The sequence below is a fragment of the Hydra vulgaris genome, chromosome 11, assembly GCF_038396675.1.
Source record: "Hydra vulgaris chromosome 11, alternate assembly HydraT2T_AEP".
NCBI lineage: Eukaryota > Metazoa > Cnidaria > Hydrozoa > Anthoathecata > Hydridae > Hydra > Hydra vulgaris.
The window spans coordinates 13,922,850-13,983,797 of record NC_088930.1 but is presented as its reverse complement, the minus strand read 5'-3'; the positions used below and the strand labels follow the sequence as shown (position 1 = coordinate 13,983,797).

General features: G+C 28.4%; 2 protein-coding genes across 4 annotated transcripts; both read right to left on the bottom strand.

The window, feature by feature from the left end:
* Positions 1-13,128: 13,128 nt before the first annotated feature.
* Positions 13,129-15,661, bottom strand: LOC100204266 (glycerate kinase). The gene is made up of 3 exons (XM_065810181.1): positions 15,524-15,661; positions 15,359-15,440; positions 13,129-15,083 (listed from the first exon to the last, which is right to left on the bottom strand). The coding sequence occupies exon 3, from the start codon at positions 15,079-15,081 to the stop codon at positions 13,831-13,833; it is 1,251 nt and encodes a 416-aa protein (XP_065666253.1). The 5' UTR covers positions 15,082-15,083; positions 15,359-15,440; positions 15,524-15,661; the 3' UTR covers positions 13,129-13,830.
* Positions 15,559-47,147, bottom strand: LOC100200679 (coenzyme Q-binding protein COQ10 homolog B, mitochondrial). 3 transcript variants are annotated; one of them, XM_065810184.1, is made up of 6 exons: positions 46,891-47,147; positions 32,345-32,470; positions 28,477-28,669; positions 26,188-26,289; positions 24,655-24,843; positions 15,559-15,752 (listed from the first exon to the last, which is right to left on the bottom strand). In XM_065810184.1, exons 1-6 carry the CDS (start codon positions 46,989-46,991, stop codon positions 15,741-15,743), a joined length of 723 nt encoding a protein of 240 aa, XP_065666256.1. In that variant the 5' UTR covers positions 46,992-47,147; the 3' UTR covers positions 15,559-15,740. The 3 variants fall into 3 exon arrangements, with proteins under 3 accessions (XP_065666256.1, XP_065666255.1, XP_065666254.1); XM_065810183.1 differs by lacking the exon at positions 15,559-15,752 and adding an exon at positions 17,055-17,234; XM_065810182.1 differs by lacking the exon at positions 15,559-15,752 and adding an exon at positions 18,020-18,161.
* Between the last annotated feature and the right edge of the window lie 13,801 nt (positions 47,148-60,948).

Genomic DNA, 60,948 nt, shown 5'->3' with positions numbered 1-60,948 from the left:
CTTTAATGCAGATTGATGTCCCGCTAAAATGTTTAAAGCAATAGCGTGCTATCCTAAGCACGTATCTATCTTAAGCATAAGACATCGTTACCTCAATAAATATATTAATGTATTAGGTATTTTGATATCACCCGTGATAATATTTGTTGCTTCATGAAAAATTTCAGAATAAAATGTTTTAGCATTCAAAAAATATGGCATTTTAATTTTAAATCCCCCTAAAAATATGTAACCCCCTCAATTTGAAAGGGTTATTTATTTTATATGGTCAGAATTTTTGAACGCTGAGAGATTATACTATAAAACTTAAAATTTATCAATGAATATAATTCTAGTTGAGAATAGTACAACAAATATTTTATCAACTTGTTGCTCTCACGTGTGAAGCAGGGGTCAAAAATATTGGGGCATTTTTGATCCCAGGCTCCAATCATCACAATTTTTTGCAAAACATCCTTATTTAACATAACTCAAGACATTTATATATAAACATATAAATGTCTTGAGTTTGCTCCAGCTAAAAAAAGTGCTATATCTGCTCTTAAATAAGACCGTAAATAAATGATGGTCAAAATGCTTCAAGCAAACAACTTTTAAAGCAACGAGATGGTCAAAATATAATAATATAAGACAATTGACTCAGTTAGCACAATACCCAGAATTAAATCTAATTACAAAGTTTTTAAGAAAATTTCAAAGATGAAGAAGCACGCCAAGAAAATCTTAAAACAAAAATAATACGGGGTAGGTTTTAGAGACAGCATGGCATGTTAATACGTTATTAAAATGCCAAAAATTGTTCAGTAGCATTTCCAAAGGCCTTGAGCATTAAAAAAAAATTAGTTTTGTTTGTATTATTTATCTCTTAACCCTTTTGTGTACAAGCGATGAATATTATAAATTTTTTTAAATTAAAAAAGGATTAATAGTTTTTGTTTTTTCCTTAAGAAAATATTTTAATAAATAACTAAGAAAATACTTCTTGTACAACACCTAAAGTTTAAAGTTCCAGTCATATTTAAAACTGTGTTGAAAGTTGCTAAATAAGCAACATAGAACCTAACTTATAACTTTTTGATAGAGGTTTTTGTCGACAAGATTTAAACTTTAAGGGAAAGAAGTCCACCACAAACTGTTTCTTGGCTAGACAATGGGTTCTCAAATCAAAAATCACGGAAAACTAGAAAGATTATACAAGAAAATTGAATAATGAAAAAGTTGTTGTCTTTCACCATAAAAATGTAACACCATACACTTCCCCGTAGTAAACCAGCAGCCGTGGCGCAGTGGCAGCGCACTTGCCTCAGAAACTAAGGATCTGTGGTTCAAACCCCACCTCTGAGCAAGTTTTGCGACATCGATTTGGAAGGAAGCGTAACCTTCCGAATAAATGCTTATCCGAGGTGCTCTGTGATAAAACCGTAAATATATCTTGGGGCAACTAAATTTTAAAAAAAAAAATTTCAAGAGCTTGGTTTGGTAACACAACCACACTCACTGTATCGTTCATATATACAACGCTTTGTCTGCAACCTATTACAATTTCTACAAAATTTTAGTTGTAATATTTCTCAATGGCTGCTTTTTAGAAAACCTGTAAAAATCAAAAGGTTCGAGTTTTTAACCAAAAATCACAAATAATTATTTACCGATGACACCGTTCTACCCAAAAGGTATTAAAACATTGTTAAAAGTGGAGCATAGTTAGTTGAAGTAAATTTACGGAGCTTTTATCAGTGACTCTTCAGAATACTGTATCTAGAAGCCTAAAAATCAAAAGGTAGCCGTTTTTGAAAAAATGGTTTCAAACTTTTAGAAAATTTTTGCATGAAAGCAGAGGGAGTAAGAGTTGTAAAATAAAGGTTTCCCTAGAAAAGTCAATATTAACATTTTCAAAATGCGTTATAGTTAACCTAGTATTGTAGGCTATTATATTTTGACCACCTTACGATGTTAATTTTCTATAGAATTGTTGATAGAATCATATATAAAATTTAAAGAAGCTGTTCTGTAACACCTCGTTAAAAATTGTTCAAACCGCAAGGTTTCAGTATTTAATTACTTTATTTAGTAAATTCTTTATTTAATACAATAAATAATATAATAGAATGTTGTAAATCTTAATACTTGTTTAGTTACTATTAACAACAAGGATAAATCACTGTATTAGAAAATGCCAAATATATTATCTAACAAAACAGTAAAGAGCAAAGAAAAATGAGACCATTTATTGAATCAGAAAATTATTTGTTGCTGTTGTTTGAAGAAATACCAAAAGTTTATTCAAGTCACAAAACTATTAGAGGCTACCTTTTGATTGTTAGGCTTCTAGGCACTGTATCCTTAAGGGTAACTGATAAAAGTTTTTTATCAGTTACCCTTAAGGATACAGTGCCTAGAAGCCTAAAATATTTGGGAAACGCTGACCTAAAACCTTTCTTTTAGATGTGTGTTTATTGCCAAAACCCGTCAGTCGTGTATATTTGCCTACACCTTAATATTGATGTTTTAATAAATATATGTTATAATAACATATTATTTTACGCTCTCTTTTTTATTAATATATTCATTAGAAGATTCCAATTTTGTTCATGATTTTTTTTTTTTTGAAATAAGAAGCTGACTCTTAAAAGAGTATACATACTACCATGATTAAAGAACAATTATAACGAAAATATTTTTATCATATTTTAGGCTACCTGGGTGATTAAATGTACATTTATTTATATTTTGTGTGTGTTAATGTCGCAATAGTTTGAAAAACAAACAGTGAATTTTTAAATGCTTTATTTAGCTTTTAAAAATCATTACATGTTTTAAGTATATACATACTCTAGCTAGAATTATGTAATGACTGCTATTTGAATTGTAGAGACATAAAATTTCACTTGAAATACTCACAAAAGTTAATGTAGCCATTTTTGTTTTATTTAAAATAACTATATGAACTCGACAATTTCGTAACTTCCGCGCGTTACTTCCACGCGTGACCATACACGAATTGCATTTAAACGATTGTTCTGACTCTATGTTGCATAGTGCAATCCGGTAACTTTTTAAAAATCTTTACTAATATATAAAATATTAAAAAAAAAGTAAAATACTTAAACTTATATTTTCAGAGAAACTAAAGTTTATTTACCTCTTAACTAAAATTTGCATTTTTCTTTTACGTGTGTGACTCCGTTTTTAACTTAATTATTCTTTAATAACATTACTAATGTATACCATTCTTTGTTTGCAAAAACATTTATGTAGATTAAAATTAAATGAGAGTAAATTGGAGGTTAATTATGGAGATTTTTTGGATATATGGAGATACTTATTTTGGATATATGGAGATAATTTGGAAACATGGAGATAATTATTAAGAATGGGAGTAAACTACCAATTATTGTTATGAAAATTCGCAGGGTTTTGGAGTGCTAATTTTGGTAATATCTGTGGCTTGATGTTCGCTTTAGCCATAAACGCAACGTAGATAAAAAAAAATAGCGCGAAACATCCTTATTAAACTTCTAATCCACGGTACCTGGTCTTTAAATTAAGTTTTTTTAGGGTCACTTCAAGAACCACACACACACACACACACACACACACACACACACACACACACACACACACACACACACACACACACACACACACACACACATGCGCACATATATTTTTCAGACAACCACAGAATAAAAATTGATTAAAACGTGTCCACAGAATAAAATCTTGGTTACTGAGGACATTAACAAAACCCATACACATATGTAATAATGAGAAAGAAATTTGGTTAATAAATCTATATTCTGGATCATCATTAAAATGAATAAGTCTGTGTGAATAAAAATTTTATACTTGATTGTTTCTAGTTTAGCCCCTCGTTTATGAAACTCAGAATAAGTATCAAGACTTCCAACTGTTCATCGAGCTCCAAGAGCATTTACAGTCTTTTCTCTTTCGCAATATAAACGCATAGATTCTACCATGGACACATATGCTACCATGGGCATATAGACCAAATCATGTTAGCTAACTTTAAGTTCTATGCAACATTAAAAATCAAAGAACAGAAGACTTGTTTTATATGAAGTTTAAATTTAAGAAATGACGAAAACTTTCACAAACTTTTTTTAACGCAGTAATAATTTTATATCTGTAGTTAATATTTTTCTCGTTTACACCTAAGTATAACACAGAACATAAATAAAATAGAAAAAAAGTATTTTTTTTTCTTAAAATTAAATAAATATGTGTGTTTCGATAAATTACAAAGTAAATACTTAAAAATATAATCATAACAAAGATTTTGATTTTATCTAAAGTTAAGAAGTTAAATTATATTATTTAAGCTAAAAATTAACAAATCTGTTCTCACTTAAAACATTAAGCATTAAAATAAAATATCCTGACGGAATACAAGAATTTCTCGACGGAATACAAGAATATCGCGACGGAATACAAGAATATCTCGACGGAATACAAGAACATCTCGACGGAAAACATAACTTTGATGCTTTTTTACTTGAAGTCAAAATATGATATTGAGATTTTTTTTTCTGTAACTATACATACTATTAATTGAAAAATATAAAACAGAAAACCATTAAAAAAAAACTGTAAAGAGTTATTATTTTTTTAGTTAGCAGAACAGAATAAAAACTGCAACAAGTCGGATATCCACTTCCACTAGCTACTGTTAAATATCAAAAAACAGATCGCCGTGATTCATTTTAACTTTTAAAATAAGAAAAAAAATTTTTTATTGCTTTTAGAAGTGTTACATTTGGTAAAGATTATAGGGTTGGCTCCGATTATTCCGCCAAAAAAATAAAAAAATAAAAACAAGAATAATAAACGACTCTTCAGTTAACCATTTTCATGACCTTTTATCAAGTGTTAAATGGGATGACTTGTTATTGAATCTAAACGCTGATAAAGCCTACTATATATTTATATCAGAATATTATAAATATTATAACAAAGCATTTCCTGAAATTACAAAATTAGTTAAATTAAAAACGTTATCAAATCCTTGGATAACTAAGGGTATCCTTAAATCTTCTAAAATAAAACAAAGATTATATAATAAATTTCTTAAAAAAAAAAACCCTACTTAATGAAAGCAATTATAAAAACTACAAACGACTCTTTGAGTCAATTATAAAAAGATCAAAAAAAAACTACTATTCAGATCAACTAAAAAAGCATTCAAATGATCCTCAAGGTACTTGGGGCATAATTAACGAAGTTATTGGTAAAAATAATCCAGAGAGAAATAATTTTCCGAAAATTCTTAAATTCAAAGACAACTATGTTATAGAAAAAGAATTAGTGGCTGAAGCACTTAATAAATTTTTTATTAATATTGGTTCGTCTTTAGCATCAAAAATTGAATCCTCTAAGATCAACTTTGATGCATACTTAGTCTCTAATAAAACTAATATTATGCCTAATGATAATCTAACTGAAGAAGAATTACTATGCGCAGTCTCTTCGATTAAGCCCAAAAAAAGTATAGGCGTCGACAATATAACTGGTAACATCATTATAAATTCAATAAAACTGATTACAATCCCGCTTTTGTGTATCTTCAACTAATTTTTAATAGAGGGAGTTTTTCCAGAAAAAATAAAAATTGCTAGGGTGGTCCCTATTTTCAAATCAGGCGATCCTAGTGACGTTACTAATTATAGGCCGATCTCTGTTCTTACATGTATTTCAAAAGTTCTCGAACGAATTATGTATAATAGACTCTATTCTTTCTTAATCCAAAATAATATTTTGTACAATAAACAATTTGTTTTTAAATCTGGTCATTCTACTGATCACGCAATCTTACATCTTGTCCACGATATATTTAAAGGTTTCAATGAAAAAAAAATATACTTTAGGTGTTTTCATAGATCTAAGTAAAGCCTTTGATACTGTCGATCATTTAATTCTTTTGTCCAAACTCGAATTCTATGGCATCAAAAATTCTAACTTGGCTTGGTTTAAAAGTTACTTGTCTAAAAGGAAGCAATATATTTCTTACGATGGTGGTAAAACGGATAATATGATTATTACATGCGGTGTTCCCCAGGGATCAGTTCTAGGGCCCCTTTTGTTTCTAATTTATGTCAATGACTTATATAAATTTTCTAATATTTTAAACACAACTTTATTCGCCGATGATACGAATTTGTTTTATTCTCATGAAGACATTAATATTTTATTTTTAACAGTTAACAAAGAACTTGATAACCTAACCCAATGGTTTAAAGCCAATAAATTATCTTTAAACATTACTAAAACTAAATACACATTATTCCATCGTGTTCATAAAAAAGAAAATATTCCACTTAAACTTCCAAATCTTTTTATTGATAAAAATATAATAAAAAGGGAAATATCGTCAAAGTTTTTGGGCGTAATACTCGATGAAAATGTTACATGGAGAGAACATATAAGTGTTGTTGAGAATAAGGTTTCTAAAAATAATGGTATGCTGTATAAAGCTAAACAGGTCTTAAACCAATCTTGTCTTAAATACATATACTTTTCATTTATACATTGTTACCTAAACTATGCTAACATTGCTTGGTGCAGCACCAATGTTACAAAGCTAAGTAAACTTCTATGTAAACAAAAACACGCCATTAGGATTATTACAAATGAAAATCGCTTCTCTCATTCAAAAATACTTTTTAGTAAACTTAATATTCTAAATGTTTATAATTTAAATCTCTATCATGTTCTTATATTTATGTTTAAACTTGATAAAAAAATGGCACCATATTTATTCAACTCTTTATTTAAAAAAATAAATCACATATACAGCACAAGATTTTCAAATAATAACTATACTCAATCCAAAACCTACTATTCTGCCACTAAATACTCAATCACAAACCGAGGACCTAAACTCTGGAATACACTTTTAAATAATGATCTTAAACCACTTTCTTCGCTTAATCAATTTAAAACTAAACTTAAGCAAAATCTTTTACTAAACGGCAATGAACTAAATTTCTTCTGAAGCGTTTAAGATGAGAGTATTATTATTAATGATTTAGTATTAATAATTGTTTATTACTAAGATTGTCTATTCTAATACATAAATATGTTAAATAATCTTGTCTCTAGTCTTGTTTCTGTTTTTTTTTGTTTTTTTGTTTTGTCTTTTTTTTTTTTTTTTTTTTTTTGTTTGTTTGTTTGTTTTTTCTTCTTTATTGTTGGTCTTTTTAGTAAGTAAAGTAAACTTAAGCGTTAATAAAAAAAAAAAATTTATAGCATATGTAACTTTTACGGTTTTTATTAGCATTGTAATTTACGGTATATTTATTACGGAGCTTAGTGATAAGGCAACTATAGTCTTTTTTTTGCCCCTGTCATATATTGTTTTTTATTCATGAACATTGTTATTGTAAATACTATTAACGACGAAATATATAATTAATTAAAAAAAAAATATTAAGATACATTAAAAAAAAGAAGAAGATTTATGATCATAGACGTAGAATGCTCAAACTTTTATGGAGTGTTAGTTACTATGAAACATCATACATTTTCGTCATTAAAGTCGAAGTTGACAAGATGGTTTTTCCACTTCAATTTATATACATTTTTTTAAACTTGTTAGATATACTAAATAAATAAATATATAGCTAAATAACAACAAGATTATCTTATAAAGTGTAACAAATTGTTATAAAATTAAAAATTAAACATATATTTTAACCAATTTTTTTTGGCAAAAATGTAAATCAGTATGCAAAATCAGTAAGTCACCTGGAAGAACCATGTGATTTCTCAGCATTATGTCTATTATGTCGGTTGTACAAACAAAAAGCTATATGCAAAAACTAAAATCTAAAATCAACATTAAAATAGTGCTAAAAAAAGTGAAAAAAAGTACTTAAAAACGGTTGCTATGTGCGTTGCTAGAGGAATTAAAATAACAAACATCTAAATAAATGAAATTTTGAATAATTTCAGTATCTATTTGAAAAAAATAAATATCACCAACAGTTTCTAAGATAAATTTGAGTTAAGTTAAGTGTATTTTTGAAAAAATAATTTTTTGGGATAACTTACACTTTTTAATGGGGTTGTGTCCCATCAATACCCTGACGGAAAACATAACTTCGATGCTTTATTGCTTGAAGTCAAAATATGATACTGAGATTTTTTTTAGCTACTACATACACTAAAAGTTGAAAAAAATAAAATAGTTAAAAAATATAAAAAAATAAAAAATAGAAAACCATTAAAAAAACAAACCGTAAAGAGTTATTCTTTTTTTATAAAAAAACGTCCACTAATTACCGCAAACCGGGGTAATTTTAAATAGCGGGGTAACTTTGAATACAAATCCATTTTTTTTTCAAGTTATCATTATGACAAAAATTTATATCAAACTGTTCAAACCTCAAACATCAAAGTATTAAGAATAGTTTATATTTTGATTATTTAAAGTTTTACTTTGTTTATTGGTTGTTATTGTTTCTTAAAAAATGAATTGAATATTTCGGATATTTTTCTCAAAAAAATTAGTAAGAATACTTTGTACACAACCTCAGCTAGTGTAACAGTTTATTGTCTAAGTTGCATAATTTTTGTTTATAAATTTATTAAGGATATAAAATCTATTGAAGTTTGCTAGCCTACTGAAGTTATGTTCTACTGCTATGGCATAACATACTTCATTGTATACATTTTTGCGCATACTTTGAATAGCGTTCAAAACAACCCAACGACATGATTAGTCAGAAACATGAATCAACTTAAAGCAGTCACACATACACACATTGTTTCTATGTATATATATATATATATATATATATATATATATATATATATATATATATATATATATATATATCAACAATGTCTGTTGAATGATCAACAATGTCTGTTGAATATATATATATATATATATATATATATATATATATATATATATATATATATATATATATATATATATATATATATATATATATATATATATATATATATATATATATATATATATATATATATACGGTTTCCAATCGCTTTTCAAAAACGGTTTTGGCGATTTTTTTGTTTAATGTTTTTGAATGTTTATTTATTATAAAAAAGTATAAAAAAAAACAAATTTGAAAATAATTATATTTTCATTTTATTATTTAAATTGTTTTTTCTGGAAAGCTTAACATATCTTTTCGTTTTTTAAATTGTTCAAGTATTCTAAAAAAAAGTTCGAATAACGAATAAAACACGCAAATATGTTTGAATATAAAGTCTTAAGTATAAATTTAATTAAAAAATAAAAAATAAAACCTTGTTGTCAGTTTGGAAATTTGTTATCTAGCGTAAAACTTCAAATTCAAGAGATGCTGTAGGCATCTGTAATAGATACGGTTCTGTTGTAACATGCTCCTGTGGATCCACAACTACTTTGCGGAATCATATTTTGCGTCATGGACTTACTATCAATAGTACTTTGACTGGAGAATCAAGCAGCAGCTCAAATCCACCACCGGAAAAAAAAATTAAAACCATAGACAGTTGCATACAAAAAACGAGCATTAAATAATTTGTAACTGATCTAGCTACAGATGGTGTTTTGATTAATGCGATAACGAACAATTATATTCGCTCATCGATTGAACAAAGAGAAAATCATCTTCTTAAAAGCCTTACAACTGTGATCAATTTAATCCATCAAGATTTTTCTTATAAAAAAAAAGTGATGAAAAAAAAAATTATCAAAAAAATTCAAATGGGACATAAGTTCAGCTAAATTCATGTATAATACACATCTTTGAGGCACAAAAGGTACGTTGGTGTCAACCTGCATGAAAGCGAATGTAAGAAATTCTATAATACTAGCCTCATTAAGATTTATGATTTCTTTCTAGCTGAAAATTTAATTCAAAATAAGTATCATTTGAACTCATTTGGTGTCTGTTTTGATAGAGATGTAGTTTAACTCAAGATGCTGCAGCAATCAACCAGAAGCTCATGCATTCAACAGACATTGTTGATCAGTTTTGCTTTAATCATTGCTTTAATTCATCTGATGTATACAACACGGTATACAAGAGTAAAAAAATAAAGACACAAACGTACCGATTCCCAAGGAAATGGACAGTGATTCAGAAGAGAATGAGCATGGAATTTACAAGGATAATTTTAGATTTGAATCAGTAAACAATAAGATTAATGTTGACTACCCTAAAAATTTGATGAATGCACGAATTGTAGTAAAATTCATAAAAATGTCATCAATTTGTAATCAAATTTTTTTAGAAAAAAGTTACTGAGGAAATTGGTAAAGAAATCAAACTGCATCAAGATATTTGTCATCGTTGAAATTCACTTTTTTCATGGCTGCGCCTTTGTTAAAAACTAAGAAATATTTATTCCGGATATTTCCTGAATTAAATGCTCTTGATACAACCAACAAGTTAGATTTTGAGTCATTAGCTTCATTACATGCTGCTATAGAGCCAGCAAAACTAGCGGTGGATTTTCATAACAGAGAAGATGCAATGTTATTGAAAGCAGATATTGTTCTTGAATTCATGCCTCCAAAACTATTTGCTATGAATTCAGAGATCACATCTTTATTGCATTCAAATTTAAAAAAGCAATTCATTGAAAGACGGAAATGTTATGTCGTTGTTAAGTTGTCTAAAAGATTCTTCAGTTGTTTTATTAAAAGATACTTTAAATGTTGCAGGAAAACTTGCGTTTAGGCTTTTTGGATTTACTACTTATGATAATGACCACTACGATATAATGACCACTACAATATAATGACCACTACTTTATAATGACCACTACTATATAATGACCACTACTAGCTTACATACTTATGATGACCGCTACTAGCTGAAGCACGATGTACAACATTGGGAAGTTCACCTGTTTCTCTTTAGGATGAATTAAACGCACTTCTCAATAAAGATATCATCACACTTTTGCCCAAATCTACTGATTAATTCAAAAAACTTAAGAAAGAGTTTTCGTTGTATCGAAATACGGGAAAAAGAATACAAAATCTTGACAAAAATTACAATGCGATTCTCTCTCTAAAACCCACATCAACAGATGTCAAACGCATTTTTTCGAGTTTAAATTTTTTTACAATAAAAATAAGTCATTATAAGTTTTATTTTGAAACGTAAACATAATGTTAAAACACTTTATTTAAATAACTTATTTAATAAACAATGCAAGATAAACTTTGATAAATTTCATTATTTAACAAGAAAAACCGAAAACCACGGTTAACCGCGATTTTTTTCTTAATTTAAACCGAAACCGCGGTTTTTTGGAAACCTTATATATATATATATATATATATATATATATATATATATATATATATATATATATATATATATACACATTTATATATGTGTGTATGTATGTATGCATGCATGCATGCATGTATGTATGTATGTATGCATGCATGCATGTATGTATGTATGTATGTATGTATGTATGTATGTATGTATGTATGTATGTATGTATGTATGTATGTATGTATGTATGTATGTATGTATATGTGTGAGTGTATGTGTGTATAATTTATATTTTCTATAAAAAGTAATATAATATGTGTTTGTACATTCAATATTGTGTTGAGTTAGATTCGTTGATAGTACTTTTGCTCATCTTTAAATTTGTTTTTATTTAGAATTTCATTGCATTACTATCCCACGTTTATACAAAAAAAAAATTGACATAAGGCAGTATATAAATTATACCGAGTGCCAGTTTTCAAATTTTATGCTAACAATAAACATTATTAGATGAAAACATTAATAGATGTTTATTGGGTAAAAGTTTGTATAATAAAGTTTTAAAACTTAATCCAAAAACACATGGAAAATCCATAGTTGTTACAAATATGCAAAAATTAGCAATTTAACAACATTTTATGTTACATCAATCATGTTTAGTGTCTCTGGTCAAATTGTCACTGATTATGTTTGTAAAGGTGACCACAAAAATCCTAGAAAGAAAATTGCTTCTTGAATAACTTTTTTCAGAATTAATACTCATTATGGAATTGGATGAAATTTTAGGGGTAGTTAACAAATTTTGAAAGGGGGTAAATTTGGTTTTAGGAGGACTGCCCGCACCCATTGCACCTCACACTCTATGTATATGTTTTTAATTATAATGCCGATGATTTTAGCGATTTTAAATTTGTAATTAGCGTTTGGTTCCTTTTTTTTTTTTTTGATGAGAGTTGATGTTTTTTGATGCAACAATAAATTAAACAAATTTTTTAGAATAATTTTGTGGCAATTGGGTTTCTTGCAACCAATTTGTCAAAACTCACTAAAATTTAAATAAATTGATCCTAAAGCTTGTTCGCTCCAATAGCCTTTGTTTAGATAATCAATTAAAAATTTTCTGTAAGTTTTACTTCTGTAAATTTTTACTGTATCGTTTTACACCCCCTACGCCTATGTTTATGACCTAAGTGATGATATTTTATCGATTTTATATTTATAAGTGTTTGGTTTTTTTCTTCTTTTTTTTTTATTAAAGTTTTATGCAGCAATAGTTTTAAAAAGTTTTTTAAAATAATTTTGTGACAAAAAACAGGGTACCTTATAATTTCATTATCTTACTCCTTTTCAGTACCTTATAATTTCATAATTTTCCTTATAATTACATTTTCCTAGAACTAAAAGTTTAATGAATAGATCCTAAAGTTTGTTTGCTTCAATACCGCTTAATAGATTTTTTTTTGCTTTAAGAGCAAAAAATGGGGCATTTGGCATTTTTTGCTCTTGGAATCTAATAATAAACTATTTAATGTAATCTAATAATAGAATCTAATAATAAATTGAGAAAGAACTCACTAATTTTTTTTGCTCTAAGAGCAAAAAAAAATTAGTGAGTTCTTTCTCCCCCCGTTTATTATTAGAGTTTTCTGATAAAGTATGGAACTTCAATCGTTAACCTTAAGCCAAGATTTTTAAATGAGATGAGTTTTCTACAGGTTACTGAAAAATATTGAGTAAAAAATGAGAAATAAGTAAAGAAAAGATCAGTGTGGGATACTTACTATATTCCTGTCTGGACTGGACATAGTCCGGATCATAGACCATAAGGGTCTGGGTCTGGACTGCTAGATTAAAATAATACTAAGAATAAAAAAATAATATTTACAAAAGTACAACTTTGTCGCTACTTTAAGTTTTTTTTAAAACCACACAATTCATTGGTTTTAAAATCCATTAAATTTTTGGCGGGGTTTATTCTCTATTTTTTTCTTTTATTCTACTCTTTTCTTTTTTTTTCTTCTTTTATTTAGAAGACATCTTAGTAAAAACACTTTTTATATTTTGTTATTCGGAAAACATATTTGTAAATAAACTCATCTAGATACATTCAATCAGTGGTCGACTATTGAGCTTTAATTATTATTCGAGGCGTATCGTTGAGATGGTCAATATGTATTTCTGCAAAATTTAGAATTGTCTCACTATGCCAATACATTGTTTACCTGGACAAAAAAATAAAAAATGCAATATATTGGTAGTAATATGAGGATAACTAAACACGATTGCGCATAGTGGTTAGAGCGTTGAATAAAATGGTACAAGGTTTGATGCTTGCTCTGGCAATATAAGCAACATCGTTAACGAAGATGTCATAAACTTCGTCGTTAAAAGATCTTCCTCGGTGCACTATTACTAGACCATTAAGTCTTTTTGGAACACAACGAACTGATAGAAACATATTAACTTTTCTATCTATTTTTATTTTACAGTTTAACTTGTGTAAATAATAATCGTATTTTTCGCTTTTTTGGGAGAACTTTTTATCAATATTTAAAAATTACAAAAATATATCACGATCAATTAGAATTAGTTGAATATCCATAACGTTAGTTCCTGTTAATCCAGTTTTGAGCAGATAATCACCGCTGAAAATATCGCTGAAAAATGAATACGAGTTACAATTTGATATAAATAAATCAACGTCAATATTTGATTCTAAAACAAACTTAATTATTTTAGCATCGCACATTGCACCAGCTGCGTCAGTAGGGCCGTCTTGACCGTCAGAACCCGCACTTAAAAAACACATTTTATCGATATTAACTCCATTATTTTTAGCATACAAACGAGATATTTGAGAAAGAAATGCTAGTGTCAAATGTTGGTTACGCCCTCCTTTTCCATCTCCTGTAACTTTTACTGTTGTTTCACCTGCAGTAATCAAACATAACCGTTTACAGGTGTCTAGCACATGAGAAGAAAGATCGTTTGATGGAAAGTTGATAAATTTTGAAAAGATTTCTTCGCAAGGTTTGGAAGAAAGAAAAGCAAAAACAATGTCCGCTAAAGCGCGACCTGTTTGCTCAGCATCGGCTTCAACATCAGTTGAAATTATTACTGGCTCGTAGTTTAATGATATTGCAGCATTGGCAGCACTTTGGGCAAGTTTTTTATTTGATCCTATGATTACATTATGACACATTCTTGATAAATTTGACTTGTCATCAGATTTTTGAAGAAATGTAAAAACAGATTCTGGGATAACAGCCTTTTTTAGATTAAGTTCATCAAAAATTTTAAAACAATCCATTTTTGATGAACCGTCATAAACTGTTGGACCCGAAGCAATCAAGTCTATTGGATCGTTTACAATATCTGAAATGATTAAAGAAAGCACATTTGTTGCAGAACACAAACCAATAAGTTTCCCTCCTTTAAGTGACGATAAATTTTTACGAATTATATTCAACTGCTTTATATTGCCACCACTTTTGGAAACTAAATTGATAACTCTCAATTTATCGTCAAGTGATACCCCTGGTACCAAAGATGGAAGTAATGCACTACCGCCTCCAGATATAAGTAAAATCAAAAAATCGTCACGCAATAATGATTTGACTAAAGCAGATATTTCAGCTGCATTATATAGTGCGTCTTGATCGGGAAGGTTGTTCTTTGCTCCAACTAGAATACGAACATTTGAATTTTTCATAACCTCAGGCGACAATCGTTGAGAGAATTCATGTGGGACGCTAAGAATGCATTTTACAATGTGATCATTAATAAGGGGATATAATCCGCAAAACATTCCTATAAAACAGAAAACATCATTCAACATAGCGCAAAGAAGCCTAAACCTTATGCAACTTAGACGGTATTTTGTCTTAATTTTTAATGATAAAGTCGAAAAAATTTGATTTAAATAGTTTTAAAGACGGGCGTACTAAAACCTTTTTATTAAAAAAAGTAAATTATTAAGTAGATGAAAAGCTTTTTCTTTTTTATTATAATGCAACTGTCAAAACCAAAAACTTGACATGATTAAATTTAATTTTTTTAAGAACAGCTAAACAATAAATAAATACCTAAGAACTTCGCGCAAAAAAGTTAGACGTCGCATCGTCTGTGTACAACTAATGTCTTCAAGACATGTTGCACAACATTGCACTGTTAAAAAAAAAGAAAGACAAACAAAAAGTTATGCCACACGCAAACGCTATTTATGTAAAAAATTCTATTTTCAAACTTACTATACACAGCTTTTCCGAAACCAACCACATAGACATTTTTGTTTAAAACGTACTCTTTACTGTCACATTTTAGACTATCTCTTATTCGGTGTACAGCAGATTTAACAAGTTGTTCCGGTGCCACGTTTTCCAAAGACGAAAAAAGTATAGTATAAAGATCTTTCTTCAACATCTGACTATTGTTATTTTAATTCTTTTAAACACTAAAGGTCACGTATCAATGCAAATTCTGTTAAAATAAAATCTTACTAGTAAACAAATCAAAAATACTGAGCAGTTTTAAACCTTTTAACAATTAAAGTAAACGCAAAAACGATTCAGATTAAAAAATTTTTTTTTTTTTAACAAAGTGCTTATTATTTGACAAAAAATATGAGAATATTTTTTTTTGATTATCATATAAATATTTACAAAGTTAAAATAATTATATACTATATACAAATTTATTAACTGAGTAAAATAACTTTTACAATAGATGTGCAAATCTGAAATAATATTATATTTAACAGCAACAGGAACCATAACAGTAAAAATATATTTTCCAAGTTCCTTTAAATCTAAAAATCCGTCAAGATTTTAATTTTTTTGTTGTTAAAACCATTTTTAATGATAACAATTTCGGCTATTAAATATTTACTTTTTTAACTATTATATATAAAGTTGATATACATCAATCTCGTTAAAATACGTTGCATTAAAACACCATGGGTTAAAAGCTTAAAAACTGCTTCATATTTTGAACAGCTTTTTAGTAATGGTAAAACTTTTTAAGTAATGGTAGAACTATTTTAATTTTTAAAAAATCAGTGTAACAAGAAATTTCGACAATCTTTTTGTACCAATTTATTTGTAAAATATCGTTTTATTTTGTCAGATAAAATACCTTTATATTTAGATTTTCAAAACTATTCAAAACTATTTTTCATTGGTGCTAATGACAAAAAAAGATTTTTTTTAGTTAATATCGGAAATCAGATATTTCTAGGTTAATAACTATTTATTCTAGGTAATTTTAACTTTACTAAGTCATAAATTTTAAGATCAAAAAGTATAGTTAATATTGTTTAGGTTTGGTTAATATTGGTTTCTAAACCAATCTTGGTTTAGAAAAACAAAACGTTTTAAAATGGTTTGATATTGTTGCTCAATGCGCAACGAAGCATGGCATTAATATAGTTATAAATTAAAACATAAAATTTTTGTTAAATAAATTTTTTTTTTTAAACTTAACAATTTTTAATTTAAATTTATTTTCATTTGACTAAGCATTTTGACGTTTGACCAAGCGTATAAGAGAAAAAGACAAAATCGGAAAATCAACCTATTGTTAGAACTTAGGATTATTTAAAAAAAAAGCTGATTTAGAAAATCGAGGACCTTTCTTACAATCACCTTACTATTTTTAATGGCAATTTATAAGAACCACCCAGGGGTAAAGTACTGAACATCCCTATTAATGTATTAAGAAATTTGGACAGTTAGGGATGACAGAAACAGTTAATGGTTCTAACAAAAAAAAAAAAAAAATGAGTGGTACTAATTTATTTATTCTACTCAACTTAAAATTATATCTTTTATAAGATTCCACAAAAGCTCAAAGTCAAATTTAGATTACCAATAACTAAAACAATTTAAATCGCCGAAAAATCCAAACTGTGTTAATTTGGCAAATCAAAAAAGTGGAAACAATTCATCTTTATTCAACTGTATTCTATAAAAAAAAAAAAAAAAATCGATATATTTGAAATATAACAATTAAGTAGTTAAAATAGTTGTCTAGTAAAATACTACAGTCTGTTCAAAGTACTTTTTAGTTACAAAGTAAAAAGTGGTTTTGCGGGTTGCAAAAGTGAATACATCCAAGATAATCATACTCTCGAGTTCTTAATACAAGGAGGGGGGAAGGGGAAGGGGAAGGGGAAGGGGAAGGGGAAGGAGGAAGGAAAGGGGGAAGGGAGGGGGGATAAAAGGTGGGTGAGAATTTTAGTCCAGATCTAATAAACGGGGGTTTTAATAAATAGTAGGGGAGGAGGGAGGGGGGGGGGGTTTATTTAAAAATATAAGTATTTTTTATTGAAAATAATAAATCAAAACTAATATTTTTTTACAAAGCACGGTAAAATGCGCATTTTCTAACAGCTGTTTTATCATAATTTCAATAGGATTTAATATGCTGATATAGGTTTTATACTTTGGTGAGAAATAAACCAAAAGCTCATTTTCGAGAAATCAAGATTTAATAGGTTGGCGATTTTTAAAGCCTGTTTACACAAGTTTTAGCTTTTATCAGTGACAGAAAGAATTATTTTTACATTTTAAAGGTCGATTCCACTGATTTTCTTTTTTTTTAGTTTTGAGATATAAAGTTTTTGTTGATAAGTAAAAATTACTAAACGTGGGGATGGGGGAGGGGGTCTTAATAAGCTTGAGGTGGGTGGGAAAATTTTTCAAAAATAAAAAACATCCCCGCCCCTTTTATTAAGGACTCGAGTACTCGAATACTTGCGTATTTTGTGTGTTTGATCGCCTTTTGCAGCCTTTTGTCTACATAGCGGGAATCATACGTCAGTCAATAGCGGCTTTGGTTTCGTGATGTTGTGCGTATTATACAACTCATTCGAACCAATAAATACTTTATCTTAAATATTTGTATACATTTTTTTTTAAAGTAACTTTTTCAGCAAAAAAAGTACAAAAGGTTTTCTATTTTACTTACATAGAAAAAAAGTAACAAAAAGTAAAAATAAAATTACTGCGTTGTAACTCGTTTTATGGAAGTTCTGCAAAAAGTAACGAAGTATTGTAACGAAGTAAATGTACTTCGAAGGAAGAAGTACATTTCGGTGATGATACTACCATTTATTCTTGTCATGATATGAAGCCAATACTCTCTGATTGCTTGGAGGGGGCATTTGAGCTTGAAAAGGATCTCACTTCTGCTACAGCATGGAGCTCGCAGTGGCTGGTAAAGTTTAACTCAGATAAAACTCAATTTTTTTCAGCAAATCGTTATCGCAATAACTTAGATCTTCCTATATTTATGAACGGTAATGTACTCAATGAGTCTACCCTTCATGTTCTAAGATTAACTCTTACTTCCGATCTTTCTTGGACACCGTATATCAAATCCATTGCAAAATTAGCATCTGCTAAAGTTGCATCTCTTTATCGTTCTCGACACTTTTTTACTCCGGATTATATTCTTTATCTCCATAAATCTAAACCCGGCCTTGTATGGAATATTGTTGCCATATCTGGGGCGGATCTTGTAATGATGCCCTTTCTCTTTTAGACAAGGTCAAAAACGCGTTGCAAACATAGCTGGACCTGCTCTTGCAGCCAACCTTCAACCATTATCACATCATCGTAATGTTGCTTCTTTTTCTCTTTTCTACAAATACTATAATGGGCACTGCTCTGAAGAGTTAGCGTCTCTTGTACCATATACTAGAATTCATTCTCGCGTTACTCGTCATTCAATTAGATCTCATCCTTTTTCTGTGACTGTTTCTAAGTGCTCCAAAAACTCCTCTAGTTTTTTCTTCGAACATCATTTGCAATCCTTTAAGTCGTCTGTTAATCGTTATCTTGCTCTACAATATTCATCTTTTCTCTTCCAGTAATTTCCAACTCTATATAGTGGTTGCTTGCAGCCTTGTTGGAAGCGAAGATAATAAAACAAAAAAAAAAAAGAAGTAAATCTACCCCAATCCTGATTATTTCATAAAGTAAGTGCGCTGCAGAGTTGCATATGTAGCGATATCATAATAGAAAATAACTGTTGAAATACTATCAACAAATACTGCGAAACTAAAATGAAAAAAAACAATTTTTTTTTTAAACATTTAACTTAAAGGGGAAAAAAAACACTTCAAATTTTACTTAAAAGGGATTTTAAGTTAACGTTATTTCAACTTCTGATTTTCAACTAATTTTTCCAATAGGTTGACATGAAACTTTTTTTATGACCACACCCGAAAGTTTTACTAACAATATATCAAATTGTTGGGAATACAATTCAGCTTAACTGTTACTACCGATTTCAATAGTTCAAAATAAATTATGCTACCACAATCCCACTAAACGCAAAATAACACCTTTTTTAAAAGGAAGAATATTTTAGTAGCAGGTACAGCTAATTGATTTGGAGAAAACCATTGCTTAGTTAACTCATTTCTCATCATTAGTAACAATCCTTTTTAAAAATGGATTGCTTTTTTCTTTGCCCCAAAGAGACAAGCAAATTGTGCTGTTGATCTTTATTCATCTCCGCCAATATATTTAGGACCCATATACCCTAGCTGCAAATCTTCTTAATTTTGTAAAGATGTCTTTGAACTGTTAACCAAGAGTGTTTGCTATTTCCTGGATACTCAATTTGGATACTACCAAACGCCGCTTCAATTGCTATCAGATAAGTCAAACTTTTTAAACCAACGTTGGCACTTATTTACTTTCAATAACTCTCCATACACGTCACGAACTTCCTTTGTTGCATTACATTTGCATTAACATCTGATCAAAAATGCAACAAAATGGAATGACGTAAATTTCTTCAGTTTGTTGATTGTCCGCCATTTTACAACAGAGTAATATAAAATTTTTTAATTCACTAGTAACAAGTTACAAGACCAAGAATTGTAATATAGTGTAATAAAAGACTGAAGCAAATATTTCGCATAAAAAATAACACTAATATAAATTTTTATTTTGTGAAAACTGTAGACATGTAAATATGATACAAATAGTGATCGACCGAAACAGAGAAAAAGCCGAAACCAACATTTCGGGTACTCAAAATTTGGTGCCGCAACCGAAATTTCGGTAAATATTTTACCGAAGCCGATACCAAAATTTTGGCTAGTCAAAATTTATTTTATCAGAAAAATTTATTTAAAAATGCAATTTTACATTTTTTGTTTTTTTATACTCGTATTATGTTAAAATTAATTACACGTGAACCCCATATTGAGATTTAATACAAAAGTCGGCGATATAAGTTAATAGCGAAATTAACAACTGGCAGATTTACTCCGCAAAACAAGATTTTTTTGAAGTATTTTGTGAAAATTCTCAAAATATTTTATGAAAATTCTAAAAAATAACTGTTTTTCTAAATTAGATAAATATCGGTTTTCGGTATGTTTTTCAACCGAAATTGATAAAAAGTACCGAAAACGAAACTTTGGTATCGGTTCAAACTAAATTTCGGCCGAAACCGATACCGAAACAGGTTTCGGTCGATCACTAGATACAGGTGTTTCTTACACAAGTTTTCATGCTGATTCTAATAATGTTATTTATTCTAATAAATTTATGCTGATTCTAATTATGTTACCCAATTTTTATTATCAGTTTAAGATTTTTTGCTGATCAACATTTAATAATATAGAAAAAAGTCAATAACCCAGCGACAAAAAATACGATGGATAATTAACTTCAATCATGCAGAAAATTATTGGAAGTTACAAAATTATTACCCAAAGTTCAACATGCAGACTTACATTTATCAATAATCTATCACTCTATAAATTGCCTTATCATTAACTCTTTATTGCACAAGAATCTTGATGGTAACTTTCACCCTGGTCTTCATTGTGTGTAGCAATATTTGCAGAAAAGTATTAAATGTGGGAGTTTTTTTTAGCCAAAATTTGGCTACTATGTTCTTAATAAAACTTTTACAACTGCCTAACTTGAAGTTACCAAAGAAATTGTTGACAGCATCTTTAAATCCATTTCAGGTATGCAGTTCCAACTTTGGCCGATTAAAATGCAAACTCCTCATTTTTCATTATTTCTTGGATCTGCAGTCCAACAAAGATACCTTCAGTCAACTTTGAGTTTGTTTGTGCTCTGTTTGAACTTCTGGCGTAGTGTTCATTCACCCATAAGTTACTTTATGTATATTTGCGTTCTGTCTGTTTATGTTTATATGTATGTTCTTTCTGAACCTCTGGCGCGGTGTTTACTCACTTGTAAGTTATTTTATGTATGTTTGCGTTTTGTTTAAATGTTGAAATCTGTTTTGATACATTGTGCTCATTAACTAACTAGTTACCCCAACTATAAACCCTACGCTCACCTTAATCTCTAGTGTTTTGTTACATGTAATATTTTTCATAAGACATTTCCAAAATATCACGCCTAATGTTTGAAGGTACTGTTTGCAGGAAGTAGCTTCTTTTAATTACTCCAGGTCAGTTCAGGTTCAGGATCATCACAATCACCCTGCTACTGATATCATGTAAACCAGTAACATCTAGGATGATGAATACAGGATCTCCTTGACTCTACTCATAGATTTTACGCAACTCTTACTGTTATCTCCTAATGAGGGAACAGCTTTAAAACTCAGTTTAATAGTTCTGAGACCAGCTAGTAGTATAGTTTCTAAACTCTGTGATAGAGAGGCTGATTCCATTAACAGCTGCAAAATATAAACATATTTTATGCAAAATATCGACATATTATATAGAGAATTAACAGAACCATGTTGCGGATGGTGTCCCTATTAATGCTTTTGGTGCACATTGTTGAGGCCTCATAAGAAGCCATATGTTACAACTTAATAGTAATTAATAATTGCCTCAGTCCTGTTAATTAACCTGTTGAATAAATTATGAGTTAGTTAACAGAACTGAGGCAATTACATAGCTCATTACTTAGGAGGATGTGCTCCATCTATGAATGAGTCAAATTCTCTTTAAATTAAAACCATGCTAAAAGTAACCCAAAGTATTAAACATAAAAACCATCCTCACCCCTTAACTGTTTTAATATTATAATTTTACAAATATTTGTGGTCTGCGAAGCAACCTCTTATCAGTTGAATCTTACCTCTTGCAAAATTCACCAGACTATCTTGCTCTTAGTGAGACTAATTTAAATTCCACTATTCCTTCTTCAGGTCTCAGTGCTGATGGGTACTATCTTGGCTTGGGGGTATACATACATATCAATTCACCTATTTATTTTGAAATCAAGTTTAAATCCTTTGATTATTCTTTTATGTGCTTCTCACTTTTTCTATTTGTTTTTTATTGTTCTTCCTAAGACTGCACTCTTTTAGTTTTTTTTTCCTGATCAAATTGACCATGTCCTCTCTCTTTACTCCTTTGCCAATAATGTTGTTATTAGTGATTTTAATACTCATCACACTGAATGGTTTGGCTCTAACGCCATTGACCCTGCTGGCACTAAAGCCTATAACTTATGCATTTCTTAATCTCTTACCTAGATAGTTAACTCTATGACTTGTTTTCCTGACCACCCTAGTCATTTACATTCATTCCTTGATTTATGTCTTATCTCTGACCCTTGCTTGTATTCAGTTGCTACCATTTCTCCCATTTTCTTCAAATTTAACTCTTATGGTCATTCTCTTCCTTCCATTTCAATTAAACAGCTTAACCCATAGTTAGACATTCAAATCATTCCAGTTGCTAAAGTCATATCTCAATTAAAGTCTTCTATGACTTGTGGTCCAGACAACATTCCTATCATAGTCTTACAAAACTGTTTTTCAAAACTCTTTTCAATTCTCTCTAAAGTATTTAATAAGTGCTTGTTTAATCAACAAACTTTTCACATTCTATCTTGAGTCAAATAACTTACTATCAAATAATCAATACAGTTTTCAGACTTGCTAACTGCTGTGACTGATAGATTTTATCCTGCATTAGATGGAGGCAAGAAGTTAGGACTATTGCTCTCAACATATCTAAAGTGTTCAACAAAGTTTGGCATGCTGGTCTTCTCCATAAGCTTGTTTCATATGGTGTATCTGAAAAAGTTTTTGAGATTATCAAACTGTAATTTTATAATTGCTTTATTCATATCATTCTTGAATACCAACACTCTTTTTCATTTACAGTAACTTCTTGGGTACCTCAAGGTTCTATCCTTGGTCCTGTTTTCTTTCTTATCTACATTAATGATCTTCCCACAAACCTTACATCTAAAGTGGCAGTCAGTGAAATGCAAACTGCGAACCGGTAAAATGCGAACATTTTTGCAAACAATAATTCTATTTGTTGTTAATGATGTAATATTTTTCATTTTCTGTTTGCCATTAAATTGTTTATTTTACTATATATTTTATGGACTACAAGTAGAAACATAAATTATAATTAATTTAAAAGAAATACCTAATTTAAATAAAATATTTTAAATTCCCATTATATTTAATCTAAATTAAATAATTGATGAGCCAACGTTTTTTTAATTATCTTAACTGTAGTGGTCATCAAAATACCGTGTCTTGGTTTGCAAAATAGTTCACATTTTACTTGACATTGTAAATGGTTGTGAATTATTCTCTTGGTGGCCACACTTTCTTGGCATAATGCTCAGAACCTGCTCTGAGAGACACAAAAAAAAAAGGCAATTTTGCATACACTCCTTGGAGACCTAATATGATGGCTATGATCTTTAAATCCCCACATATCAACCCCTTATGCTGTTTGTAATTCGAAGAACTGAGCAACAGTTTTATGTTGTCTCTTTTAGTGCTACAGAGTGTGGCACTGGAAATGCTGATACTTTAGTTCCATTAAATAGAAGAAATGCTTTCATACTGCGCTTTGATCAATCAATAAATGCTCATTAGCATCATAAGTTAATCTCCACTTATTGGCATCATAAGCTATATTCATAGATGTAACAAGACCTTCTATATTATTACAATATAACAAGTCTTGGTCACTTACTTGAAAATAGTTATACAAATTCTGCTTTACAATATATGTACACACTCAAACTAGATCAAGATCTTCCTGAGTAAAAATTTTTGGTGTGATTTCTGAAATTACTGGCCCTGTGAGGTTGCCCAGTTCAAGCTTTTTTAAAACCACCTGTTTTATGATATCATTTTGATGTTTTTATGAAGCAGCTATGTCTTATATTAAATGTGCAGCAAAAATTTTTTTTTCTTGGTTATGTGTTTTTCTCATCATTGATTAATATTAATTGTATTAATTAGTATTTCTATTTTATGAATTTCTAATTTATGTTAATTATATAAATTTGTATTTCTCATAGCTTTGAATAACTATTTATAACACAATAAAATTTTGATAAAACTTTTAAAGAGATTAATAAACAAAACTTTTAAAAAATTATTTGTGTACCTTTTTATTTGGAATATGTAAAACAACTTTCTTCTTTTTTCTATTATTCATAGTCAACCTATCAAAACTACTTGGTCCATAAACACTAGCACAACGGTTTTCAAATGCATACATCATCTTGCGAACAACTTCATCAAAGAAAACTGTGGATAGATGTGAATGTAGCAAAGACTTGAATTCAAATGATATCTAAAAACAATATAGAAAAAAACAGTTTACAACAAGATTACATCTAATAACAAAAAAACAGTTAAAAATGTATTCATAGTTTATCCACTTTTGCACATAAGGAATTGTTCCAAATATTAAAACAGTTCTGTTATATCTTGATTGCCAAAACTTTATTATTTACTGAACAGTAAAATCCTTTCCATATTTTTTATTTTACCATATTAATTTTAAAAAATTTCTTTAAAGCAAACTGTTTTGAGTTTGTTGACCTGAGAAACTGAGTTGAGTTTTGAATAAAAGAATTGCTCTAACAGATTATTATTTGTTAAGATTTGATAACAAGGAGGCACTCCAACAGCATTTCAATCATTCCTTTGATTAAAAGCCTAAAGGGTTCTACACCAACAACATGCATTCTTAGTCTAAGAGGTCATAGACTATATGTATATATTGTTGAAGATAAGTTATGAAATTAAAAATAAATAATAAATTTTTTTGAAAAAACGCCTAATACTTTTTAGTTAATATATTACGGGAAAAAAAAACATCTTTTTTTGAACCTTTCTGAAGTATATGAGACAGATGTTTTTTTTTTTTAAATGTCAAACTATTATAAAAACGATAAAAAATCAAAAAAAAAAAAAATTTTAAATCAAAAATTTTTTTTTGTAAAATGCATATTTAAGCACAATCACTGTCAATTACATAAAAGCAAAACTATAAAACTTTAAAACTCAAATAAAAAATCTAGTAGAACAATGTTTAACCTGTAAAAATTTAAGTAAATTGTTTATGTTTAACTTTTTCTACTCAACTTAACAAACAAAACCAACAAGTTATTCAAGCAGAAATCTCGATCATGTCATTATAATCTAATGATCAACCTAATATTTGCAAAGTTATAACTAATTTAACTAACTTCACTATTTTAATAAGTTATAATATACAACTTAAATCCAAAGTATTTCAAGCATTTTAAATAAAACATGCAATTTTTTTTAATATGAAGCAAAAGAATGAAGTGATAACATAAAACGGAAGAATGAAAAAACATGAAGCAATCTTTTTTAATTTGAAGTAAAAGAATGTGACAGTTTAATAGATAAAAAATTTTATTTAGTTTTAGTGTTTATATGGGATGAGTAGAGCACACCTTGGGTATACATCTTTACCTACATACTTAAAATTTTCTATTTTTTTGTGTTGTAAAACACACACCTAATAAACTGTTAACTGTATAATGTTCTTGTAAACCACAATATTAACAAAAAGTTAATTTTATATTACTAATGTGAAACAAACATTGAAAGTAACAGAAAAATTAGAAAAATTTGATTAAAGCACTAGAAAAAAGCAACTTACATAAAAATTTAATGTGCAAGAATTTGGAATGTCTGATGGTCCATTTGAAATCTTCCAATTACAAATTAAATGGTTAAAAAGAACTCCGTCCATGCATTCAGACTAAAAATAAAATATTAAAAATATATAAATATTTTGTTTCAAAAAAGGATTGGCTTAAATAATTTTGTCAAATATGAAATTAATCAAGATTTCAAGGACTTAAAATCTGTCTCAAATTTACTCCTATTCTAAAGCTGAACCAGAATGAAAATCATAGTCTTTTCAAAAAAATTGTCAAAAATTTGTTGATTAGTATTGATTTAGTAAAAAGAGCCAACAAGCCTTTCATTTTCTTATTAAACTAGATAAACCTTAGAGGCAGTAAAATATAAAAACAGCCAGTCACTTTATACTTAATCTTTGTAGATGTAATGCATTAGAGGTGGAGTAGTGCGGTGAAAGATTACTCATTAAAAGAATCAAAAATAAATCTAAACATTTAAAATTTATTAAAAAAAACAAGATTTTGTTTTACAAGTTTAATTTTAAACAAGTTTTATGCTGTAGCAAGCTGGTTTTACTTCATTTGACCAAAATAATGCGAGTCGTAGTGGCTGCACAAGAATCCCTGATGTCACTTTTCTGTTTACGTTTATGATGTGCATTATTTGAAAATGCTTTACTAAAGCGTAAAGTTTGTGACAGTCACAAAGCATAATGCTTGTGATAAGATTATTAATAACTACGGCTCAATTAATAAATAAAACACATAAAGTTCAATCAATCTTGCTTTATATATTATATACTGTCAATCTTTTAATAAGTTTTGTAGAGTAACATAAATTAAGATAAATTAGAACGCAAATAAACATAAATTAGTCATAAAAACAGAATGACTTGTTGACATTCCTATATTGATGAATGGCAATCCTCTCACTGAGTCCTCTTGTTTATCTCTTCTTAGATTATTGTTCACTACATACCTCTCATGAAAACCATATATATAATCAATTGCTTAGCATCTGCTAAGGTTTATTCCACTCCTGATTCCATTCTCTACCACTACAAATCTTTTATTAACCCCTGTATGAAATACTGTTGTCATATTTGGACTGATTCTTTTAATGATGCTCTTTTTCTTCTGGACAAGGTCTAAAAATGCATTGTAATCTAGCTGGACCTGATAGATCTGCCAAACTTGAGCCTCTCTCCTGTTGTTGTAAAGTTGCATCTATTAGGTAAAAGGTTTTTCTACCAATAATATCATGGCTGTTGCTCAAAGGAGTTATCATTGCTAATTTTGTCAACTAAAAATCATTTCTGCTTGACTCGCAAAGCAAAGTATCATCCTTTTACTGTATCTGTCTATACATACTATAAAAACCTCTATTCATTTTGTTTTTTCCCCGCACTCTCAATCTGGTCTCGATTATTATTATTAAACATTTTCTAGTCTTATTTAACATTCTCTTATATATCATTATTAAACATTATTAAACATTATTATTATTATTAAACATTCTCTGTCTTAATATTCTACTGACTCATACAACCCATAACTTTTTTCATAAGTCTTCTGTCAACCGTTTCCTTGCTCTTTAACTCTATTCTTTGTTTTCTAGCATATTTTTAGCTTATTTTGGCATTTTTAATTTTTAAAATAAAAAAGCTTAATAACCAGTTTTAACTCTTTCCATCATAAAGTCTTATACTTTTCATATTTACTTTTTATATTATCTTTGACCACATTACTGGTTACATAACTGAACCCCTCCTATTTTTCATTTCACAAAAATGTTTAACTTTTGTAAACTATTAGACCATGTATAGTTATAAATATAAGGTTGGCAATGTTAAAACACACACACATATATATGTTATATTGCTTGAAACTTTGATATTTTTTTAGTGTAATTAAGACTTAGAAGCTACAGTTAGTGTAATAATGGTTTGAAGGCAAATAAGGTATAATAAAGACTTAAAAGCTACAATAAGTTCAATAAAGACTTAAATCCTACAGTAAGTGTATTAAAGACGTAAAGTTGATAATGAGTAACAGTTGTTAGCAATTTCTATCAAATTATTTTCTTTATAATTTATAACTATTAACAATTATATTTTTGTTTTTCATAAATATTTATTTCCAAATATACTTCAATTTTGGCTTCTTAAAGGTCTGTTTGTCTTTTTTTGCAGTGTATGGTATTGGTCTGATAACACATGGTCCTGACCATACTACATTTGACCTTTTGAAAAAAACCCTCTAATTTTATATTAGAACAAATATAATTCAAAAATGTATGCTACCTTAACTAAATTTGGCTTAACCAATGTCAAAACAGATGTATATTTCTCAGAAACGGGTGGAAATCCAACTTCAATATCTGCTCTTGCATGTGTATCAGTTTTCTCAAAAACTTTGGAAGCACGACACCACGGCACAAAGTACTTATAATCATCAACATTGGCTACAACATCAAACAATTGTTCTTTTGTATACCTAAAGATTAAAACAATTGTTCTTTTGTATACCTAAAGATTAAAACAACTGTTGTTTTGTTTACCTAATGATTAAAACTACTTATAATTTAAAAAATAAATTTATATTTTGTTTCATTGCTTTTGTAAAAAAATATTGTATTTATTTGTGTCATTTTTATAACAAACAATGAATGACAAAAAATGATTAATTCAGATCAGATCTGGTTCAGGATCATAATATTATTTCAGGGAGATCATGAGATTACCCTGCTAATAATAACATGTAATCCAGTAAAGCCTTTCCCATATCCTGCAGTCTTGTAGAATTTACTGGCTCTTCTTAAATCTACTTGTGGCTTTTTGCTTGTAACTGTTTCAGTTATATCCTAATGAGAATATGGTCTAAAACTCAATTTAATTGTTCTGAGGCCAAATGGTAGTAAGGTTTACCAAACTTGATGGCACCTTTCAGAGAGGCCAATTCCATCAACAACTATTAAATATCAGAATATTAACTCTATTATGCCCACAGATGGTATCCTTGTATATTCCTTTGGCATGTACTTTGCAGTAACAAATTTAGTTTAATTAGCAGGACTGAGACAGCTCTATAGCTCATTATTGATATAGTTCATATGTTGTTAATGATAAACTTAAAATAAAAAGCAATCGCCATGCAAATTGCATATAAATTTATACTCTTATCATGATATTAATATGTTTTCAAATTTTTTGTGTAAATCTTTATCAGAATTAAAATTTATCATGACTAATCAGGAAAAAAAAAAAATAATAAAAAAAAATTCAGTTGCTGACTCTCAGGTTTAGGTAAGTAAGCAACTGTGGTTAAAATTTGACCAGGACCAGGGTTGAATTTGAAAAAAATAGCCGGGGTATTTTTACATCCTAAAATATATATTTTTTAATCGAAGTTCATATTATATGTTATATATATTTAACTATGTATGTTCATATATATAAACATCATCATGATCATGATCATCATGATGACGATGATTAAATATAAACAATAGAGCATTTTTTGCACTTAACTAAAGCTCATTCATACAATATGTAACACACTCTTTTCAAGTTTTCTTACTTCTACCTCTCTACATGCTGATACTCAAACTACTTTAATCTTTTCTGATAAACCCTGTCAGATGTTTGTTAGACATTGCTTTTTCTAATCTGTCTAAGATTATAGCTCCTTTTCTTGCCTTCTTAGAGTCATACAACACATCCATCCATCTTCTCTTTCAGCAAATACTACACCATATAAATACTATTGTTTATATATATATATAAAGATATTGTATGCTAGCATTTAAATAAATAGCAAACATATATGTATTTATCCATATTATGCATGGACAAATGCGCCTCTTACATAACCTCCTGGATCCCAGCAGGTATGAAAGCTTTTATCTCTTCATGTTGGTTTATCTCTTCATGTCGGTTCTCCAGTCAAGCCACATTCAACTGAAGACACTTTTCACCTTCATGCAGTTACTCAATGTAAAAAAGTCCTGTCTGATGCTAAGTTCTGTTATTTTCAGTTTACTAAATTTTGTATCTTATCACAGATTTTAGATTATAGAGCCTTTTAGAAATTCTATAAAGGTGTCATTAACTAAAACAAGTCTAACGTTCCATCTCTAATTCATTCTTACTCCAGATTCTATTTTTTATCCCTATAAATCTCCAAACTGCTCTTGTATGATACACTATTTCCATATCTGGAGCAGATCTTTGAATGATGCCCTATCTCATTTAGACAAGGTGCAAAAATGCATTGTAAATACAATTGGACCAGCTCTTACAGCCAACCTTTAACCATTGTCACATTATCCTAATGTTGCTTCTCTTTCTCTTTTCTATAAACACTGTAATGGGTGTCATCTACTAAAGTTCATTTTTGCGTTACTCCTAATTTAATTAAGCCAAGTGCTCCAAAAACTCATTTTCATCTAGTTTTTTTCCTTGAACATAAATTTCTGGAATTTGCTCCCTTCATTTTGTTTTCCTGATTCAAATAATTTGCAATCTTTTAAGTTGCCTGTTAACCATTATCTGGCTTCTTAAACTTCTTCTTTTCTCTTTCAGCAACTTGCTCGAATATGTTAAAAAAAAATTTAATCTTATTATTATTATATTTTATATTATCTTACTATTTTTTATATTTTATATTATCTGGCCTTGAATTATATTAACCATAGTTTTTTTTTTTGCAATTAGAAATACCCTGAAGAACTCTGAGCCAAAAACTTTCTACTACACTAGATAACAAACTTTTATTTTAGTAATGTCTTTTTGTTAAAAGTGTGTTTTCTTAAACTTTTTTGCCTAAAAAAATAGAAAATAGCTAATGTTGACCAAGACAATAATATTTTTAAATATTTGCACTCTTAAAAAACTTCTCAATTTACATTAAATACAAAGCATTCTTCTATAATATTCCTGATTTTTAAGAAACCTTAAAGAATTTTTTTAAGAAAATTTTTAAATTTTTAAGAACTTTTAGAAACTTACAGAATTTTTTAAAACTTGTTAGGAGTAAATGAGAATAAAATTAAAAAAAAAAGAAAAATATGACTTAAACAAACACTTCTATTTGTGCTATTGGTGAATAAAAAAAAAACATTGCGCTTAATGCCATTTAAATTAAATAAAGTTGCACTTTTAATAACTATATTTAAAGTGCAACTATTTAATTTAAATGGCATTAAGAGATTATTTTCATCTAGTAGATGCATTTTGCTACATGTATCAACAACTTAAAATAACAAAATCAAAAAAGTATTCTATGGAAGGAAATCATAAAATATGAGGCCTATAAGACATCTTCAGCAACTTCTTCAGCAAAAGATTTTGTTTCCTGTTCATCGTAGAGCCTTAAAGCTGCATTGCATCAAACACATTTCATTGTTTATGGTTTCATAGGTGACCACAAAACTGAAAACTATGCGCAACTGATTTAGATTCTCATAAAGAATTGAGCCAAAATGAGATCCAAGATGTAACACAAAGACCGCATCCTTGACACTCTCAATATATATTAAACTTTGATATATGATCACGTTATCAAGGACAGTGTGCAACATGATAGGGGATTACATTTAGAAACTTTGTGAACGTCATTTAAATTGACTCTTTCTAGAGCATTTGCAAAGCTTTCGAGTGATTTTTTAACTTTATGTCTTATATTGTCTATTTAATGTGCAATCGTTGTTTCTTTCCTTACTGAATGAACAAAAATATGAAACTTTTCTTGCACAAATGACTACAATAAGCATAAACTTAGATAAACTAAAAGTTTGTGCATAATTTTAGTCATCTTTCCAAACTTTAGATGTAAGCAACTGAAATATAACACTTTGAATCAAAGGTCAAAAACAGTGTTATATAGTAATATTTACTTCGTGTCTTAAATCTTGGAGCTCTAAAAATGATTGGATTCAGATCAAACATTCAAAGTTGGATTCCGGTTTAAAACTTACAGGATGCTATGTTTCTTTTTTATTTTGAGTTCTGTAAACTTATTTTGAAAACATTTTTGTAGCTTTAAGGTTAGTTATTTCTTGTAATTACAATAAATAACAAAACATTTAGTTTTATAATTACAATGAATATCAAAAAATTTAGCTATTTTCAAGAAAAATTACTATACTTTATCAATCATGAAAATAATTACCCTAAAACCTTTGTTTCTGAATATTCCTTTGTCCTCGAACCTTCTGAAAAACCAAAAAAATTTCTTTTTTGAATACTTTGTTGTGATTTAATCAATTTATCGCATATCTTGACATGGCAATAACACCTAAAATCAATATAGCATTATATAAACCAAACTGTTCCAAGGTCACTGATTGGGCAGAACCTCATATTTAAAACCACAATAAACAATTTTTTAAATAACTTAAAAAACTTAAAGTTTTTGTTTTAGGCCTATTCCCTTCCCTTAAAAAATTTCAGCATAACACAAAACAGCATTAATGATGTCTTGCTAACATACAAACAAGCATTCATACATTGACTGAAGAATTGGGTTGGGGTAGCAATATAAGTTTTCATTATTCTTTGCTTTTTCTTCTTTTTCTGAAAATTTAAAACATTTTAAGAATTAAAGTCCACAAAATATAGTAGAAAATCGTGTTCTTAAATTTATATTATTGGTTATATATATATATATATATATAAATCTATGCACAAAAGTTTAATTGAGATTATATGTTTATTTTTTCGGATATAGATTATATGTTTATTTTTTTTGTCTTTTGCTATTTATGTTTGTATCAATAAAATAGACAAAACTAAATATTCACACATACTAGACTACTTCAAAATATTAACACATACCGGACTACTCGTATTCTTTTTAATATTAAATTTTTAAATAAAATCAATGTATTTTTTAATTTAAATTAGCAAATAACTAACATTCAATTTACCTGCTAAAGTTAATTTTCTTAAAATTATGCGCAAGCATAATTTTAAGAAAATTAACTTTAGCAGGTAAATTGAATGTTAGTTATTGCGCATTTTCATCACTTAAAAAAAGAAGTATGATAATATCTAGGGATTGCAATCCAGCACACGTTTCAATTCCACGGATTCGCGCGGGAATTTTTAATTTCTGTGCGGATCCTGCGAGGGATTGGTAGATTTCTTATGCACATTATAAAAGGCAAAATGACAATTGTATTTTTCTTTCAAGTATTTCAGAAAAAATATACTCAACTTATTAAATTGATAAGATGAGGTAAAAAAAGCAAAAAAACACAATTCATTTGTAAATCAATATAATTCTTAACATTTAATGAACAAAAAGATAAGCCAAAATACGTAGAATATCTTTTAGCTTTACATAGAACATCTATTAGCTTTATTTTATTTTTTAAAATATCAAATATGAGAAAATCATTGTAAGAAATTTCTCTTAAGAAACAGACCCTACTCAAAGTGTCATCACTTAATCTACTCCTCAAAAGACTGCATATATAATCAGCAGCTGAAAAAGCTCGCTTGGCCTCTTCGCTTGTTGGTGGTATGGTCATCAAGTAACTATGTGCTATATTTTGAAACTTGCCTCTAAGTCTGTTACTTTCATAAGCAGACATTTCCTGCTTCAATAATTTAACAAAGTCTAAAGAATCTAAATTTGTTATCTCTTTCTGTATTTGATTTTCCAATTCTTTTTTGAGCGATAGAATTGTAGGAGTAAGTATTTGGGAATTGTTAATAGAATCTACAGCTACTTTTTCTTCGAGTACATTTTCTTCATCTTTATTTCTTTCAATTGTATTTCTTCAATAGTAACTCTTATCAATATTTTTTTTACTTCTTGACTAGTACTTTAATATTTTTTTTACTTCTTGACTAATACTTTTTTTTTTTTTTACTTCTTGAATAGTACTTTTTGGCATTGAAAAAGTATTTTCATTTTTTTAAATTTCTTGTTCATATTTTTTAGGATTTTGTAAGTAAACATATAGTCTATTTAAAATTCTTAATACGATGTTGTGTAAACCTCTCACAAAGTGCCGTGGCTAAATCTATGCTCAAAAGTGATGATTGCTTTTTTAATTTATCTAACATAAATTGAAAAGTTGTTTCCGCAGTGAGAGGGTTCGATTCTCTTACTGCGGAAATAACTTATTACTTAGCGGTAGTGGTGTAGTGGTAAGGCGCTCGCTTCATAAGCGAGAGGTTCCGAGCTCGATCCCCACCACGTCCCTGGTAGTACCGCGCTCAACTTGTTTCTCTGCGCAGCGGCCTTGTTCGTCGAGGTTCGTGTTTCGTGGTTATAGAGTTGAGAGAGGGTTATAACCACCATTAAGTAGCCTCCTCATCTGTAGTGGCCTTCTTGGCCTTGAGGAGGTGAATAACAAAAAAAAAAAAAAAAAAAACTTATTGTGGTATAATAAAATGTAATGCATATCTTTTTTTGTCAAAAAAGCAAGAAATTTTTAATTTTTAAGCAAAGATATTGTAAACAGCAACTTTTTAGAATATTATACATAAGTGATATTAGTTAATATATTTTAACTATTTAATAGTTTACCTTTATAAAAAAAAATACTCAGCCAAGATCATTATTTATAATATGTACAAAAACTGGTCTTAAAATAACGAGGTAAGTTTTAAACATATAATACTTTTATTTTGTACAAGTAGTGTCATATATCGTATGATCAAAATAATTTTGTCCACCATAAGTCTAATATTCGGCCCACTGTGCATTGTGGCAAAATTGTGTAATAAAATGTTATCAGTGATAACAAATAATAATAATTAATGTTTAATTATACTTACCTATCAAAATAAATAACTTAATTAATAACTTGAAATGTGATAACTTATCACAATTAAAATAAAACTAAAAACAAATATCTGTGTCACAGTCAAATTGATAATTTTTCTTTTATAGAGAAAAATGGTTTCATAAGTGTGGAATTACTTTGATAAAGTTGTGGTAAATGATAAGAAATACGGAGATTGCAAAAAAAGCAATAAAAGAATCGCTTGTCCAGGAAGCAGCACAAACGACCTAATTGGTCACGTCAAAAGTTGCAAGAAAATAGATTTAAAACCATCCAGTTCCAGACCAGTTTTGATTAAGATGTCATTAAACTATTTTCTTGCCAAGTTGACAGCTCTTGATGGATATTCGATTTAGTCCATAATTTAATCTGAAACACTAAGAATGCTTTGAAAATTATGGGCATAGTTTGCCTAAGTCAGCATCCACAATTTCAGAAAAAATTAAGATGTTTCAAGCTTAAGCCAAATGTTTAATGATCGCTGAATTGGCTGCATTAAAAGCAAAAGGAGAATAATTTGGACTAACAGATGACAAATGGTGTGGCAATAGAGGTAGAAGATACTACAATTTAAATGTTCATCACGACCAAACATATTTTTTAGGAATGGTGAGATTGCCATCTCCTAGTTCTGTTGATACATTAAACATTTTAATAATGCAAAAATTAAAAAAAATCGGTATAGATGATGAAGATATTGCAGGGAAAACTACAGATGGCTGTAGGTGGATGGTAAAATTGAGTACCATATTTAAGTTTCCACATCAAATCTATCAGAATCATTCAATTCATTTGAGCGTTTGTGATTTGATATACGCTAAAAAAGATTGTCGCGAAATAGTGAACAAAGAAACTGAATCGGATATTGAAACAGAAACGGAAACTGATGGAGAGACTGAAGGAGAGTTTTTTATTGATTATTCGGAGAATGAGATTGAAAATATGAAGAAAATGTTAAAAAAAGTCTACAGAAACTTTGAATACTAATTAAGTTTGTGAAATATTCATCGTTTTGATATGAAGTTCTTAAAAGAATAATACACAAAATTTATGAATCTTCGCATAACAAAGTACTGTTGTTTGTGTGTTTTTCAGATGATCAAAAGATTTTTGGATTGCTTAGAAAAAAAAACACTTGAGGAACTAAACTGCTTAAACATGTCAGATGAAATTGACTTGGATTTCTTAAAATTGCTGTTTGACTTATTGGAGTCATTGCTGATGCTGCAGTTAGCTTGGAAAAACCAAATACAACAATTTTGGAGTGTGACATTATGGAAACAATAGTAAGGAAATTAAAGGTTGTAGAAACTGACATCAGTTCTAATTTTGCAGAGGCGTTAATCTCCAGATAGGAAAATCGTAAAAACATTATGTTGGTATCATTGAGTCGCTATTTGCACAACCTCAATTTTTTTTTAAATTAAAACCACATATTTTTTTACGCTTCCAAAAAAAGATATTTAAGTTTATGCTGCAAAATTATTTGATCAACTATTTGCAACAAAAGAAAATAGTCTTCAAACAAAATAAGATGATCGTGCTAAAAGCAAACAAACTTTTTTTGTCGAAATTCAAAAAGTTTTATATCAAAATCAATCAACAGCTAAAAAGACCTTCACCGATCAGTTAAAAGAATATAAAGTAACTGCTGTGAAATCAGAAGCAGTTTTGAAATTTGTACTAGCCATCCACAGAATTCAAGCAACTTCCTCGGAAGCAGAAAGAGTTTTCTCCTTGTCTTCTAGATTTGTCACAAAGTTTCGTAGTTTGCTTTTTGATGAAATGATAGATGTTTTCATCTTTTTAAAATATTATTTTAAAAGATCTTCAGAATAAACACCTTTTTTTTAATTTTTTTTAATTTTTACTATAGGTACCCCAAGAAGTCTTTATTACAGAGCACCGAGGAAGGGCATTTAACTGAAAGTTTACGCCTTCTTCCTTACTGATGCCGGTTAGAAAGCCATTTATTAGATAAAATTTGTGCGTTAAGAGATTGTGATAAAAAAATATTCAAGTACTAAGAAATATAAAAATAAAAATTTTTAAAAAATTTATTATGAATTATAAATCGAAATTTATAAAATTAAAAAAATAAAAATACAAGAACAATGTTTAATTATCAACTAGATAGTTTAATTTTTTAATTTATAACAAAGTATTATAGGAGCTCCGATTTTTTCTCAACTCCGACTCCGTTTTTTCTCGACTTTGGACCCTTTGTTTTTGACAGGAGAGTTTTTAAATGTTTTCACAACCTTTCTCACTTTTTTCATGAGATCTTTGTAATTGCTAACCAATTCAGCAGATGGTCTGTCCAAAATTATTGTCAAACCATATTCTTTATTTATAACTTCATCATCATCAGTGTTACTATATTCATCTTCTTCTTCACAATTTTCATATGTAGTAAACAATTCTTTGACTTCTCTGTTGTTTTTCTTGTATAAGATATCAACAACTGCAAGTTGTATTCCATGAGCATAACTCAATTAGCTCTTGATAGCAAGACATCATTTTATCGACTTTCACCATCACACTTGCTCCATCAGTGGTCATGGCAATAATGTCTTTTTGGAGGTCAATATTGAAGTTATTTAGCCTTCCTGCAACTAACTCGACGCAATATTCTGCATTACACGATCCATGGATTCGAATCAATCCAAGATTAAAGTGTTTTGCCTCCATATGTACATTTAAGTTTAAGTATCTATGACTATTTTGTGATGTCAATTCATCAAACATTATTGAAAACTTTTGATTTTGCTTTTTTAGTGATATGAATTTTTGCATTATATTAGGTTTTACAGAATCTGAGAATTTAACTACCATCGATCTTATAGTATTAGGTGAAGTAGAGATCCAGAAACCACTCCTTGAAAACATATACCGCAAATCTGAAGATGTGCAAAAACTATTAAATGTAAAGCCATTTTTAGCAACCATGCGTGATACCATTTTTTTCATAGAAATTTCTTTTACGAAAAATGTGTCAATTGTTCTGACCTTTCTCGATAGAATTACTTCTTCGTCTTCGCAGTCGAAGTATATTTTAGGCTCTAGTTCAACTGATTCATGCTGTTTTGAAGTTAAAGTGTAAAAAAGTAAAACGTTTAATTTTAAATTGGTGCCATGTTTAGCTTTTATATGGATTAATAACCCTTTAGTTGGTCTTTGACTAATTTTTAAAATAGCCGAACATAACATGCACTTCGCATTTTATTCTTTATCACTTTTTTTTTAAATAACTCCATATAGTTTCAATTTGCGACATGCTTAGTTGGTACTTTTGTTTTAAAATCTTGATGTAAATAATTTAAAGAAAAAGATTTTGTTTTTTATTTAAATTTTTTTTGAAAAAGTTTTACAAAGTTTATTTTTTATTATTATGCACGCACGTTTTCAATTTCTCGTTTTCAACATACTCATTAACAAAAATTTCAACATCCTCATTAGCGAAAGTTTCAATATTATCATTAACTAAACAAAAAAAAATTTAAACGAGTTCAACTAATGTTTTGCTAAATAATTGTTTATTTTTGAATGATTTTTTTATATTTATAGCTAAGAAAAATATTTTAATCGCTGAAGATATATATATATATATATATATATATATATATATATATATATATATATATATATATATATATATATATATATATATATATATATATTAGAAGGAAAAATAAAAATGTTGACAAACTTAGACGGTTTCTAATAAATTGCTATTACTTATTTAATATATAACACATCGTTTCTCAGACAGTTAACAAAACATTTCAAGTAATCCTGACTCAGTATTGTCGTATCTGCATATAGTATAGAAGTTTCTCAGTATACACTTCATTGTGCATTGTATGACTAGTAAATTTTTTAATGGATTTGTTTCGCAAATACATTAAACACTTTTAATTTGATATCTTTTTTGTCTTTTTTGTTTAAAAGAATTGACTTGTTTTGTTTAGCAATAATTTCAAAATCCCGCAAATCCCGTGGATCCTGCAGTAGTTTTTGTGGGATCTCGCATGCACTAAATTAATGCGGGATTGCAATCCCTAAGAATATCTAATTAACTTAATGTTGATTTTTTTTTTTAATATCAAAACAAACATTTACAATATTAAAAAAAATTTAATACTATATACTTTAATTTTAACACTTACATACTAAATTTAACACTTTACTAAAAAAAATGGTTTTATGAATGCTATTGAAAAATGAAAGCGTTGCTTGTCTCTTTTTATTCACTTTTATTAAGACAGGTTGACTTTTGATGCTTCTATTACAATTCAATAATAGAATAGAAAAAAAAATTAGTAATTGCGCAATTGATAATTTAAAATTTATTTAAAAATAATTCATTTATAGCAATAGCTTCACATTTGCAGGAAAAAGCTACGAAAAAAATAAATGAAAAGAAAATGAAAAAAAAAGTACAGTTAGTAGAGAAAATATTTTTAGTTACAAAATATTACATACAAAAATTTTAAATAATAATTTTATCTCTGAGTTTAATGAGCAGAGATATAAAATATTTTTTTTTATCTTTGCACTTTTGAAAAACTAAAAATTTTTTACTAGTTAAACTTGATACTCAATACTAAGTAAACAATTGTTTTATGAAACACTACTACATAAATTACCAGTATTACATAAAGCGAGATTTTAATAAACATATTTTTTTAAGAATCCTATTATAGAAAATTTTAAATCTATCTATAAATCATTCATTCATTTATGACATTTGCAGCAAAAACTTACAAGAAAATAAATAAAAAGATTTTAAAAAGAAAAAAAAATAGAGACATTTAAAAGCAAAATTGTTCCCACTTAAATACAGCCATTATTATATATTTCTATAATATTTTAAAAATAATATAATAAATATTTTTATTAAAACAATAGTAAAATATGAACTTTAATCATTCATGAAAAAGGGGTTTTTAAGTGATGCAATTAAGTAAAGCAAAAATATATATATATATATATATATATATATATATATATATATATATATATATATATATATATATATATATATATATATATATATATATATATATATATATATAGTTTATGTCACAAATTTGTCAACAAAGCAAATTAAAGTAGCATGTTGTAAACAATAATACTATTTTATACACTTATTCAAAATTTATACGATTTTATGAAAGTTAAGTATAAGCATTTTTTCGAATTACCAGAAAAGCCTCGTAAGAAAGAAAAAATAATACAAAGCATAATAATACACATAATGTAAATTTGATTATATACAGCATGGAAAATAATGACCGGTCAACAACTATCTGAAATCACTAATTTTTGAGTTTGAAATTGAAATAAATTGCTATTTTGATCCCCCAAAATGAATTCTTGCCGGTCATTATTGAACAGTTGAAAAAAAATTACAGTTTTGAACTGTAATTTTTTTTCAAATAACAAAAATTACAGTTTTGAACTGTAATTTTTTTTCAAATAACAAAAATTACAGTTTTGAACTGTAATTTTTTTAACTATTCAATAATGACCGGCAAGAATTCATTTTGGGGGGTCAAAATAGCAATTTATTTCAATTTCAAATTCAAAAATTAGTCATTTCAGATAGTTGTTGACTGGTTGTTATTTTCCATGCTGTATATAATCAAATTTACATTATGTGTATTATTATGCTTTGTATTATTTTTTCTTTCTCATATATTAATACAATTATACCTCTTTTGAGCCAACATCTGGTTATTAATTACAATTAAAAAAAAAAAAGAATACAAAGATTTATGAAACCTGATAGACTAGACATAGATCTTAACACACCAAATGCAGCATGAACATAAACTCATTGGTTTGAAACATTTAACAACTTTATAAGTACAGTTACTTATAATGAAATAAAACCAAATCTACTAATCAATCATATTGAACCTAATGTGTATGAATATGCTTAAGAGTATAAAGTGTTTTAGCGAACAACAAGTAAACCTGACTCTACTTATATAAAACTAAAGAATGAAATATTTACCAGATATTTTAGCTATATGTAAGCAAAAAACTGGTGAAATAATAGACCAATTCCTAAATGAGCTAAAGAACTTATCTTAAGACTGTTAGTGCTGTTAGCGTAGAGTAGTTAAGTTAAGTGCTATTAGCGCAGAGCAGTACAAATCTAAAATGATTTGTGATGCTTTTATAAATGGCTTGCTTTCTAAGATTATACACCAAAATTTATTAGATAACTAGATATTACAGATATTTACATTAGCCTTTGACCAAACAAGATCTTTAGATGTGGCCAAACTAAATTCAAATTACATTACTCAATCAACTATACCTATCTTCACTAACACTGCATCTTGTCAGGAAATAAATTCATCTCTACAAAAACCAACTACAAGTAATGCCATTATTTATACCAGCAATCAAGCAGCTGCTGCAGTAAAAGCAAAACAACAGTATTGACTCCATAGAAACATACAACATCCACATACCAAATGTCCTGCTTATGAAGCTACCTGTCATAAGTGTAAAAAGGTGGGTCAATTTGCAAAACTTTATTTACCTTCTAATTTCTCAGCAGCCATCCCTAAAATTGAGGATATTTTTTCTTATCCACCATCTCAGTTGATTCTTTCTTCCAAGTCAAAGCCACAAAATTACTATTAATGATAAATATAGAGCAGAAGTCTTGATCAATAGTATAAGTACAAGAAAAAGTTTCATTAATAATAAACTAGTAACCTAACTCAATTCATAAGTCTGTAGTGAAAAGAATTTTATTGGAATGGCATCAGCTTCTTTGTCAGCAAATGGATATTTTCGAGAGTTGCATGAAAGCATTACCATTAAATATGGTGGAAAAAGAAAATCTATAACTTTTGCAGTACTTGCAACAATGAAAACTGAGCCTTCAGAATTGTTTGCTAATCTCACCAAAAATTGCAGACCTATTGCTACTAAATCTAAACATTATTCTCAAAGAGATAGAGAATTTATTAAATCTAAAAAATCTGAAACCCATTGTTTGAAAAAGGAATAATAGAATCAAGTAATTTATCTCTACACCCTCAAGTTTTAATAGTAGATGAAAAGACTAAATGTCATATGGTAGTCAATTATTCTGAAACTGTTGATAAGCATACCCAGTTAGATACATATCCTTTACCTAAAATTAAAGTGATGGTGAGCATGATTTCTAAACTCAAAGTTTATAGTACTCAAGATTTTTGTTCTATTTACTATTAAATAACTTTATCAAAAAGCGATCAACCATATATTGCTTTTAAAGCTGAAAATAAACTGTAGCGATATACAAGAATACCTCTTGGAATTACCAATGGATCAGCATTGTTTCAACTCAAAATAGACAACTTTGCTAAGGCCTATGAACTAATAGATTGCTTCCCATTTATTGATAACATTTCTGTATATGCTAATAGCCAGAAAAAGCATGATGAAAACTTGGCTAAACTCAGAATAGCTGTCAAGGATGCTGGAATTACATTTAATGAGGAGAAATGTGTATTTTCAACTAATGAGAATATTCATTATACTATAAAGAATATTGCTTCAGATTTTGCCATATCAGCCACACTCAACCAAGGAAGAAGGCCTATTGTCTTCTGTTCATGTACTCTTCAAAAAACCAAACAAAACCTTTCATCAATGGAGAAAGAAGCTCAAACAATATATGAAGCTATAATAAACATTAGCAGGCCTTGATAAGAAGCATTACGCAGCTCGCATTTTGCCTGTGAAAAGGCGATTTGCCTACGCGTTCAACAGTTTTCAACAGTTACGCAAAAACTTTTATCTTTTAGAATATTTAAATTATCTTTTGATATCGTTTACGTGGCGTTTATTTAGAAGAAATAAAGTCGTAAGTAAAACCATTTAACCACAATTGTAAACTAATAGATTTTTTTTGTTAAAGAAACAGTTTGTTTAATAATTGTTTTGTTATTGCTAAAAATTAGTTTAAAAAAATAAAATGTTTTAAGTTTTATCTTAAGGAACTAAATATATAAATTCCTTTTAAATATAAAAATTATTTTTTTTCATAATAGTTTAAAAAATGTACAATTTATTTTGATGTAAATATTTTATTAATAAGATATTTTGTTTATTGTTAATTCAATAACGTAAAGTTTTAATGACGTTTGTTTAATTTATGAAAATAAATTACGATCACGAATATTTTATCGGTAACTGATAAAACTCTTTATTGTCTAAAAACACTATTAAAAAGAGTTAAGAAAAAATTTATTAACAGTTAATAAAATAACCAAAAACCAACTGTAAAATTATGAGAAAATAAACAAATAATATGTTAGGTTTACGAAAAAAGTATTTTTTTCAAAATAAAATTTGGTTCATATTTGAAAAAAATAATAAAAATGATTTTTCAAATAGGAACTTTGATTTTATTTGTAACTTTTGTTATAGTGAGAAAAAAAAACTGTATGTATGATTTTAAACGTGTTAATAAAATAACTTTAATTACAATGCAGTACTTAAAAACTAGTGACACAATATAACTTCTAACAATACAAAATATATTTGCTGAGTTGAGTTACTTTGAAATACGTTACCCGTTTTCATTATGCAGCGAAATCTCGTAACAAGGCCTGGATTAGCGACATTTTCTTTTGGGTCAACATATCATTTTTACCACAGGTCAAGGTTCTGTAATACCTAATTATAACTATAAATCAAAAAGTAAAATAAAGAATAATAAGATAAAAAGTCTTGTCTCCATATTTGTATGTTATTTATTATCATCCAGGGAATACAATGGTCCAAATACATTTACTTGTGTTCAGTGTCAGCAATAATTTTAAAATTACTACATGATTTGCATGCTGCACTTAGCCATCCTAAAATTACTAGCCTATATAATTTTCTTCTGTCAAGAAACCTACCTTATTCAATCTAAGCTGTGAGACAAATATGCAGAGATTGTAGAATATGCAATCAATTAAAAGCAAAGTATTATCATCCAAATACTATGCACTTAAATATGTATATCCATAGATTTTAAAGGACCATTACCTTCTTTAACTCCTGAACAATGTGTTTATTGATTTAAATGAATACTCACATCTTTCTTTTGCCTATCTGGTAAAAGATGACAATTCAGACAATAATTAACTGTTCAGCTGATCTATTTTTCGTATTTGATATGTTTAGCTATGTTAACTCAGATCTTGGATCATCTTTAATTTCTTCTGAATTAAAACAGTGATTTTTCACAAAAGGTGTTGTGACTGCAATAACTTGTTACTGCCACAATAACTTGTTACAGCCCAACTGGAAATGGACAAAAAATAAAAATTTGCGCAAAAGTGTTCAAATTTTTATTCACGTAATACTGAGCAATTACTTCAAAAATACTGAGTAAAATTGCTCCTTTATATTCACCCAGTTTTGGTTTAAAAAAAATTTCTTAAAATTTTGATAGGATTAATTTATAAATTAGCTGCACTTAAGGGCAAAAGGTTTAACTAAATTTAAAAAATAATAACTTTCACTACGATTTTGTTTTAATTTTTCTTCTAAAGTTCAAGTTATTGGAAGAATATTAACCACAGGAACAGTTAAAATGGTTCAACTTAGTGAATGTTTGAGCTAACAGGGGTTTGAGTTATTTAGAGATTTTTATGAAAAAGTATTAGTGAAGGTTCAAGGGGAACTTAAAGGTGCTTCAAGTTACTGGAAGTTCAAGCTATCTGGGGTTGAAGATATTGGGACTTCACTCTATCATTATATATATATAATATATCAATATATGTATAATAAAATTTACATTATGCATCATATTGTGCTATGTTTTATTTTTTCTTTCTTATATATACTAAAACATTTATAGCTCTTTTATAGCCTTTTATATCCATTTATAGCCTACATAATATCTGGTTATTCATTACAATAACAGACTTTATTGAGGCATCTTTTTGACAACAATCTAATTTGTAAAAAGAAATACAAATTTGTTATAAGAAAAGGATGCACAACCAATTTGCTAGAGTATTTTGATTTTATCACACAAGAACTTTCTTGTGAAAGGTTATATATTAAATTAGAGAAATGGAATCTAAGAGCGGCCGTGGCAAAATAGTTAGAGTGCTTGCTTTGTAAGTAGGAGATCTAGGTTCGAAATGAGCTTTAAACATATTTTCGCATCACGGTAAGGAAGGAGGCGTGAACTTCCTGGTCAAATGCACTTCTGTGGTGCTCTGTGACAAGACTGTTAGGTCTTCTTAGAGCACCTAAATAACAAAAAAATAAAAATAAAAAAACAAAAAAAAACATAGGTTACTGGTGTGGAGAATTTTTGTATAATCAAGAACAAAGAGTGATATTGGGCCATACATATTGAAACAGAAGAAAGTATTTAGTGTAGTGCCTTTACTAGGACCATTATTGTTTGCATTATTCATTAATGATTTGAGAAGCAAACTTTTTGAACATTTTAATGTGCTTAAGAAATAAAATTGATTGCAAAAATAAAGAGTCAATTTCTTAATGAAGTATTTTAAAACAATCTAAACCATTCTGGAAAACAAGTGACTTGAATTTCAAAATTTTAATTAAAAAATAAATAAAGGTTATTGAAACAAGAAAAATTAGACAATTGTATGATGGCTGAATATATGATGGCTGATATCAATACAGATACTAAAACAATTTTAGCAAAAACAAATAACAAAATACTGATAATATCAGATGATTTAAAATGAGAACAGCATACTATTATGACCATTGAAAAAGTAAAAAAAAAAAAATTATTTTAATAAAACACAGTTTTAAACATTTTAAGGTTCATTCATCTCAAATACAAATCCAAGAAACTACTTAACACATCTGTTTCAGTCTAGAATCTATACTACAAAAATGGTGTAAAACTGATTGCATAATTACAGCTAAGAGCAACAAGATTTAAAATCCAAGGGGTCTGGAATACAAAGAAAGACTCAAGACAATTAAATTGATAACATTAGATTTTAGGCATCATTAGACCAAGATGATTCAATATTTTAAATTTAAAAAAATAACTTTACAAAAAAGAATGGTGGCATCATAATGAAAAAGTGATAAGGAAAACTATTTCATAAACATGAGGGCATAAACAAAAAATCTTATGAAAAAGATGTATAAAATTTAATCAAATAAATTCAACATATTTTATAAAATTTATACTATATGATAAACTCATTAAATTGATTAATATATTGCATAAACAACTATTTTATAGGAATTTAAGTAAGGACTTGAAGTTAGTAGAAAGTTAAGTAAGGACTTGACTTAAAATAAAAATTTAACCCAAATTTTTATAGTATCTTCTTTTTAAACCTTAATTCTTTAACTTCATCCACTGAAAAACTATGTAACTGAAAAAATTTATTAGGCTATTGAAAAACCAACTCCATGAAAAAAAGAAAAAAAAAAGATAAAATGAATCCCTTCATTCAAAATTTTAATTTCAAATTGATTTTTTGAATTGAATATTAAATTTACATTTTAACTTAGTAACCACTAAAAGACCAGTATGCTGAAAAAAAAGAGTCCAAGTCAAAACTGATTTTTCAGAGCATTTCAAATAGCACTCTGAAAACTAAAGCTGCTTACTTAAAAATAAGTACAATTATCTACATTTATCAAGTAAAATCTCCATATGTTACATAAACTATCCCAAACATTCTTTAACGAGCTGAAGAATTAACATTAGACCACTTCATATAATTTTGATTTCAATAATTAATCTCAAACATTTATTGTTGTAAAGTTGTAGAGACTTAAATAAAACAATGTGACGTTTCAAAATAAAATTTCACATATATTTGAATAAGTATTACTAAATTATGCAAGTAACTTAATAAAATAATAGCTATATCCAATTTAGTCAAAAAAAATGTCCTACCTGAAAAGGTTTGTATTCCAGGATAAAAAAAATTTGGAACCGTATAACAGCATAGGTTTTTGAATTATTCTTTTTGTTGTCATTGCAATTGTCATTTTCATAAAAAATTATTTTTGAGAAAGTTTAGTCCTTAGGCATACTTCAGTAAACAAAGCTTTATTTATTGTATCTACTTATCCATAAATTACACTTATCATAAAGTAAAAAAAAACTTTATTTGTTTATAACGGAGTCTTTAATATCCGGTACACTAAGTTAAAAAAGTTGATACAACTTAGTGTACCGGACATATTAAACAGGAGATATGAACATAATCCGTTGATTAAAATATACTTTAAGAAGGTTGTGCAAAAGTGAGACATTGTCAAATGGTTTTTTAGTAAGAGGTCTTTTTTCTCAGGTTTTGAGAATTAAAAGAAAAAATACATAATCCAATTCAAAAAACATTATTTACTAAACAATAGTTTTATTAAATTTTATATTACTTAAATTTTAGTTCACGTAACATCCTGTTAATTTTTGTTGTTGTTGTTCTTTATTATAATATTTATTCAAATATATAGAAGAAATGAAATTAAAAGTAAAAAACTCGTTAAAAAGAAGAAAAAATTTAACATTATTTAATAAAAAAAATATAGAACGCAGAAACTCAAGAAAGACCATAAGGTCTTGTCACGAAGAACCGCTAATAAAAATAAGTTACACTACGTTACCGCACAAAAATAAATACATTACGTTACAGTAAATGCAAGTAAAATAAAGTCAACTTATAAATATGATCAAAAAACAGTAAAATTCTTGTTGCAACATATTTATGTAAATACGTATTTACATAAAGTTTATGTAACATATTACAATAATTATTCACATGCTACCGCCCACCTTCTTAGTCCACAGTTGATGTGCCTATGTCAAACTTATGACCTCATTTGTATATAAACTGTGCCACTCTGTATCTCAATTTGTTATTTTTGGTGACTTTAATTTTACTAAAATGGACTCGCTAAATTACGTATCACCAAACGAAAAAGGCCGTAGACTTTTTTTAAGTTTAGTTAAAAGCCTCGGTCTCCACCAGCTTCTACAGGAACCTACACGTGAAAACAATATTCTAGATCTTGTATTTTAATAATGTCTCCTTTTTTAGTATAAATTCTGTTGAATGTCCTTGCAGCACAAATGACCATAACACAGTTCACTTCTCCGTTAATATAAACCATCTTTAATTTCTGAAAACCATCAGTGTTGGCTTTGTTAATGCCGACAATGATGGTTTTCAGTCTTATTTAAAAAATGTCAATGAGAACTTTGAGTTTTCCTTTGTTTTCACAGTTAAAGATTATGGAAACATTTTCTCCAATCATTTTTACAATGGTATTATTTGATTTGTTCCAATTGAAGAGATTATTCTTTACAAAAAAAAATAACACTACCCGAGGTTTTTCGGGAAAATGTTAAATCGTAAAGCATTCAAAACTCCAATAAACCGCTCAAAAATGCCTATATAGGTTCAATGCGAATCCCCTAAAACCATGATTAGTGGGTTTGGTACCCAGCAAACATTCTATAGTGGAATTTTAATGGACCTATATAGGCATTTTGAGCGATATGCTGTAGTTTTGTTTAAAAGTGATATGCTGTAGTTTTGTTTAAAAGTGACTTGCCTATGACTAGCTACTCGGAAAACTATAGGCTTGCCATTTATAGTGGCTGCCACTAATGGTCCACTTAGTAACCGATGAGCAAAAATCCAATGAACTGCTAAAAAATTCTCATATTGGTCCACTTCAAATCCAGTTAAACAATGTTGGCTGGGTAGTATCTTAATAAATGATAACAGTTGTTCTTTATTTATTAATAGTTTTCTAGTAAACATGATATAGCGGAATTTCAGTGGACCAATATAGGCATTTCGAGCGGACCGTTGTAGTTTTGCTCATCGGTTACTTAGTGGACCATAAGTGTCAGCCGCCAAATATGGCTAGGATATAGCGACTTGCATTGCATATGCGTTGCATTATTCAGATTCACACAGGTGCAGATTTACCCTTGTTTTTGTGACGTGTTTTTCAAACTACTTTGAAATATGGGCTTAAGCTGTTTCCCTGTCTAATTTTATTTTATTTTTTATTACCTAATTTATAATACTTTCCTAACCAAAAAGAGGCTTTTTTTATAATATGTCTATTTAATAATATTAAAAGTATTTATATATAAGTTATTTCCTTATTTATATCTTTATTATAGAATATACAACTTTGGTTTCCTATAAGGCGCACCCTTTTCTTCTGTTAGTACCTCCACAGAAAGGCAAGAAGTGTCGGGGAATGGATCCTGAGCCAATTTTACTTTATTTTATTGAGAAATTGATGTAGGGATTTTTTTTATTTCATATGATTTTTTTTAAAGTTATATGTTATTTGATTTATAATCAATAGTTATAACTTTTTTGGGTTTTCTATTTTTCTGCATTCGGTATTTATTTTGCTTTTCGAGCCTGTTACTATTTGTTTAATGTAAGTCCTTCTTATGACTTTATTTGTTTTGATTTCTGGGTGGGAATAAGGAGCAAAGTAATCATAGTCAATTTTTTTTTTAAGAAAGCAATGTCAAAAGTATAACATAAAATTAAACAATTATTAGTATTTTTACCACTTTCGCGTTTATTATTGTTATATTGTCTATTAATAAAAGTCTAAAAGGTTTAACTTCGCTTTTACAGTTAAATGTAAAATTCATTTTGCGACATAATAGGATTTCTTACTTAAAAATTGAATGAGTTTCTATATTTAAAATAAATACTATATCGATATCTTAACTAAGAACTTTAAAGGAAATTTATACTTCAGATTTTTGTATTTTATTGTAATATCCGTTACTTCTCATAAGCCATTATTTAAACTTCTCTTAATAAAAATATGTATTTCAATAAATAATATGTAAATCTTTGTATTCAAATAACTTACTTGTAATAATTAACTTGGTTAATTTAAATTTTTTACATGCTTCCGCTTTTTATATTTTGTTATATTTCTACTACTTGAAGATATTTTAAACGATTTTTGAAAAAATCTCAAAATGCTTCTAGATATTTTAATTCGGAAAAATATGAGAAAAGGCCAGATACATGTATATATTAACGCCAAGAAAAAACACAGATTAGTTATAAAGTATATAGTGTGGCATTTTGCGCGAAACTAATGTTGTGGTTTTTTTGCAACAATTTTGTTGCGCCAAAAGAGCGTAAATGTATAGCCATAAGCAAAATTGAGTGTGGATGGTAGAGCCACATAGTGTAGGTCAATGTTGTACTCTACGCAGCATAAGGTGGCTTACAGCTCAACACTATTTTTAAGCGTGTAATACGCATAAATGAAAAATAAAACTGTTTTCTTATAAACTGTTCACGTTAAAAGGAATACATTTTATGTTTTTTATGATTATTTTTATTGCATTAAGAAAACTAAACTTGTAGTCAAAGGCGATTTTACGGGACGATTTTTTGAGAACTTTTTTCTTTTTTTTTAGAAGCCAGTTGGTACTTTTTGAGGATTTACCCGCCATCCCTCATTTTGTTCGTAGAATCGCCTTTGCTTGTAGTGTTTAACTTTTTGGTATTTTCGATAATTTGTTTAGATGTCTCCAATTAGTCAGAGTTGACAAATACAATGTTGAATGTTTTTGGAGTGAGAAAGTAAGCCAGAAGAAATCTCTGTGAACGTCAAAATTGATTCTTTTGTTTCCTTCGGAGGAGATATAGCATGTCAATATATAATGTGCCCTTCATATTCAAGGAAAAGCGATTAGCAACCACATGGCTCCAAAAGAAGCAATTAAACGAATTCCAAATTTACTAATATTCATAAAGGTGCATATCAATTGTTCAACCGTTATGTAGAAAAAAATATATAAATTGGCCTGTTGTTGTCCAATCCGATGGTCATACCCAGCTCCTCGATCAAATCAATTTAAAAGTGCACTCTGAGTACAGAAGTGCTAAATCTGCACTTTCAACAGGGAAAGTTTAATGAATATACTCGCAGAGTTATGGCCAGAGTGAGCATCAAAACACACAATCGCAAATGCAAGTAAAAAAAATTGGAATTTCAGGTGTAGGACTCAGTGTCGAGTGGACGGTATTAATTCTTAAGCAAGACAAATGTAACCTTATTTAATGATGTCATAAAACAGAAAAGTATTATGGGCTTGGATAAAGAAAAAAAAGTAATCAATGATGAGTATTAATTAAGTTTTTTATCATGCTGTTAGAGTTCCGTTACTCATAAGTTTTGGCATTTATGAGTAAATTGTATCGTGACTATGTTAAGGAAGAACATCATTATTATAATACGATGAAACGTCGTTATTTTAATCTTAAATACTGTGACCATATATTAATAATTTATAATAATAATATATATATATATATATATATATATATATATATATATATATATATATATATATATATATATATATATATACATATATACATATATACATACTTATATATATACAAACGGATTTTTATGATTAGACATAACAAAACATTTTTGTTTTGCTTATCATGATGTTGCATAATCATGCAGTAATACTTTGTAAAGCACTTTTTAATTTTAAACATTCGTGGTTGCGTTTTCTTAGTTGTATTAAATATATATATATATACATATATATATATATATATATATATATATATATATATATATATATATATATATATATATATATATATATATATACAATGAATGTTAGTTTATAATTTTTTATTTATTAGTTTTTAAAAAATTTGAAATTAATGATAAAGAAAAGAGGCTATTCCAAAACCTAAGCTAAGTGGAATAATTATTTTTTTTTTAGATGAGGAGGATAGCATAGCTATTAAGTTTTTATAGATACTTTATCTATTATATAATTAATGATTCAGGCGAGATTTATATTACTTGAGCTTCATTATATAGTGTGTGTGTATATATATATATATATATATATATATATATATATATATATATATATATATATATATATATATATATATATATATATATATATATATATATATATATATATAAATATATATATATATATATGTAAATTATGTTAGTGTATTTTACAAATAGAGTGCTCAATGTTCTTAAAGAACAGAGCAATAATAAATTAGTAAAAAACACTTATCTAACTTTAATCTTCTACTTTAGATCATTAGGAAGAGTTCCTGATGAATCATCAGGAACTCTTCCTGATGATCCAGCAATGGTGAAACTTTAAGTAGAAGATAAAAGTTAGATAAATGTTTTTTACTAAATTTTCATATACGTGTTTTCGATACGTGTTTTCGATACGTGTTCTCAGATTTGCGTTCTATACTATAAAAAGACGTATTAGGAGCAATTTTAATATGCGTATTTAAAACGTTTTTTAAAGGTATTTTTGTCTGCTGGGTTGTTGAGCGTTATTTAGAGGTTTCAACAGTCTGCCTAAATTGCATTTTTTTAAATTTAACACACAAATCTCAATGCATACGTTATACATATGTTCTTATTGTTTAAAGCAGAAGCAGAAAAGTATAGCAAATCTCACTGTAAATTGCACCTCTGTACTTGTTGAATTAAATTGCTACTCTGTACTGTTTGTCAAATACTCTCTTTGTTGTTGAAGAGCCTTTTTCAATCCTTTCCATTCGTTAAGAGAAGAAACAGCAAGGCTACTATTAATTTTGTGGCTTAAACAGCAAGGGTATTTAAGCCACACAACTGTGGACCCATGATTACAATACTGTTTAAAAAATATTACTTTAAATGTAAAGATTTTTTAATGTTGTTACATTCATGTATCTTGGATGCATTCATGTATCTTGTTAATACATGAATGTAACCGTGTATCTATTTTTTTGATTTTGTTCTTTGTTTAGAATTTAGAATCAATACACTTTGCTTTAAATTTGCAGAAAAATTTTCTACAAACTTATTTTCAAGTTTAGTTGCTCTTTTTTGGACGGCTTCTAGAGCCCTTATGTCTTTTTTTTGAAAAAGATTCCAAACAGATGCACAGTATTCCAAATGAGGTCGAACAAATTTTGTAAACAATCTAACAAAAATAGGCCCTGTCCAAAATTTAAATGTTCAGTTAAGCATACCTTGGATTATATTTGCTTTATTTATTGCATGTCTGATGTGGTAATTCTATTTTAATTTATTGCTAAAAATTACACCAAGATTTCGCTCAATTTTTGTTGTTTAAAGGTTAAAAACAGCTCCAACATCGTCCTTCATAGTGAAGTAACAGTTATCTAGATTTTTGCTTGGTTTTTCACCAAATTTCATAATTTTACATTTCTCAATATTGAAGGACATATTCCATAGCTTGGACCAATCTATGAGGGCGTCAAGGTCATTTTAAACTGAAATGATATCCATATTGCTTTTGATCGTAGCAACGAGCTGGCTATCATCTGCAAAAAGGTTACAAAAGTTCTTGACAATTTCTGGCATGTCATTTATATATATCAAAAACAGTACTGAACCAATAATCAATCCTTGTGATGCCCAACTCGTTACCTTTGCCCAGCCAGAATACACACCACCCAAGACTACTCGCTGTCGTCTACTTTTTAAAAAATCAGAAATCCAAGCAAATAATTTTACATCAAACCCATAGCCACTAAGTTTTTTATTCAGTAGTTTGTGGCTTACTCTATCAAAAGCTATGGAAGAGTCCAGTAAGATTAGGACATAATTATGGTTTAGTGCCTCTGTAATTATATCTAACACCTCTAAGAGGTTTGTGGCACAAGATTTACCACTAAAAAATCCATGCTGGTGAATAGATAGTAGTTTGAGTTTAATAAGGGGCTCCATCATGTATTCATGTAATCTCTCCATGATCCTACTTGCATTTGAAATCAACGAGATTGGACGGTAATTTATTGGTTCAAGTTTACATCCTTTCTTGAAGATGGGTGAGATATTTGCATCTTTCCATAACTTTCTTATAACATTTTGAAAGAACAAAAGGATGTAACTGTTCCAAATCAAAACCAAGCGGTTTTGATTTGTCTAAGCTGCACAGTAGAGTGGCTAAATAGAGTTTTACTGTCGTAAAACCCTATTTAGTAATACATAAGATATATTTGAGTATTTGGTTTGAAATTTGGCATTTATGTTCTGTTATGGGTCTGAGTAAAGGCTTTATGGAACTGTTGGTTTAAACAATGAGTGATATCTTTTTTCATTGTGATTTGTTTCCTCTCAGCATCAAATACTGCCTTGATATCAGTTTTTATTTTTTTTATTTGTTGATGTAGGAGTTTAAAATTTTAGGATTTCAATTTGCATGCATTGAAATACTTTTTTCATATTGTAAAACTGCTTTATTTACTAATTTTTAACTAATTTACATTGTTTGTTGAATTCAGTTTTAAGCTTACCTTTATTTAATTTAGATCCAGAAATTTTTTTTTCAAAATACATAATTTATATCTTGAAGCTTTTTTGATATCTTTATTCATCCATCTGGGTACTGATTTGGATTAGTTGAGGAGAGATTTCATGGGAACAAACTTCTCAACAAGTTTATTATAAAAGTTAATGAAAATATTATAACATTGGTTAGCGTTTTTATTATAGAAGTTCGTATGCCAACTAATATCAATAAGTGCTTCACATATAGCTTCATAATTACCACATTAGTAATCTCGTAAATTTCTTTGATTGTTTTGTGAACAGAAAGACATCTTTAACTCAATATTCCCACAACAATGTTTTTTACGAACTGATTTCGCTCCATGGATCCAATATGGGGTCTATTTCTACTGCATATATACGATCAGGATCATCAATTAAAATTATATCAAGAAACTTATGCTTGAATGTAGGTTTATAAACTGCTTGAAATAAAAAACAGTCGTTTATAGTTTCTAAAAATTTTCGGCTTGAAACTCGTCCTTTACCACAACACATACCTCCATCCAAACATCAGGGTAGTTTAGATCACCCATTATTACCCTGGCGACATATTAAAACAAGCCAAAAAATAAAGTTTTTGCTAGATTGTATTTATATATTAATATTGTCAAAAATATTACTCTTTTTGTTTTTTTGTAATGATTTTACTGGACACACATACTGGGATTTAATCATTTATGAAGTACCCTTATTATTATCTTAATGAGGGTTACCACTCGTGTTGAATCTCAAAAACTCGTGTGTATTAAGTTTAGGCTTTGTGGGAAAAAAAAGTCTTCATTTCTTATATCAAGACTGCGTTTTTTTATAGTTGCTAGAAATGAGTCGGTATGAGAATGAGCTGAATGAAATTAAATGCTGAATAAACGAACAAAATTTAGACGTCCTTAGACGTACTTTATAGGTCCAAATTGGACAGTCGAAAGTCATTGCATTTGGTACGCCCAATGGACGCCCGAACGGACCATTTTGGACGTACTATGGATGTCCGTGTGCCCATTGGGTCATGATATATTTAACTAGTGCTTCAAAATTAAAATTATTTATTTTTATTTTTTCAATTTTTTCTTGTTTTTTAACTGAGTGTTATTTTTTCTGTTTTTTGTTGTTGTTGTTATTGTTGTTATTGCTGCTGTTGTTGTTGTTAGATGTATTTTAGCAGTATTTAGTTAAATATAATTTTTGTAAAGTATATTTTGCTTATATTATGATGTGAAAAAATTGTAACTAGTATGTAGTTGTCAAAATGTAAATAAATAATAAAATAAAGTTAGCTAAAGTTAGAATAAAGAGGTGGTAGCATAAATAATTAATTAGCCAAAATTATCCCAAAACACCTCACTTTTATAATCCCGTAACTTTGCTCAAAAATGAAATCAAAAAAATATGTATGTTCAATGAGTTTATCACCAATATTACTACAACTGTACAAAATAACGAGTAAATCTCAAAAAATGCATTCTGAGAAAAAACCAGATAATTAAAATTAAAAAATAAAAAGTTAAAACGTTAAAACAAATTTTTATTTCATCTCAAAAATCTAATTTTAGAAAAGCAGCGATCTAAGTTTGTAAAAGTTTTTTATAAGCATAATTACCTTTTTGATTGCAAAGCGTTATATAACTTTTACCAGGATTATTAGTTCAAAATAAACATTTAGTTTACCACATTATCTTTTGGACGCCATTCCCAAATTTTGCATTTAAAGAATTTTCATTGCTTTGAGTCTTTTTCATAAAGGCATCTTTTTTTCATGTTTCAAACAGATAAATCAATACATATTGGGTTAATTATTTCCATAATTACAACAAATGTTTCAACAATCTTGTCTTCTTCGAGTTTACATAAAGTGATAATAGTTCCACAACGCATGTTGTAAAATATAACAACACATAGTTCTATAAATAATGTCTCAAATAAACAAAACCACAGCATTTATAATAATCAATATCAGATATGCAATAACTAAATATAGATTTAGTAATTGCAATACCTGGAAATGAATTTTTTAGTTAACAGACAAAAAAGATTGTGAAAGTACTGATGGTTTAGCTACAATGTAAATAGTTATAATTACATCATGTTGCAAAGTCATTTTTAACGAAAATTTGTAAGAAATTTGATTTAAAAATACTTATATCATTAGGATTTCTTGCGAATGAATTACCACACTAAATACGTTCATAGGTCATAAAATTTCATGTAAAGGTGAAAGTTATGTAAATTAAAAATATTAGAAAATTTAGAGATTCTACTTGATTGCTCCATTTTATTCTGTTTTGGTGTAGTAGCCACACTCGATTTGAATATAGAAATCTTAATACTCAAACTTCTTCTTAATACAAAAGGTGACTGAGTTAATGGTTCGGCTGTAAAATAAATACCAATACAGTCACATTACTTAATTAAAATAAAATCTTTTGTATAACCTTTTGAGAAACTAAGTTGCATCTGCGAAAAATTGTTTATATGTTATTTGTTTGCTATAAATATTAACAGTATTCAAAGATATAAAGACTGACACATTTGATCAACTTCAGAAATTTGTGGTACCACATCAACACTTTTTCTGTACAATTAATTACTTGGTTGCGATGTTTTGCTCCATTTTCCAGGTGGAGATGGAAAAGCAGACAGTTTTACTATATTGTGAACAAATTGCAACTACGTTAGATATGAAAAATTATTATAAATAATTTTTTTACTTGAAAACACATAAATATACAATATTATTATAGTTATTTTTTGCTATTGCCATTATTACCACCAAAGTTTTAGAGCTGAGGCCTAAATTTTACTGCCTCATCTTACTGGTTTCTCGTAAAAAACATCAACTGTGGGTAGCTCTGGTTCCAAATCCTAATTATAATCATTGCTTTGTTTTTTCTTATCAAAAATTACTAAATGTCACCAAAATCTGATTTGTCGCTAATCTTATTTTTTGCATTATTATTAACATCAGCTTATTCATCACCTAAAAGATAAAATTAGTTATACTATAATTGTAATAAAACTAAACAGGTAAACCGTTAATATTATTTTAAATGAAAAAAATGCAATGCCAACAAATGGAATAAAAAATTAAAGAGCTATCATAACTTATAATAAATAACTGCCAAAGATATTAACATTGGAAACAATTTAAAAAAACCTTCAAAAAAAGTAGTATATATATACTAGTAGTAATTTATATATATTTAAATTTGGACGTACAAATTTTTTCTCTTGATTTAACATTTTTACTAATGTATATATATTTATATATAAATTAGTAAAAACGTTGAATGAACGGAAAAAATTTGGATGTCCAACGCCTCCTTCCTTACCAAGGTCGCTTTTTGGACTTGAGCCGGCGTCGAACCAGGAACCTCAGGCCAGTACTCCAACCACTGCGTAACGGTTGCTCATAGAAAAAAAAATATATACCTAAACATATATTTTAAGATTCAAATTTCTGCTGAGCATGTTAGCTTTTTTTTTTTTAACTTACATTTTGTTTTGTTTTGTTTACATTTACAGTAGGCCGGTGGCCATATAGCAAAAATGTGACTAAAAATGAGTTTTCGTTGGACACTTGTAATAACTAAGTTTTTTGTTTCGATATTGTTAGAGCATGGTACCAAGATACGAAAAACAGGAACTTGCCCAATTTTTGCCCTGCAGTTTTTGAGAAATTAGGGCTTGGGTCTTTTACCCCAAACGGGCAATGGAAAAAAAAATTATGGTCAAATTTTGTGAAAGTGATATTTTACTTGTAGTAAATTAAACACTGAATACATTTTTTCTAACAACATTGACCTTAAAATGCATTGTTCTCAAGGATAGACCCGACGTTAGTTGTGGTTGGGTCATTTAGTTTGCTCATTTAGTTTGCAAGTTTAAACTTTTTTGTCGGATCAGCTTGCAATTTTGGAATAGTAACCTTTTTAGACTTACGGCTCCCCACCCCATTTACTTGATATCTATTCTTGCCGGCCATGTCTCACGATAATAAGTTTTGTTTTCGTCGATGCAATTGAACTACCTCGTACTCATATATTGTGTAACAAAAAGTAGAGCACCTAAAGTTTAAAAAAAGAAAAATTACTAGAAATGTCAACTATTTTTTTATTCATAAAGATCGCTTTCTGACTCTATTTCATCATCATCATCATCATCATCATCATCATCATCATCATCATCATCATCATCATCATCATCATCATCATCATCATCATCATCATCATCATCATCATCATCATCATCATCATCATCATCATCATCATCATCATCATCATCATCATCATCATCATCATCATCATCATCATCATCATCATCATCATCATCATCATCACCATCATCATCATCATCATAGTCTTTCGTCAAACGAGGTGTTTTCACACGCTTCACCGCATGCGCATAGATCAGTGCATGTGATTCCGTTTTGTTTACAAGAACATCGATTTGTGACGCAACCACAAGAACAGTGAACAAATTCAAGAAGTGCATCGGGTGCAGGTGGAATTGTTGTCCAAACCAAGTTTACCTGGTCTCCATTTAAAGACCAACCATAGCCATCGGGCGAAGGAACATTTAATATACCTTTTAATGCATTTTTTTGGATGTAATCATCATAATTATCACGTTTAATATGTAAAAAAAGCGAATCATAATTTGGAGGAGCATCTCTTCTGTAGATTTGCCCATTTTGAACAAGTAATATCGTGCTTTATTGACAACATCTTCTTTGCTTGCACCATAAAGGTGACAAACAAATTTATGTATGCCATTAACAACGTCATCTGATACATCTAGTGACATTCCGATACGTCGGAATGCTGTACAATATTCTTTTTTCGTTCCTGCCGTCTTTAGGGCAGATAATTTACCTTTTCCTTGAAAAGCAGACACTGCATCACAACCTAAGTAATAAGTAGAAACACTTCAAACATTTACGTTTTCAGATACAAAATTAGTTTAGATAAACAGCACAATTTAATACATTATTTTTGATAAAGTAGCAAAATAGTGCATGAAATAAATTCTTTGCAAGAAAGATAATGATTTCACTTATGAAATTTAATTTGAATTTACCTGTAAAGGAATGGAACCCAATCATTGCATCACACCAATCGTAACCAATCTCTTTTGCGGTTTTATTTACATTAAGGATACGTTGTTTGTTTCCACATCCTGTTTCAAAATGAAGAGTTGCAGAGATGGTAAAATGCACTTACGAACTATAGTAAAATGCACTTACGAACACATCTGTGTTGGGGCTTGCAAGTATAACATGAGCATATGAAACCGAAGCGTGCTTACAATGTAACAATAACCAAGTATCAGCTTCTTCTTGGTCGCTACGAAGTTCGGACAATTCCGTACAAATCGAATTTCTGAAGCAGTATGTGCTATCACCATGTGTAATAAATGTCTCTATTTCATTTATTGCATAATCTTTCCATTCTTCCAAAAGAAACTTAACCAGTTCCTCTTTATTGCTGTCAACACTCATAAACTTCTTCCATTGTTTCGGTACTTTTTGATCAGGCCCAAATATAGTAACATTCTGGACACCAGATTCAGCTCGTCTTTGTCACTCGGCGTGTTTGATACTAATATTTCGATACCTGTCCGTAACAAAGTCAACTCTATTTGACTTATGCCAAAATTCATTACCATAGTGAATATCAATCAACTGAGTTTCTCAAAATTTTTGAATATAGGTTTAAATATTTGCAATATAGCCATACCTTCCAAAATTAATGCGTTGTTTTTAGGAATATCCACTGATAACTTATCGATACATTTATCTTCAAGTATATTTATAAGCTTCGACTTGATTTTATGATACCAACTGAGGCGGGAATACTAATTTCAATAATAATTACTCTAATTTCAACAAACAAACCACGTTCAATATACCATTGGAATTCAGAAATTCCATGTAATTCCATTAATAACAAGCAGAAATCTTCTACTTCACGTCGGTTGTCAACATCCAAGAAGTTCAAGAATGATTCAAATCTAAGGCGACTTAAAGCCTCAAACATGATTTTATGCACCATTATGCTTCTGTAATAGTGTTTACCTGTGAGAATACCTTTAATTGCTCCCTCTGCCACTAGACCAGATTCAATGACAACATCCTTAAATTGAGACTAATATATTAATGCCCAAAGTTTACAGTTTTAATAAACCAATAAATGATAGCTTGCAAATATTTAAAAAAAAATTAAAGTTTAGGATTTTATCGAAAACTTTAACACAAAAAATCAAAATTTGTCAAAATATTTTTTATCTCTAAATAAAAATAGCTATCTTCTAAAATTTTCATCCTTATGTTTAAAACTAATTAAATACCTTGAAACCGAATCCATCAAATCTTTTAACAATAGCAGTCATAAATGACATTATAGTATGAAATTCGCCAAGTCTTACAACAAATCTGTTCGAAAGCTCAGGTTCCTTCCACCGAACCATTTGAATTTTTGAATACACAGCCTCATCACAGACAATTACTCCATACTTCAAATTTAGTTTGTTTATAATATCAACACCTCTACGTAATATTGTGTATATCGTTGCAATATCAGTAACAGGAGCATCAACAACT

What these genes read in the sequence shown, in the direction of transcription:
- LOC100204266 (XM_065810181.1), bottom strand. Translation starts at nt 15,081, where the DNA reads ATGTTTTGCGGATTATATCCCCTTATTAATGATCACATTGTAAAATGC.
- LOC100200679 (XM_065810182.1), bottom strand. Translation starts at nt 46,991, where the DNA reads ATGAAAATGACAATTGCAATGACAACAAAAAGAATAATTCAAAAACCT. An exon ending in TCAGAAACAAAGGTTTTAGG is followed by an intron (nt 28,670 to 32,344) that starts GTAATTATTTTC and finishes TTTAATCTTTAG; the next exon opens with GTATACAAAAGAACAATTGT. An exon ending in CTTGCACATTAAATTTTTAT is followed by an intron (nt 24,844 to 26,187) that starts GTAAGTTGCTTT and finishes TATTGTTTTTAG; the next exon opens with ATATCATTTGAATTCAAGTC.